Source organism: Lygodium microphyllum, chromosome 9 (genome assembly GCF_053477565.2).
Source record: "Lygodium microphyllum isolate KBCC chromosome 9, Lygodium_microphyllum_v1.1.10, whole genome shotgun sequence".
Taxonomy (NCBI): domain Eukaryota; kingdom Viridiplantae; phylum Streptophyta; class Polypodiopsida; order Schizaeales; family Lygodiaceae; genus Lygodium; species Lygodium microphyllum.
The window spans coordinates 139,709,041-139,781,129 of record NC_141143.1 but is presented as its reverse complement, the minus strand read 5'-3'; the positions used below and the strand labels follow the sequence as shown (position 1 = coordinate 139,781,129).

The 72,089-nt window shown below is 40.3% G+C and overlaps 1 protein-coding gene across 2 annotated transcripts; it reads right to left on the bottom strand.

The window, feature by feature from the left end:
* Positions 1 to 19,859: 19,859 nt before the first annotated feature.
* Positions 19,860 to 59,114, bottom strand: LOC148031645 (Sugar isomerase (SIS) family protein). Of its 2 annotated transcripts, none has more exons than XM_087685233.1 (23): positions 58,348 to 58,400; positions 39,860 to 40,048; positions 37,189 to 37,270; positions 37,048 to 37,095; positions 36,794 to 36,949; positions 36,615 to 36,711; positions 36,429 to 36,471; positions 33,926 to 33,993; positions 33,753 to 33,837; positions 33,629 to 33,677; positions 33,473 to 33,545; positions 33,332 to 33,392; positions 33,174 to 33,240; positions 24,977 to 25,033; positions 24,831 to 24,884; positions 24,170 to 24,298; positions 23,018 to 23,081; positions 22,861 to 22,934; positions 22,672 to 22,725; positions 22,516 to 22,584; positions 21,826 to 21,915; positions 21,558 to 21,665; positions 19,860 to 20,522 (listed from the first exon to the last, which is right to left on the bottom strand). In XM_087685233.1, the coding sequence occupies exons 3-23, from the start codon at positions 37,228 to 37,230 to the stop codon at positions 20,457 to 20,459; spliced, it is 1,554 nt and encodes a 517-aa protein (XP_087541359.1). In that variant the 5' UTR covers positions 37,231 to 37,270; positions 39,860 to 40,048; positions 58,348 to 58,400; the 3' UTR covers positions 19,860 to 20,456. The 2 variants fall into 2 exon arrangements, with proteins under 2 accessions (XP_087541359.1, XP_087541358.1); XM_087685232.1 differs by lacking the exon at positions 39,860 to 40,048 and adding an exon at positions 58,826 to 59,114 and having other exon boundaries at positions 19,871 to 20,522; positions 58,348 to 58,424.
* Positions 59,115 to 72,089: the final 12,975 nt, after the last annotated feature.

The window sequence follows — 72,089 nt, the reverse complement described above, 5'->3', positions numbered from 1 at the left end:
TAATTTCCACGTTCTGTTTCGAGGGTCCTTTTTTGGTTTTTTCTAAGTGGTCGGCCCTTATCTCCGTCGGAACGGTGTTCTAACATGACATGCCTGTCCAACTTGACTTTTCTCACAACTTTTCTTTTTCTCGCGTTTCCATTCGACAAACGAAATTTTCGATATTAATTGTCGTATGTGTTTTCGAGCCTGATTTTTATATTTTTCCCATGTGAATGCCATGACTTGATCCCGGACACCCCTTTATACTTTTCCGTAGTCTCCTCCTCGCCTTTTGGCACAGTTTTCCTTTTTATTGCATTGTGTTTCGACTCATGGTTTCCCTGTTATTAAATTTTCTTTGTTTTGTCATACCCTCGTGCGCCTCGCCTCGCGCGTGAATGCGTCTTTTTGCTTTTACGTGCCTCGCAATGCCCCCATGGTGTCCCCGCCTTCCCCATCACCGTCTCAGACCATTTGCTTTCTGCCACTACAAATTTTTTTGCCTTGCTCTACACATAAGCAAAAAAACCAAAAATAATTTTATCTTTCCCTTTTTAAAATTATTTCTTATTTATTTTATTTTTAAAAAATTATTCAAAATTCCCCCCAACGGTTCCCCCCTTCCCTTCTCCTCTCTCTCTCTCCTTTTCTTTCTCTCTCTCTTCTTCTTCTCTCTCCACTCTCTCCCTACTTCTTCTTCTTCTTCTCTCCCCATCTTCTCCATCCCTTCCACCTCTTCTTCTTCCTCCTCCTTCTTCTCCTCCTCCTTCTCTTCCTCCTCCTCCTCCTTCTTCTTCTTCTCCTTCTTCTTCCTCCTTATCCTCCTCCTTCTTCTCCTTCCCTTCCCCTCCTCCCCTTCCCCTCCCGTTGTCATGACGTTGTGCATCTACCACTGCAAACCTAAGGGCGGAATTTTCTGCCAAGATTTTAAACTCTTAAGTCAGTGTCATTATGAGTTTATTTTTCGTTATGTGTTTCTTTTGTGTTTGCATCTGCATGACGCACGAGCACATGTAGTTAGGCTAGGCACAAATTCCTCAATGCATTCATAAATTTTTGCGGAGCATCGCTCGATTGATTGCATAGCATGTTTTTTAATTTACAAACTGCATGAGTGTTTGAGCACAAAATTCTCTTCCAAAGCATATTCTTGATAGGGCACAATGCATGGATAAACAGGCTCATACGAAGGATTCCATCTTGAAGACTCAAGGACATGGGTTTTGTCCTCAAGGAGAAGACTGGAAATGTCTCTATAGCCCCAATAATGGATATGCTATTTGTATAAACAACCGTGCAATGTTGTGTACATTGACTTCAGGCCAACACCACTACAGCATTATGCTTTTCATGTAGGAGGTTCTGGATTGAAACTTATTGTTGAAAAGAAGAACCAGTTATGTGGAGAGAGGCATAGCAATGCTTCATTCAAGTCTACTTCCTATTGTGTAAGAGAGATAGCATTGAGGATACTATAAATGCTCTTGTACCACAATTTTTATTTGATGAGGCAAGGGATACTTCTCGAATTAGAAAAATTATGGAAATTAACTTTTCGAGTTACGTGTATCCAACTTTCTATGCGCTTCAGCACCTAAAGTGCTCCAAAGGAAAAATTGTAGTGAACGCATCTGTTTTATCCTGGATGCCCTTCCCAAGGCTCACTATCAATAGTGCTGTGAAGGCAGCAATATTTAAGTTTTTTTTTAACCTTGAGGATTGAGCTAGGACCTAGCATTGGTGGAATCATGATTGAGACAGCGGATAGTTAAGGTTATTTCAACTATGACGGCATTAATAAATGGGGTGGTGAGAAAAGCTTAAAGCTTTTGCTTTTGCTCGCCACCTATCTGACGTAAGTATTGATGATGGGAATGATTGCTTTCTCGAGGAAAAAGCTCCGAAAAACGGCTGATAATTCCTATAAAGCTCAAAGCTTTGATCGCAAGGGAGAGGGGTCAATGAAGCCATAGCGAAATCGAAGGTGAAAAGCTCTACTGGTGACAAAGGACGAGAAGATGAAGGAACCAATCGATGGCATCGGCGAGCTTAGAGAGGCACACAGAAGATGATCTGCAGACAAAGTGTTAGATATGCTCAATGCCCCACCCTCATAAGGTGTGACCAATGATCCATGGTGCTCAAAGTTATAAGGCCCCCATTATAAGGAGAAGCCAAATTGGAGTCCAGATATTGGTTGAGTCCTCACTTGTATATCAGATGAGATCTATGTGACCAGATGGCAAAAAAGGTGACCATTGTGGGTCTAACCTTTGGGTTGGATTGAGTAGTTAAGTTGGTAGCAACTCGAGGCACATTGCATCGAGTTGAGGGGTGAGGGAGTTAAAAGGGGCCCCTATTTTGGGGTCCACGGCTGCAAAACCAGTAAAGGGAATATTCCCTGGCCAGTAAAGGGAATATTCCCTGGCCAGTAAAGGGAATATTCCGTGGCCAACTAGTGGAGGCTCATATGGTAGGTCGCTCACACCGATCTAACCGCCTTCACGGGCTATAAAAGCTAACCCCTTCGTCGCTATCCATCATCTATCTTTCACTGAGTCACAGTTGTTCCAACTAGCCTTAAGCTCTTCACCTATCTTCTGTCTAGATCGCCATCTAAGCTTCAGAGTGGAAGTGCACGGGTGGATAGAGCCCTCTCTGTATTAGTTGTTTGGAGCTAAAAAAATTTTCTAATTCTCCTCTTATCTATTATGTACTCTCTATCTCTATCTCTTTCTTAGATTATGTTCGTTGTACCGTGTAATTTTTACATGGTATCAGAGCCACCCAGGGGGCTCCAGGGATCGAAGAGTGTGCAAGAGGCAAAGGCTTCAACAGCAAAGAGGAAGAATGTCATCTTTCGGAAGCGGTTCTGGCACATCAGGAAGCGGTACAGGAGGTGGCTATTGTACCATCTATTCAAACACTAAGGATTTTTCCACCAACCTTTAGTGAAGGCAAGTTAGATGATACAAACTATACCTTGTGGAAGTTCAAAATTACAACTATCCTTGATTCTTATGAGCTTTTGGAGAGTGTGTTAGGGACTGATGTAGAACCATAGCCTATCCCCGACCCATCAAATCCTAGTGTGATGATTCCTCCGAATGCAGATCTTCTACGAAGAAACGAAGGAATGCAGATGTATTGTGTGCCTTAGTTACAAGTTGTTCTAATAGTGTTCTGACTTTGATTCAACATACAATCAAAGCATCAGAGGCTTGGAATGTACTGAGGAGTCAATATGAAGCACGAAACCAAACAAGGATCCAAAACTTGGAGAATCAAATAGCAGCGGAGAAGTTTGCTGAAGGAGAGACAGCTGAAGCATTCATCACTCGAATTAAGAATATGCACAACCAGATGGCTAGTGCTAGGATACAAAGACTAGCGAGGAACTAGCTCGGAGGTGTCTTCGAATTTTTCCACAAAAGTTTGATGGACTAATAACTGTCCTTAATACTCATGTGAGACCTCAAGCTTTGAGTTTTGAGAAGTTTTGTGCATTATTCCTGGAGGAGGGGTTGAGTCTGAAAGCCCGAGAAGGAAGCAACAATGGAGATGTTGCATTCTCTATGAATACAAAAGGCAAAGATTGTTCCTCCACCAAAAATGATGGTGACAAAAAGAAGAAGGGTGATAAGAAGAAGTTTCAAGGAGAGTACTTCTAGTGCAAGAAGAAAGAACATGCAATCGCACAAGAAGGCACATGAAAAGAATGGTACCCTTAAAAGTAAAGGGATAGAGACAGGCAATACGGCTAAAGCAGAGTTGGAGTTATTCATGGCGACCATTGAGGAGGCGTGCTCCTCGGAAAAAAGAATGTACCACTGACTCATGGGTGTTGGATAGTGTGGCCTCCCAACAAGGAAGGTCTATACAGTTCTATGCAACCTCTACAAGAAAGGTCTATATAGTTCTATGCAGCCTCTACAAGAATCCATCACTATGACGATTGGAAATGATGCAAAATGCCCTACTGTGGGCATAGGTACTATTTTATTTGTTGCTACAAATGGTGATGTCAAAAATCTTTCAAATGTGTTGTATGTTCCCGAAATTAGGAGAAATATGTTATTAGTTGCTGCCATAACTGATCTTGGTCATGAAGTGAGGTTCAAGAAGACACGTGCAGAAATTCTTGATAGTGATGGAAAAGTTGTTGGCAAAGGAGAAAGAAGGAACAACCTATGTGAGCTAAGTGCTCTTACATCCATCGTTGGAGTGGGCACAAGTAAGCTTTGGCATGAAAGATTTGGACACATCGAATTTGTAGTATTGAAGGAGATGCACAAGCAAGGTATGGTTGCTCACCTACCTGCAATGACTGAATTGAAGGAACCTTGTGAAGCTTGTATGATGGGCAACATGATAAGGCTCAAGCTTTTGGTAAGTTTAAAGAATGGCTAACACTTGTTGAGAATGAAACAGGGAAAAGTGTGAAGAAATTTAGAACAGATGGTGGTGGTGAGTTCAACTCAAAGGAGTTTGAAGTCTTTTGTAAGAGCAAAGGGATCAAGCGTCAATTGACGACGCCTCACACACCTTGGCAGAATAGTGTTGTGGAATGCAGGAATTGCACCATGGTGGAGATGGCAAGATGCATGCTAAAGGGCAAGGGATTGCCTAACCATTTTTGGGCTGAAGTTGTTAATACTGCATTCTACATTTTAAATTGGAGCTACACAAAGGCTCTCAAGGAAAAAACACCTCATGAGGCTTACACTGGTAAGAAACCATCTGTCTCACACTTCAGAGTTTTTGGATGTGAATGTTATCCACATATTCCAGATGAGAAGAGAAACAAGTTACAACCAAAAAGCGGAAAATGTATCTTCTTGGGTTATAGTGATGAGCAAAAGGCTTACAAATTATATGACCAAGCGGCAAAGAAGATCATCGCGAGCCGTGGTATGGTATTCAAGGAGTAGATATATACAGTGGAGGAGGAGAAGGCAAGTTCTTCCACTTTATCATCAAGCGAAGAAGTAGTCCACTATGAATCTGTCCCAAGAGTTGTCCCTATCCTTAAGGAGGAGGAAGCATCATCTTCAAATTATGAGGAAAAAGTTCACCAACCTGACATCACCCCACTAGAAAAGCCATTGTTGCGTTACGTAAAGTAGCTCTATGACCACAATAATCATATGCCCACATCTATTGAGGAGAAGGCAGACGGACCAATGAGGTCTCAGAGAATAGAGGAGCAAAGGAGGCCTTTTGCTCACATAGTCAATATGGCCTTGATAGTTGACATTATGAAAAAAGCAAAGGATCCAACTAACTTAGAAGAAGCATTTGCAGATCCAGCATGGAAGTCAACTATGCAAGCTGAGTATAACAGCATAATGAAGAATGACACTTGGGAGCTAGTGGATCAACCAGCAAAGCGGAAGGTTATTGGCACCAAGTGGATCTGGAAGGTAAAGTATAAGGCTGATGGTACTTTAGAAATGTACAAAGCTAGACTGGTTGCACAAGGATTTTCACAGGTTGAATGGTTTGATTTTCAAGAGTCATTTGCCCCAACTGCCAGAATGACCACTATTCGCACAATACTTGCAGTGGCCACCAACAAGCAATGGCCAGTTTACCAAATGGATGTTAAGTCAACTTTTTTAAATGGTGACCTCAAGAAGGAGGTGTAAGTTGCTCAGCCACCAGGGTTTGAGATCCCCAATTCTGAGAAGAAAGTGTGTAAGCTGAAGAATGCATTTTATGGGCAGAAACAAGCCCCCAGAGCATGGTACCAGCAGATAGATAAGTTTTTTTTAAGCTTAAACTTCAAAAGATGTGTCTCAAATGGTAACTTGTATGTTTACAGGGATGGTAAAAAGTCTGTAGTGATTGTCCTATATGTGGATGACCTTCTTATTACAGGTGACTATGAAGATATGATCAACTAAACTCGAAAGGCTTTGAGTTCTGAGTTTGAAATGATAGACTTGGGCTTGCTGCACTATTGTTTGGAAATTGAAGTCTGGCAAGAGCCAAGAAAGATCCTCATCTCTCAAAAGAAGTATGCATGGGAGATCTTGAAGGCATTTGGCATGACCGAGTGCAAGCATATAGCTACACGTATGGAGGTAAACGCAGAGTTATCCGTTGAGGATACATCATCATTGGCAGACATTGGCAGGTACAGGAGGATGGTCGGCAGTCTGATCTACTTGTGTAACACTAGACCAGATATCAGTTTTGTTGTTGGTATTTTGAGCAGGTTCTCAAACAAACCTCATGAGAGTCATTGGAAGGCTGGGATGCGGGTGTTCAGATACTTGAAGGAAACTCTTGACTATGGTATCACATACAGTTCCAGAACTTCTCTTGTGGGGAATAGTGACTCAGATTGGGCAGGAGACAGTGATTCTAGGAAGTTAGTTTCTGGTTATTGTTTCTCTTTGGGTTCGGAAATTTTCTCTTGGATTAGTAAGAAGAAGCCAACAGTGGCATTGTCTTCTACCGAAGCAGAGTACAAGGCAGCTTATTTTGCTACATGTGAAGCAGTATGGTTGAGAAGGATCCTATGGCATATGGGAGTGCAGGATGAAGAACCAACTGTGCTGAGATATGACAATCAGAGTTGCATCGCCATTGCCAAAAATCCAATTTTTCATACACACACGAAACATATAGAGATCCAATATAACTATGTGCGTGATTTGATGGAGAATGGGATAGTGGAACTGGTCTACTATCCAACAGAGGAGAATGGAGCGGATATCTTCACCAAGGCACTTACGAAGGATCTATTTCAAGTTCATCTTCAAAGACTTGGCATTGGGCCAAGGAGATAGTTCACCTATGGGTGGACATTGAGGGGGGGTGTTAGATATGCTCAATGCCCCACCCTCATAAGGTGCAACCAATGATCCATGGTGCTCAAAGTTGTAAGGCCCCCACTATGAGGAGAAGCCAAATGTGAGCCCGGATATTGGATGAGTCCTGACTTGTATATCAGATGAGATCTATGTGACCGGATGGCAAAAAGGTGACCATTGTGGGTCTAAACTTTGGGTTGGGCTGAGTAGTTAAGCTGGTAGCAACTCGAGGCACATTGCATTGAGTTGCGGAGTAAGGGAGTTTCTATCTTTCACCCAGTCAAAGTTGTTCCAGCTAGCCTTAAGCTCTTTACCTATCTTCTGTCTAGATCGCCATCTAAGCTTCATAGTGGAAGTGCACGGGTGGACAAAGCCATCTTTGTATCAGTTGTTTGGAGCTAAAGAAATTTTCTAATTCTCCTCTTATATGTTGTGTACTCTCTATCTCTATCTTTCTCAGATTCTATTCGCTACGCCGTGTAATTTTTACACGAAGCGACGGAGGAAGACCAAAAGGCTGCAATGAAGCTGAAGGAGGAAGACGAGGCTGCGACAAAGGAGAACGAAGAAGGCAGAGAAGAAGGACCAACAAACTACAAAGGACGACCTGCAGACAAAGAAGGAAGGACAAGAAGCCGACGGAAAACAAAGGCAATGGTGCAGCCGAGCCTGTTGATCTTCATGCCGAAGACGGAAAGGGGAAGCTGCTAAAGAGGACAAAGCTGAAGTGCCGAAGGATGAAAACGGGTCAAAGAGATAGATCAAACAGGGAGATCGAACAAGAGAGCCGAAGTTGACGATGGTGCTGAAGACGAAGTCAACGACAGCAGTAGAAGAGAAGGACATAAAGATGAAGATGACAAAGAGGAGGCGACAACTGAGGACGGCTGAAAGCGACGGCATGCGAAGGACAATAAGTCGACGTAGAGCTATGAGTCCGTAGCAGAATAGCCCTCTGTAAGTGTTTTTGCCATTAACGTTGACGTTATTGAACCTCCACTCAATCCCTAGGCCAAAACTGCCCAAGCTGCTTCTTACAAGAGTCACAATCGCCGCACGAATGCACCATGTGTCCATCATCGACACGTTCTCCGACCTTGAACCGTGTGGCATCTGAACCATCCTCAGTAACAATTCCAAGTTAGTCGTAGAAGAAGAGCAAGGCCGCATCAAAGCTGAAGAGAAGCCGAATGCTCGAAGGTTAAGAGATGGACGAGGTTGCAGTGTAGACGACGAAAAGAAGAATCTGACGAAGAAGGTGACGTAAAGAAGGGAGATCGTCGACAGTCTACTGACGGAAGATTAGAGGACGACTGCAAGGTATGGCCGTGAAGAACTGGAGTGAACGACAAATATTTGAATTAACGTCGAATTGGTCAACACTGCACTTGATGTTGCGTCCTCTCTCGTCACTAATGACCGCGTGTCATCGTCTTCAACCCGGCCTGTTTCCGAGGATGACAACAATGTCGAACCATCTTTTATCGACTGCTCTACCTGGTTGAGGTTGTCTCTCATCAGGGAGAACAACCAGAACACAAAAGCAACCACTATGATCAGCCCACCGTCAACACTCTTGGCGCCCACATGAAAGCAATCATGGTGGCGCGGCAACAAATCAAAGAGATTGAGAATACCTAGCGAATGAGGATCGTAGTCTCCAACACCAAAACGCCCCTCTTCTACATCAATCTTGCCAAGTGGCTTATGCAGCAACAATATGATGAACTGGAGTTTTCTATATGGGGAAAGTCATTTGGAATATTTCTAACAGCCTTAGAGAGCTTGACGAGCAATGGACTTGCTGTTGTGAAGGATAAGCTCAGCAATCATGATCATCTACAATCTTACTCTTCAGAGGTGCTGAGCCGTTTGGATCAGTAGTAGTCTAGGGTGGCCGACGCCTATTGATATGGCACCTTGACTTGCCTTGGAATCTAAGATTGTGTATTGATGTTCCACAACATCACTTCTTCCTTATATGATGACAAATCTATGACTTGCTTATACCAACAGAGACTTTAGAGACAGTAATCACTTCTCTTTTCATGATCCATGTATTTATCTTGATTTGAGTAATCATGTTCAAGTATTCCCATCTCGCTTAGCGTCCTTGTCGACGAGCGACAATTTCGAACCCCCCGTGCAAATCACGTGCGACACCGTCCTCCTTGACCGCCTCCTCGCCCCCCTGCCAGCACCCTAGCCGCCTCCTCGCCCACTTGCTAATGTCCCTAGCTGCTACCTTGTCCCTGCTAGCATGCCCCTTGGCCGCTGCCGCTGCCACCGCCTTCGTTGCGCCCGCCGCCACCACCCTTCTAACCCAACCCCCTACCTTAACCCAACCGCCCTACCCTTTCCCTTAGCCCCCCCTTCCCACCACCCCAATTTCCCCCTCCACCCCCCTCCTCATCCCCTATCCCCCCCCCCCCCCCGGAAACCTTAAGCCCCCCCTCCCCCCCCTACATAGCCCCCCTTCCCCTGTCGACATCTCCACCCCTTTCGCAGTAAGCCGCTGACACTCGTCGACCCACCCCCACAACAACTCGCAGTCAACCCCAACACTGACCGTTCCTTTCCCCTCCCCGCTTACGCGTGTTCGTGACAGTATTCGCGTGCATCCCGGGTGCATTTATAGTGTGTTCGGGCGTTGTCCGTATGTCTTCACGTGCGACGACGCGCATCTAATCTTCTTCGTGCAGTGATGTATGCCGTCCGAGCACATGCTATTATTCACATGCAGGCTGGGTACCTTCCTTTTTTATTTTTATTTTTTAACCCATTAACACTTTAAAAAAAACACCTAACACCCTTAAAAATCATTTAAAAATCATAAAAATTCAATTAAAAAACAAAAAATAACTGGTTTTTCCTTACCAGATTGGAAAATTTTTTGGTTTATCTTGTTGGTTATAATATAGAGAATTATTTGCAAAAAAATTAAATCCTTCAAAATTCATTGAAAATTGAGAAAAAAAATCATTAAAAATCCATAAAAATTAGAATTGAATTCAAAAAAATCATGAAAAATTCCATCAATGCATTTGACTACTTTTGGAATATTTTATAAGCTAGAAAAGCCTTGACACATGATCACCTATTATTTTAAGGCCAAAATGTTAAATTTTTACCTAAATTCATAGAAATTTCATTTTAAATTCCAAAAATAGGTTAAAAATAACATATCCATTATTGAAGCCTGATGGTTCAATTTTCACTCAGGGTTGATTACCGAAAGCTACTTATTAAATTTGTGTTTTTTTAAACATAATAAATCAAATATAAAAAATAATTTTAAAAAAAGCAAAAATATAAACTACAAAAACAAACATATAAATAAAAATAAAAATGATAATAACACCAAAATAATAATCCAAATAACTAAACCAAATATGATCCAACTAACTTCGCCTTTATATTTTTTTTTAAAGAATAAAGTGTTTCATTTTTTTCAGTAGTGGCTTTTGCTTTTTTGTTGGACTCATTGCATCTTGGGATCCATCCGTGCGCCTTGAGTCTCTTGTATACACACCCCTGCCAGGTATTTATATTTTTTGCTTTATTTATTTTTTGGTCATCTCTTAACCACAATTAATGGTTAAAATAAACTTTAATCGCCCACTTTTCCATGTGCACTCGCACGAAACACACATTTTTCTAAACAATTAAAAATGAACCAGTCGCTTGCTTAACACGCGCTTCATGCACTTACAGACACATCTAAGTTGATTAAAAATGAACCCTCCTGTCACGAATGCATGCACTACACAAAAAGTGTTAAACACACACTTAATTTTTAATCAATGAATATGCATTTAGAGACTTGAGTTTGGGTATTGAAGTCCGGGATTCGTTAAATTAATATTTAAAGAAGGAACCGTCATTTTCTTATTAAGGTTTACAACCTAATAAAATTTCACCCATTTTTAATAATTTATTAAAACGAACCCTTCACTAAAATCATTCCCTTCACTGTATTTTTTTTTCATTTTCAATAAATGTGCTTTGTGGGATGGGCACGTGCAGTCTTTTGAGCTGTCATTGCTTTCAGTCGCATATGTGTAGAGGTCATGCCGAATTTTTTCTAGGATGTGGATTGTTTGGGGTAGTCAATTGGTTAATCACGTCTGTGTGTGCTTATTCTAGTTGATTTCTTTTTTATGGGTATTATGTTGTTTTTCAGGCATTCCCTATGATTGTCTCTGTGTGTGGTGTGTGTGTAATCTATTTGAATGGCACCTCAAACTCCTCCTTCAGTCCAATACGTCCCATTGGTCTCTCATGATTATTCTTTATTGCTGGAGTCTGAACTTATTGGCACAGCAAGCTTAACAAAGTTCATCGCACTCTCATTACCACTCATTCCGGAGGATACTAATACTTGTGATCAGTTTCTAGCCTCTTACAGTAAGAGGTTTGGTCCTATTAAAGGAACCATTGTCCATTTGACGCCTAAAAGTTTGGGGCAAGGCTCTGTCGTTACCCTATCGGGGAGACTCTTTCCCTACTACTAGACAACTGTTCTCGAATGAGGATATCCTTAAATTGTTGCAAAATCAAACACTGGATGTGTTGGATCCCAAGAAAGTTCTTACTACTTCTGGCACCAATGTCTCCATGATCTTCAATCCTGTGTGGAAGCAGCTATGCTAGTTCCTTCACGACAGGTTTATGCCTGCCAAGACACCCTCTAATTACCTTTCAAAGGAGTTGTTTACAGCTTCTACAATCGTGTTAAAAGGCATAACGATTGATTGGAGTTCCTACCTTCTGTCCAAAATGGATCACAGAGCTACCAAGGGTAATGTAACTAATGTTACATTTGGATCCTACCTTTCTGTCTTTTTGGCATATGCTATCCCTTCGAAGGAAGTTTCCACCTTGATAGTTGATCCACCAAATGCTCCTCCCCCTGATGAACACTCTGATATCGTCATTGAGGATCTTGATCCTATCCCTCCTGTGGTGGTTTAGAGGAAACACTTAAAACGAGTGGTTGAACTAACTCGAGCTCCTCCTCTAGTCTCCGTTCCTGATCAATCTAGCAGTCACCTACCAATTTTCCTCACAACGCCGAATCTTTTCAGAGCACATCATGAAGGTGCTCTGGAAATTTCCATCCCTTTAGTGCAACGCTTGGTAACTGGAGATGCAATTCCCTTCCTATGTCAAGATGTTCAACGTTCTATTGAGCTCTCAGTGACTACATGTATCCAACAGCTCTATTCCTCTTGCTATGATGAAGTACAATAGACCAAAGAAGAGCTGACAAAGGCAAATGCTGAGCTAGTTCTGCTGACGAACGTTTTTTTTATCTTTGTACCCAAATGGAGCAACAAACCAAGATCATTGATGCTCCGAAAATGGAAATTTCTAGTTTGCACACTCAGTTGGCTGACACTAATACTCAAGTGGTTAATGTAACTGAGGAACGAGATAGACTATTGAAAGAATCTCACGAGCTTCAACCTTTGTTAGCCACCCAGACAGAGGAGCTTAAGATAGCTAATACCACCTTAGACTAGAGCCGCAACCAAATTTAGCACCTTAACGAGCAACTGGTCCAATCACATTCTTCTTCACAGAGCCCTATTGTGCAACCAGTTCATTCTTTGATCCCTGCGGACTTGGCAGTTCTCCAAAGACAGCCACATTATGTCCGTTATTTCAAGCTAAAGTGGAAAGATTGCAGTCCAGGATGGATTTATTATGGTCTACATTTGAGCAATTTCAAGAGTATGTTCCTCCCAACCATTCCTTTTTTGTCCACTATCAGCTGCAAAAGTTGGTCTTCTATATTAAGCTCTCAAAGATGGATCTTCCTCTTCTAGAGGAACCAGGAGTGGAGCCTGGTCTTTTGATTTGCTAACAGAAGTTGTCAGTATGGTCTTTGAAGATTCTGTGACTTTGGATACCATGTTGATGTCTTATATGTATCTACGAGGTGATCTATTAATTCCAGATGATGTAGATCTGGCTTGGTATGTAGGGGATGTGGTCTTACAAGCTGCCTTATATGTTAACCATTTGGAGTTGAGGATAGATGAAATGTTCCAGTGCTATTCTTCTAAAGTGGCTGCTTTCCCTAACACTTTATGGCATTCAATGATTGATTTTGTAGTCTTGAACCAACGACAAAATACAGCCTCTACTCATGTGCAAAACACTAACCAACTGAGGGTGGATCTTTTAGCTTATCTTTCTGAGAACCATCCCTTTGATTCATTCTTCTTTGATGCCTACCGTCAACAATCTGTTTTAGGTCCCTCTGTTCCTAGCTTATTTTATTATCAACAAATGGCCCATCACTATGATGCTTATTTTTCCCTTTATCAATCCAACTCAGCAGACATCTTACCTCTCCTTTTTCAACCTCAGGGTGCTCCTCAAATTCCAATCTTTACCTATTGTTTTTTCATTGAATATCGAGTCTTTTTCCCTTCTCCCCCTTGTCCTTCCCTATCTATCCATATACCTTCCACTTTTCTTGCTTATCAATTAACCTCTTTCTTAATTGATTCACCTAAATTTTTAGCTAATCCTTCTTTAGCTTATTCCTCATTTTATGATTTTGCCTATCCATCTCTTCATCCTCTTTTACTCATTCCTCTTCCATCTCCTTCCACTTCTATTTCTCAACCCCCTCAGTTAGTTAGTGGGTATGAAAGATTCAACAGATTCCAAGAAGAAGAGGATGGAGCTCAACTGAGTCTCTTATGGGATCACAAATCAATTGGCCCTTAATTCCAGGGGACTGGACAATTGCTAGTCAAGCGTACCAAATTTATCTCCATTTTTTCCAACAATATTCACAATCTCTAGATCCTTTGGTGAGATTGACAGCCCATTTTTCTTGGTACCTAGCATATATGCATAGGCATTTTCATAACGATCAAAAGGCCATTCCCAAGCTTTGTATAAATGTCAATGTGAACACTGATACCCAACAACTGGATGTCCTATATTTTCATGCCCTTTGTCTACCTAGTAGATATCTTGTCTTGCTAGAACGGATGTGATGCCTTCAATTCTTTCAAAATCCTCCAAAAAATTTTATAGATGAATCCTTATCTATGGATCGTTTTCATAATCATCAAGCTTTCAAGAGGGATCATCTTCACTGATACCCCTGGATGTATCTTTTATGCTTCTTAATGCTATATCTCTCTTTTGGAGGTGCCATTCAGATGGTTGTTTTGTGTTTGTATTGTATTAATTTTTATATGATGAGTTCATGCTGGTTGAATAATGGATTTGTTCGAGAACTCTATTTTCGACTATTAACACTGATGGTGATGGTGGATGGAAAATCTACGATGTGACGCTGAAGAACCTCTTATATCCTTTACAAATTTGTTATGAATTTCTATTGTTTATAAGATGTGTTAATGCATAACGGTGTTTTCAAATACAGGTGACAAGTTGGGGTCGTGGTTGGAGTGATTATTGAAGATTTTTAAAAAGCTCAAATTTAGCTCTTTATTGAACTTATATTCTTCTTTTTCTTAGGTCGCAAGGACGCTTCCTTTCTAAGTGTGGGGATATCTTGAGAGTGGAAAAAGACTGATTTTTTAATTGATTTTTGTTATTCTTGAGACCTGAATGGTTGATTTTGATGAATTTTGAGTAATGATTGGTTGTTTTGGAAATGTTTGAGAGTGTTTTGGATGATATTTATTATGTTTTGGAAGCTCATGATGATTTTTAGTAGAAATATGAAGCTCTGTGATATTCTAATAGGTTCTGTTGAGGTTCTGATCGGTTCTAATACCTTTTGTTTAGCTTTTGTTTTGTTCTGATTTTCTTCTGTATGAAACATGGATCGATGATTGATGAAGGTTGAAATCTTTAAAAAGTATATTGAATAGTTTTTTATAGTTTGGAACGGTTTTAGTATGAGTTATGAGGTTTTGATGTTCTCTGTTGACCTTCTATAACTCTCTAATGAACTTCTGTAGAGCCTCTGTCTCTGTTCTGTTTCTGTTCTATTCTGTTCTGTAGATCTTTTGTAAGTGTTCTGTGGAATGAGGGTGTGACTTTGGAAAAGTTTTCTAACTTTTGGAAAGGATGAATTTAAGTTCAAAAGAGCTAAAACAAATGGAAGAAGTAGCTACTGAAGATTGAAGAGTAGGCTAAAATGACAGAGACAGAAGCGAGAAATGAAGGGTTATTGTAGTGGCTCTAGTGCCTCTTCGACATAGACATGCCTCTTGGGAGGTGCATCCACGAGACCTAAGAGGGATTATTGAGAGTGATTATTGAGTATTGTAGGGAGGAGATGATGTACTATTGATTGAGAGAGAGAGAGAGAGAGAGAGAGTCAGAGATAGCCAATTCTATCAAAACAATGTATCTATCTATGAGAGATTGAGAGAGAAAACTATGAAGACAATGAAGATGAATACTATGTGATTATTTTCATTAAAAAAATAGTGTATTCTTTTGTGTCTCTTGTTTTATTGATGGATTCTATGAAGATGTACTTGAAGATTATGGTTGATTCTATTAAATCTATGGGAGATATCTACTATGATGCTGCGTGAAGAGTGGTTATTTTCCTTGTTGTGGTTCTCTAAAGAATGAAATAAAAGCTTGTTGATGTTACAAGATAGATTTTCTTGTAGTAGAAACCCCTTTTCCTTGGTGTTCCTCTTGGGGCTTCATACTCGACGATGTATACTTCTCCAAGATGAATAAATTGAATCTAGTTGGATGATAAGTTTGTACTTGCATGTACTCGCATTTGTATTACTTATAGAGGTTTTACTAAACATTTTAGCAAATCAACGATCACAATGATAAGAAAGTGAGCACAAAGAAGAGAATGGTGAAAGAGAATGGAAAAAGAGCATGTGAAAATAAGACGCAGAAGTAGACAAACCACGATATAGGTGGACATTTCTCAAAAATACAAATTCTCCCAAGTTTCAAGACAAAAAATGGCCAAAAAGGTGACCCTGACATAAAAGATAAGCTCTTTAATGAATTCAATATTCTCTCATTAATCACATCTAAGCAACCAAATTTGGCGTTTCACTCTTCCAAAATCTCAACTAATTAGCAACTTAATCATTTTCTTACAAGTGCCTTTTTTGAAGCATTTTTGCCCCTAATGTTTACATCCTTCCAAAGCTCTTTCCAATAAAAGCTATTGTGGATCTTACTAAATATCTTGAACAACCTAAGATGACCAACCAAAGAAGAGGCCTTTTGATTTCCTTCACCTCCTTTAAGCTAATCAATTTCAATTGTTTCCTCTCAATACCATTGAGAATAACTTTATGTTCATTCCAAGTATAACTCCATTTTCATGTGTCAAAGGTCCACGAAAAACTTGCCAACCATTTTAAGCCAATCACAACCAATGGCAATATCAATAGGACCCATCTCAAGATTTATAAGATCTACCATAGTGGTATAAGATAGTGGCAAGACAATAGAAGTGTATAGGCATGCTTCCTTATTATTGATTTCATGTGTCCCATTGGCCACTTGTATTCTCAAAGGTAACTCCATGTCTTGCATATTTAACTTCATCCTATCAAGAGACTTATTGATAAAGCTTTGTGTGATGCCCACATCAATAAGAATGTGAGCAATTTTGCCATTGATAGTCCCTTTGAGCCTTAATGTATTCTCCCCCTTGCATACGATCCATGCATCATGAGAAGTAGAATATATAATCAAAGAGTGCATCTATTTCAATGAAAGTCAAAACCCATCCATAGGGTCATCAAACTTATCATGAGTGTCCTCTCCAAGAGCATATGGCTCGTCATAAGTATGTGTTGCTTCTACTTAAAGTAAATTTCCTCTATGATCCTCTTCATTGGAATCGTCCAAAATGATCATACTTTTATATTACTTGCCTTGCATGTCTCTATGTGATTGAGAGACCATTTTTCACTGCATTTGAAACATAAAACTTTGGAATGCATATCTCACAACTCGTCACTAGATAGATGTATGCTATGAATATTATTAGATGAGGTCTTGGCCACAAAATCAATCTGCTTGAATTTTCTTTTTGCTTTTGTATTAGTCTTGAAAATATTACTCTGTTTTGATGTATATGTTGTGGGGAAAGTTGATATCTTTTTGTTGGTACTAAAAGCTCTTTCCTCTTGCTTAGACCTATCCTTTGGCTAGTGCAATAGTACCTTACTCTAATGGAAAGATCAGTTTGGAAAATACCCCTTGTTTTGAGCTAGAATTGGCCATTTCTCTCCTATACTTTTGGTTATATCATTCAGCTAATTGTATTGTTTCATGGATGATGGTGGGCTACATGGGATCCCACCTCCAATGAGAGCATTGAGTCAAGATAAAAAAACATATTTATTAAGCTTGGCTAAGTCTCTCTCTCTCTCTCTCTCTCTCTCTCTCTCTCTCTCTCTCTCTCTTTGTGTGTGTGTGTGTGTGTGTGTGTGTGTGTGTGTGTGTGTGTGTACGTTTAAAAAGAGATTGAAGTAATCCAATATGGTTAAACCTTTTTGTTGAAGATTGTACCACTTGCGCTTTAATTTTTCCTTTTCCACAAGATATACAAATACTTCCACCATGGCCATCTTAAATGCATTCCAATTAGGGAATCTATGCCCAATATTTTCCATATATCTCCACCATGTGTATGCATAACCCTCAAGATATAGGGCAACATAGTAATTTTTTGCCTCATCATTTCTTAGATAAAGGATCACATACATATCTAGCTCACTTCTAGCTCCCTGATCCACTCTTGTAAGTCCATTAATGAAGGGTTATCTCCTTTGAAATTTGTAATAGTAATCTTCTCTTTGTACTCCTTATCATAATAAGGTTGTTGTCTCCCATAATGATGTTGCCCAAATGAATATTATCTACCAAATGAAGGGTATGCTATCCAAAATGTGACTTGTCTTCATGTCTTGTTTCTTATTGATTTGTCTCATTATGTTGAAATTTGTCATAATCAAGAGGTTCTTCATGTATAGACGGTTCATGATTCACTACTCCATGTGGCATTTGATTGGGCTAAGGATTCAATTTCTCATAAGATAGGTCACGCCCATATGGTTTATCCTTTCTAAGAGAAAGGTGAGAAAATTCATGATGACCTTGATTCCCTAGAGAGAATTGTGGCCTTTCTTTTATGCTATACTTCAAATGGAAATGCACTCATTGATTAAGCTATCTTGCTCTATACAATTCTTCCATTTCATAAGTAAACAAAACATGTTGATTTGATTATTTCACAATAGTAGGACCATTAGGGGCTAGAGTAGTAGAAGTTTCCAACTTCATGTGAGCACCAACGATACTCATTAAAACCATTAACACACTTGTGTCAACCATCTACTCTTGAATATTTGTGCAATATAAGAACCTCCTTCCCCATTTGGCAAACCCTTGTCACTACCTTCTATGCATTGACACATGGCTTTAATAGATGGAATTGGATCTACATTGCTTGGTTGTACTTCCTCTTTAATATTGTCACTCCTCTAAGTCCTTTTTTTTTTTAAGGCCATACATACCTTCATGTAGTCTTGTAAGTACAATAAAAGTTTAATATCTCCCTTGATATTCCAATAAATTAAGAAGTTGAATAGCTCAAAATGAAGTCTTACAAAGCGAAGAAAATATGGATTTAATAATATCTTAGATTGGATATTACTTGCTAGATAAAACAAGCCTAATTAGGCTTTCCAAGTGATGTCTATGATCGTGTCTGTTAATAAACTCAAATCTTTCTCTTAATATTAATCCAATAAAAGCATATGATGGTTCACTTGAAAGTTGGTGTCAAAATCTTCCAATCCATAATATCATTATCTAAGAATCAAACCTATAGCCTCACTTATTTAGCTAGTCATGGACATAAAGTTTGTCATTATCAAATATACTTCAATATGTCAACAATCACAAAATTCTACTTCTAAAGGCCAAATGCTTGACAAGGAGATATGTAAGATTCAACCCTAATTGTTTTTGTGGAAGACTACAAAAGCCAAGCTAAAAAGATTCTTGCCTTGAATATTTGATTGCACAATATTTGCCATGCATTTCAAGAGGAATTTCCAATGTATAGTATAAGCAATGTTTATGTTCCACAATTGCCTAAGATTTCATCAGCCAAATTGCACAACTATTAGAATGCAACACATTGAAACATGGGGAAAAGAGAGATGACAATTACAAACTCTGTGCATTTTATTACCCTTTGAAGGTTGATATCATGCATACAGTATTTCCATAGGTCAATTAGATAAGCAACTGAAGCATTCAATACTACGAGCATGTATAAGCATACAATTATGTGATTTCACAAACTTGAGCATGCAAAATCTAGCACAAGACTAATCATGCAAATACCTACTTCACCAAACTTGTGGAGCACAAAGAGGTGAAGGTTGGTGACATCAAGGTCCTCTTGGTTGTCAGCAAGGGCATGGTGGTGGTTGTTAGTACTACATATTTCACTCATGTTTGGCATACTCACATCTCTTCCAATGTATAAGAATTTTTAAAATACCATCAATAATAATAGAATGATTTTGTAACATTAAATGAACGCACAATACATAATCTTCCAATTTAGACACTTGTATAGCAAGACTTATGACCCTTGAATGCCTTTAATGTTTGTACATGCTGATGCCCATGTGCATTTGTGCACGTTAAGAGTCACTATTACAAAATAATAGTAAATGATAGCATAAAGAATACTACTAGATTACATCAATATATCTCGAATACCTTACAATTAGGACTGTCAAATAACAACAGAAAATGTTTTCAATTGTAGAGGAAACACAATTCAACTACATGCGATATCAATGTCTAGGGAGCGTTTTTCATGGGCATTTTGGAGGTTCCTAAACCAGTCACTCATCATATGGGTTCACATGGCCAAAGAAAAAGGTTAGATACATACATACCTAGAACTACTAGTTGTCTACTCACATCGTCACCACCCAAAATAGCTTTAAACTAAACATCTAAATATAAGTATGGATACAAAATGATACCCAACCATGATGAAAATTAGAACCAAAGATATAAATTTCAACTACATCTATTTTTAAGTCAATGTGAGTATGCGTGCCAACTTACTTAAAAGTGATCGTGTGTGTGTTGTGTAGATGTGCAAATGCTGATCTAGAAAACTCCCTAATCACATTTGCACAAGCTTTTGAGTACAAATACCGACTTCTTATACCCAATAGAGATTTTAGTGAACCAAAATCTACAAGATATTCTACATGATCGTGATTCGTCCCTAAGAAGACAAAGAAACACTAAAATCTAAACTTTCCGAGCCATGATTGAGGCGACAAAGAGAGTTATTCTTCTGCCGCTGAATGCCAGAATTTTTGTGTCGGCAGGAATTTTGAGAAAGCAATGCAAAAGGGAGTTTATTGGGATTCCTAGCTTTTATTCAAATGCATATGGTACATTCAAAGGGTAAATGAAGTGTTTCCTTGTCAGTAGATTAAAAAATATTCAGCCCAAGAATTTACCCATAAATTCGTCAATTGATTTGCCAAAAATATCGAAATTTGACCGACAACGTGCTTGCTCCTATCAAACATACTAGAATGCACCCATGCATATCCATGTGTTGATGGAACCGCCGCATGTTCCAAAGATCAAAAGATCGGTACCACATTGTCACTCCGATGGCAAAATTGATGGAGGAAAATAATCGTGTGATGATGTATATACATCAGACTTAACCTGCAACATGCAACATGTATGGCCAATCTTAGTGATGGAATTGCTTGTGGGAACTTCTGCAAGCTTCTCTCTCTCTCTCTCTCAATACTCCTCTTGGATATGGATATGGCTCTTCGTGAACTCAACATTCGTTCAGTGTCGCTATTTATGAACCCAAAATCCATTCAGTGAACTAGCCATTTACAATGCAGAGGGCAATGGAACTGGTTCTCATCCTAGCTCCGAGAGAAAAGGTTTCATGAAATCAGGACCCTCAACTTCCAAACTAAGTTGTGTCGGTAACCTTGTGTTTTGTTGGCCAATCAAGAAGATGCCAAAATCTCGCTTCTCATACAATGCACACAAGCCAGATGAATCAGCCCCACTCATTGCATGGCTTAGGCTTTGGCTTGTTCAAACAGAACCGTATGACCACCTCCGAGCCATTGCTTTCTAGAATAGTGCATATACCTAGAATACTCGAGAGTCCATCTTTTCTCAGTTCCCAATTTACCTCCATCATTAAGTCCATCCCTTAATGGACACTGCTGCCTACATTAGACATTATTGGACTAAGTCAAGTCTTATTGATTGGACATCTCTTTATTGGCACAATGTGAAACCACAATGCCTAGGAAGAATTTTACGGCATTTACCCTCAATTTGATACTCCATCCAAACAACTCCAACCACTTAGTTACTTTGTATGGATACAGCCTAGGAGCTACTATAAGGAATATACGCACTCAGAATCCCATTTAACAATCTTATCATTAGTTGCAGCACCTTTCAGGAAATTCCTGCACCTCAACTACAGCAAATCACTCTTCTAGAAGACATTTTGATAGTTTACTAATATCCTTCTCCTTCAAATTCCATAACCAGACAGGATTAATCAATGAGAGATTCAGACAAATCAGCAAAGACAATCTTATAAACACTTGATATGAGGAGCTCTTTTGATACTACAACAGGTAAAGCTACAGGCAAAATTTGGAAAGCCTCACAATCCATTTTCGAGAGGCAAATGGAAGTTGTGAAAAGGTAACATCGTACCTTTAGATAGTGATTAAGAAGGGTTGTGGTACTGTAGTTGAACCCTGTGACCTGTTTGTTTTGATTTCTTGACTCACTGATTTGCTTCCGCACACGAGATGCCAACGACTGCCCCCAAGCACAGACATTGCTTTACAGATTAGTGCACAGAATCAGTAAACAATGAACCACTAAATGACTAATTCAATAATTAGCACAAGTTTGTGGGGCCCTGATAGAGTGAAACAGCTTTGTGTATAAACGATTGGTATGAAAAATGGTTGGTCACCTTCCCAAGCTCTACCCCCCATTGATCAAAGGAGTTGATTCCCCAAATGAAGCCTTGAACAGCAATCCGATGCTCATAAATAGCCAATAGCTGCATGAGGTTAGTCCGTAATTTTTTCAGTTCTGAAAGATAATCAAAGTATATCTCCTCAAATTGAAGCCTTGTCCTCGTGCATAAATACAGACTGATCAAAATTTGCAGTGTTCTCGAATCTTAAAAGTGGAAAACAACCTATCTGTGCATTATGGAAGATTCCAACATGTATCATCAGAACGTACATAAAGCTAGCATTCTGAACATATGTTAAAAAGAAGGAAAGTGTATTGATAGATTATCCTAAAATCATGAACCATTATATCTACTGAAGCATAGAAAGCACACAACAGATGTTGAAAACAAGGAAAGTCTATTGATAGATTGTCCAAAAATCATAAACCATTATGTCTACTAAAGTATGTTACATCCACAGCAATTTTACCAAACCTTTTAATGGTATATCACACTAGACTCAGTGTGCACTTTGAATTAGAGTTTACCAAACTCATACTTAAAACAATAAAACACGGGTTGAAGCCAGTTGTAACAGAACTATCTCTTTATTGCATTGTGGTAACCTCACCATTGAACTCACTGTTTGGTTTGTTACCAGGAGGAATGTGGAAAATCAAGAGATGTTAGTTGTCTCTATACCTGACCAATAGTATATGGCGTAAGATTGGGTAACAACATGCTCAGTGATGGACGATTTCCAGAGAATGTCTGCTCAGAAAGATGAATGGCACATTAGATGTATACAGCAGGGCAAACTACCTTCTGAAAATATGCTATTGGTGAAGCATCTGGTACCTTGTGAGGCACAAGTTGGTCAGGCACACCCTCTGATTTTAATTCTGCTGGTGTCTGAAAATTTGGAAAGTTCCAATGTTATCAAAACATTGAAATAAACTCACACAGTAATAGTAACGTCTCTAAAAAGTTCAGTCCAAGTTGAACATAGCTCAGGTGACAAGCTTATAAAAGACTGCAACTTTATACCTTTCCATATGCAAGGGCATCTGCCTGTGCAAAAAAATTGCACATAAGCTCATCATGGTTGCTCACAGTTTCTCCTACAGAGAAATAAGAGTCTGTTAGATTTAATTTGATCCAGCATAATTTGAACAAAGTGTTTTGAAAGTTAATATATGAAAACCTTTCAGATACACAGGCTGCTGACTCTCAGTTATCCCAATAAAATCACAAGGAATCACACGGCCCTGTCATCGTTACAATAAAAGTTGTAAGCAGTCTTGAATACATCAATTTGTTAACTTCCATATTAGAAGGTTTCTAGTTCCATTCAAGCGTTCATGAAGCATACAACCTTGAGACAATCCGGATAAAAACACAAAGCTATGAGCCTACTTTTTTTTTCCTGAGATAAGACAACACCCAAATGCCCACAAAGGGGTGCCTCCCCCTCAAATACTAGCCAAGAGAGTGGCTATCTTAGAAATTGTTCTTTAACTCCTTTACCATTCCTATCATGTGTCTCATTAACTATCCTCCAGCAAGCTGCCATGCAAGTGGATAATGAACAGGGCATCAACGTTTGCAACTCAAAACTGCCAAATAGCTATGTAGATATACATATACATGCAATTCTGTTCCGAAGCTGATAGCAAAGTGTTTCATAAAACAATGAGAACCGTGTGAAAGAAAATCCAGTATCATATAACAAAAGTATGAAGACCCTCTTCACCCTTCAGCTTCTGAAATGTTATAATCTTTCAATATTAGAATGCAGCAGATAAAGTCAACATGTCATACCAGAACATGTTCCTGAGCTATTGGGGCCCAATTCGGGCTTTGGGTTCAAAATTCTAATTTAAAAGTTAGCATTTAGGACGATTCGAGGATCATGACTCAGGTGCTTTACATTACATTACTTTTTCGAGATTGCTGTGCAGCACAAAAGGCCATTGCAAGAGGGACATTGCACAGAAGCACACGCCCATATGGGCAGCAGAACAGTCAACTGAAGTAGGGGCACTGGATTTGTACCTCCTTTTCATAACTTGGTTCAATATGCATAAGAGGAATACATAAAAACAGGAAATCCAAGGGTTATGGTGCATCATGGTGCATTCCCATTGGTTGAGAATTGCATCATGATGTGCATGGCTACAACTGGAAGAGATCAATGATTGATCCTCAAAGAGAGAAGATGCTGCTGTTAGAATTAGCAAAGGAGGCAAAAATCTAAGACCCAAGTGAATCATCCTAAATTTTTAAGACCTAGCTTTTGCAATCATGAAATAGGCATACTACATAAACAGGATGAAATAACAGAAAGATGACTGACTTGGTGGATAAGTTGGTAGAAACTGTGTTGTCCATTTGTACCAGGTTCGCCAAAATCGATTTCCCCAGCTTCATATGGCAGTGGAACACCTTCTATAGATACACCTTTGCCATTGCTCTCCATGCTGAGCTGCAGATTTAATTCGTTGAATGTATAAACACAGGAATATCAAGCTACTGATACTATAAGATGCATATCAGGAATAGTCTCCATTGTACTTAGAAGTTACATAGGAAATAATTCTGCTTCAAACACAATATAGTAAAAGGAACAATTTTAATATCAATTTCAATCATTCTGAACTAGGTTGTGAAACATCACGACAGGTCTCTCTAACCTGCACACTTACATCACTTGAAAAATGTGAAGGATACAAGGAACTTAGACTAAACCTAGGGGTACCACTAGCTCGGGTAACATGTCAATTACTGTCTCAACTTGAAATTCGAATAAAGGGAAAAGGCATTAAAGAACCAACACTGATCAGTTTTCTTTTTGATAAGTAGTGCTTAAGTGATACACAGAGCACCTTTTTCTGTATATGTAAGGAGATATACAAAACAGCTCAAGTAACTAAATACAACCAGAGGCAATGACTTATTTTCCCATCCAGAACAAGCATGGTGTTTCAAAATCAAAGCCAAGAACAAACAGCACGCACCTGCTGGATGTGGGGAGCAAGCTTTTCTAAAGCTTGACAGTAAGGTAAAATTGCCTGAAAAGTTACCCACATCAAAACAAGCCAGTTAAGTCCTGAAAAAAACCACTGTCTATGTTCTATGCAAGTTGTAAAAAGCAGTCACTTACCCGAGCTGGATAACCTAGGAAAGTTACATTCCACACACTAATAAGCCCCAACAACACCTGGAAAACTCCATTCAGTTCAGAAAAGTGGGAATTGCCATGACAGACCAGAATTTGAAGATGAGAACTGACAAGTATGCAAACAAGACAACTAATTCCACCACATATAACTAAAATCTCACTGATATTTCAGTCTTACTTGAGTGGACAGAATGCTCTTCCAAAACATTCATATTACTCATGTTACAAAGAGCTTCTATTGTCAGACACCCTCCAAATCTTACACCAAAACATCAGCAAATACTATGGAACTGAACTGAAGATCACAACTGAGCTCTTTCCAGCAATAAATCCCACACCCAATAAGGAACATAATCCACTGCCAAGCTTCTTACTACTGGGAAAATGTCATGATGCCATATAAGTTCTGACCATGGTTGTCACGTCTGATGGCGGCCAATCAGTACCGTCCAATACTAGTACAGTGCTATTTGAACTAATAAAACTTGGACCTACGTCCAGTGCTACATTTGATGAAAAAAAATTGTACATACAATTTTAATGCCTATCCTTAATGTTGGGACTTAGAATAATACACTTTGAGCATTTAGAGACTTCATACCAGGAGTTTACAGATTAAGAGCTTCACGATAGAGAGGATGCAGAACTTGAGAGTGGAGGTAGGGCGGAGATAGGGCAAAGGAGAGCTTGAGGGAGTTGTGGTAGAGAGCTTGAAAGTTGAGCTTGAAATTTGATTTTCAAATTAGAGAAAGAAAGATAGGGAGAGAATATATTGCCATAAGGGGCGGGGTTTGTGTGTGTGGGTTTTTTTTTGGGGGGGGGAGGGGGGGAGAGAGAGAGAGAGAGAGAGAGAGAGAGAGAGAGAGAGAGATTGGGGGTATGTATACATGTGTTGTGGGAGAGGAAGCCTAAACAACACCTACAACTTACCCCGAATGGTGAGAAATAGGCACTTTAAAACTGTCGGACATCTTCCATCAAACACCGTCAGACATGTTGTACTAGACAGGACAGATCGGACGAACCGATCCATCCATCGAACATGGACAACTAGGATTCTGACTATGTGCACTGTTGTACAGGTCTGAGTATCTGCAATGCTGGCCAAAACTGCCACAATTGCGCTGGAACACTGAAACATATAAAAATTGAAAGCAATGATGGTATTCATAAACTGGAATCCTCAGTATACAGATTAAATCATTTTGTAGACCAATTTACTTTCCAATTTCCTACTGCTCTGCTGGCTGGAATAGCAACGGCTGAAGCCAAACTGGCTGCTTACATTGCAGCTGCCAGCAGACTATGTGCACTGTTGTACAGGTCTGAGTATCTGCAATGCTGGCCAAAACTGCCACAATTGTGCTGGAACACTGAAGCAATATCAAAATTGAAAGCAATGATGGTATTCATAAACTGGAAACCTCAGTATACACTTAAAATCATTTTGTACACCAATTTACTTTCCAATTTCCCACTGCTCTGCTGGCTGGCATAGCAAAGGCTGAAGCCGAACTGGCTGCTTACATTGCAGCTGCCAGCAGGCTATGACTGCTGGTAGCACTATGGTGGTCTTGTGCTATACTGTCCATAGTTGTAAAGGGTTTCTGAAACAGCAAGTATGAAATGGGTTTCATGGTGTTATACGACTTTCATGGAGTGTTAGAAACTGGTTTCACTCTAGGTGTAAAAAAAGTACGAGATTTAATACACATAGAAAATGACTTGTGCAACATAGCAAAAACAGACACCTATGGATGAGTGCTCTTTGGAGGAAGTAAAATGTAGTTCTTCAGGCAAGTGGCTGTTGGAGAAGACATACTACAATGATGGGCAGCAGCAGAGGAATCAAAACCCAGTCCTCAAAAACTGTAGGTGATGAAGGTGATGATGTAATCTCTCCAGAATGATGGGTGCTATCAAGACAACTGTTGGGCAGCCACCTAGAGGACAAAACACAAAAGTAGCAGCAGGTCCAAGCCTCCAATCCATGAAACACAAGGTGCCGGATGGAAGTGGCTGCTGGAGGGGAAGGTTGGTAAGGTGGGTGGCTGTTTGAGACCTGCAGCAGCAGGAAATGCAGATATGGGAGCTGCTGTACATGTTGGCTGCTGGCCAGGAACATTGTGGCTGCCAAATGCAGCCTATGAAGTGGTTTCAGTGACCAAGGCAGCAAAGTGACCATCAGACCAGCAAACGTAGCGGGAAGAACTCTGAACACAGGTCCCCAATGTGGCTGAAATGTTGCAAGGCTGATGGAGATGGTCGCTGGGCTGAGGGAATGGTCATCAGGCTGATGGAGGTGGTCACCAAGCTGCAACAGCATTTGAAGAAGCTCCACGAATTGTGATGTCCCCAAGTGGAGAGTGCTGAGGAAGAATGATCTGATACAGTATGAATAGGAGGAGATGAAGAATGCCCACAACATGCCCTATTTATAGGAGATTTTGGAGCATTTGTCCTTCTGTGTGAAATAAGTGCCAATGAATACAAATAAAGCCTTTTTGGGGCTGTTAATGGAGGTTAAAATTAGGAATTAATACAATACAAATAAATGTTAATGCATGTGAAGATGTTAATTGCTCCACACACCCTCTCAGGCCCAAAAAGATGTCCTCTGGGAGAGAGATGCTCCGTTAGTGTCCATCACAATAGGATCTCCAAGTAAGGATATAGTTATATGGCCACGCAGTCCATGATGAGGGAAACACCTATAATCCAAGAAAGGAAACAATGCCACCAAAAGGAAACTTCTGAGGAGGAAAGGAACAATACACAAGGTGATAGTTGAGGGTGCCGGAAACGCAACCTTGGGAAAGAAGCCAATAGCTCCCTCTCCATGCTTATAAGAATGAGAAGGCATACCTGATCCTAGGCCTAAAAAGAGAGGACAGGATCTTCATCTCTATACTAGACAAGATGCAAAAGCGTAGCCACCAAGTCATGGCTGAAACATCCAAGGCTCCAGTGTGGTTAAATTCTATAGATCCTAGGTGTCCGTGTCAAAAAGAGTAGAGAAGTAGGCCAAGGGTTGTCACCAAGTCATGCAACTGTATGCATGATGAATAGTGCCTCCCTTTGAAATTGGAAGAAGGTCTACCCTCTAAATCCCCCTCTAAAGCAGATAGGGAACCCAAAAACTCATGAATCACAGCCTTTGATGTGTCTAATGATGAAGGAAGGACCACTACTAAGAGTTGGCGAAGTTATCCGAGGCTACGATGGAACAAAGGTTGGAAAACTCCCAAAGATGTCCTCTCAAAACTAAGTAGAAGAGAATGGGGGATATTGCATATGATCTCCTCAGTGCCCTCATCGAAGCCAATGCCCATGGAGACACACACGGGAGGGAGTGGGAACGTCTAGTTTCTATGGAGTCATGGGTGGACAAAGCCTCTATCTCTCAATGGAGTGAACTAGAACTAAAGGTATTGATGAACAACCATTGTTCCCCAATGGAGCACGCTGTGAAGCCAAAGGTGATGGCAAACAGCCGTTGTCTCTCAATGGAGCAAACTAGGAAGTCAAGAGTCATGAAAGCCACTAAACCCAAAACTAGGTGAGGAAATCTTTGTAGCTTGTCACAAGGGTGTGTAGGAGACTTATCACCTCATGAGATCTTAGAGCCTCCTACTACTCGAAAGGGCTCTTAGAGCCTCTTGCTACTCAAAAGGCCTTAATGCACATCCTATGCATCTTATTGCCTTGAGCATAGAACTTGGATAGGCAATGCAAAACTATCTTTGTTGCCCAAAACTACAAGTTGGCACAAGGAGTACCTAAGGCTAGATGCATATACTCTCGCGGCATAATAGGGAGCATAGTTGCCAAGAAACCTATTTCATAAGGTTAGGAAACTCATTTCATACCTAGGTGTTTCATAAACGTATGAAACACCTATTTTAAACTTTCATAAATGCTACACCCCAAATGCCTTGGGAGTTTTGTAATCATTATTTATCATGGACTTATTTAATACGTTGACATGGATATTGGCACTGATTGTCGAAGTTTTGTTTTGATTTGTTATCCATGATGATTGCATATATTGATGGATCCTTTTATAGCTAAAGTTGATATTGGGTATGGATAGTGGACCATGATATATGCAAACATTGATGCTATGTTGAATGTTCATTTACATTGTGCAGAATAATTAATAGTGTCAATCTATGTTTTCTGTGTCATATGAGTCGTATAGTCTATGTATATAAAACTTTCATATTTTTTTTAATCTCGAATGAAACCCATGTCTGGCATTTTACGAAACTCATATAAAACCTTTGAAACCTATTTCATACCTTCCATTTTGGAAACCCTTGGTATCTATGATAGGGAGGAATGGTCAATGGCGACAATCTTCGGAGAAGTGACCATTCTTGCCACAATAGGTACACCCAATGGTCTATGCTTCCTCCTTTGTAAAAGAAGTCATAACAATAGTGTATAAAACCTATAATGGGAGGGAGGAGGGAGAAGAAAATAAGGGTATCACCCAAACGATGCAATGCAATGAAGAAGAATTTGGGATCTGAGAGAATGTTGCTACTTCTTGCAATTTTTATTCGCCTTCACTAAGAATGAGGATCTTTGACTCTTGAAGCACCTTTGCTTTGATACCATGCAAAGAAACAATACATTTGGAAAGAGAAACATGGTATGTATACCAAACACTATGATACACAACTCAAAAATACAAAACGTCAATGAAGTAGTGAATCATGTATAATGTTGTTACAATGGAGTGAGCCTCAAGATTCCATGTCTATAGGACCGGTACTGAGGTGAGAAAAGCTAAGTCAATGATGTCAATGGAGTGAGCCTCAAGGTTCCGTGTCTCCAAGACCGGTATTGAGGTGAGAAAAGTTGAGTTGATAACATCAATTAGAGCTCGAAGATGAATGCATTGTCTTGACTAATCAAGTGGCAACATCCATGGATGAGAATGCTTTGTGGAGAGAGTAAGATGTAGTTCTCTAGGTAGGGAAAGGTTGGAGGAGAAATCGGATGATGATGGATAGTACAAGAGGGAGCAAAATGAAATCCTCAAAAGTTGTAGCTGATGAAGCTGATGATGTAATCTCTCCAAAATTATGGCTGCTATCAAGGTGATTGCTAGGCAGTCACCTAAAGGAGAGAACGCAAAATCAGCAATAGGTCAAAGCCTCCAATTTGTGAAAAGTAAGGTGTTGGATGGAAGGCAGCTACTTGAGAAGGCTAGTACGCTAGGCGGCTGTCTGAGACCAACAGCAGCAGGAAATGCAGATATGGGAGCTCTTGTAGATCTCACCTACTTGCTGGGAACCTCATGACTACAAACGCAATTGGATACGTGGTGAAGTTATCCTTGAGGATTGTGAGATTTTCAAGTTTAGATATCCCCAAAAGTTTTCCTAGGGTTTCTACATACCCACTTGCTTTGAAGCTAGCTGGTATGTGAGCCTTATGTAGAAAGTTTGATTTTCTTGGATGAGGATTATGAGTATAAAGGTGCTATTGTGTCTGATGCTAAGAGTTTCTTTGTGTTCACTGTGCTCAAAGAGAAGACTCTGCCAAAGAACTATCATCGAGGAGTTGTAGACATCAAGCTCATTAAAGACTGAAATGCATTGTGGAAATGTCCCCATACACCATGCTCCATTGATCATGATGAAGTGATGTTAGTGACCAAGGCCAATGGGGTGGCCATTTAGACCAGTAAATGCAGCAGAAAGAAGTCTGAAAACACGTCAGCAATGTGGCTGACATGTTGCCAAGCTGATGGAGATGGTCACCAAGCTGAGGAAATGGTCACCAGGCTGGCAGAAATGGTCACCAAGCTGAGGCAGCACTTGAAGAGGCTCCTCAAATTGCGATATCCTCTGCATTGGGGTGTGGGCAGCAGTTGAGAGTGTTGAGGAAGAATGACTGATGAAGAATGAATAAGAGAAGATGAAGAATGCCCACAATATGCCCTTTTTATAGGGGATTTTGGAGCATTTGTCCTACCACATGAAACAAGTGTCAATAGATACAAATAACGTCTTTTTGCGTCTGTTAATGGGGACTGAAATTTGGAATTAATGCAGTACAATTAAATGCTAATGTATGTGATGACTTTAGGTTGCTCACCATGGGTCCACCCTTTGCTCTTGGAGGCTCACACTATGGTTCAAACTTCAAGGAGTGAACATCACCCCCTTTTATGCCCTCAAGCTAGTGACGGGAGGTGGACCAATGGCCAAGCACCACTATGATGAGCAGCTATCACTGGCTTCCTCATCTCCGACAATGTCAAGTGGGAACCTCTGCATATCAGCCCATTTACCTGATGACTATATGCCTTGAATCATCGGACATCAAGGGAATGGAGAGTGTGGTCCTTCAGAACTGATCTTTAGGCAGAAGCTCTAATTGGATCTTGCTGTAGTGTCTTAGAAGTTGGGTTTTTTAAGGTCTTAAATATTTTATCGAAAAAAAAACAACATATTTGGCTCTAAGACCTGATTTGCATACAATTATAAAAAAAGAACCAGAGACATAAAGGGGGAAAAAAATATGTGCATTACACTTGCTTGCTACCATATGCCATTCTTATTTAGAGTGTGACCTCTTTCTGGCTCACAGTCAACAAGCCTACAAGGTGAGGATAGATCATTCCAGGAAGCTCCTTCAAGTTGTGGGAATATCGTCACTCTTGGGTTCAGAGCTGTGGTCTTTATACTTTGCTTTGGGTATCGGTTTATCCTTGTGCTAGAGAACACGGTTCAACAGCAGTAGCTTTGTGGGTTCAAGTGAACCTTGGGGGCTCCTCATTGGGGTCCCCAACATCTATACAAAATGGACATTCGAGCTAGAGCAAACTTTTTGGTTTTCTGTCATGGAGGTCTTGCAGCAATGAACTCTTAGATTGTTAGAGGTGGACTTCAACAATCTAAAATTTGGAGGGGATGGAGGTTTTATGGCAATGCAGAGTTCAAACAAGAGAAAGAGGAGGCATTCCTGTTTGCAGTTAGATGGAGATGTTTGGAGAGACCTGGCCTCTCTCAAAATGGAGAGCCCCTTGAGTTCTTCTGGGATATGATGTGTTTCTGACTCTTTAAATTTCTTGGGGTTGCAGTCAAGGTTGGCCAAGTAGGACAGCTTGCAAGCACTATTCCCAGCCCTTGATCTCTAGATGAACTAACCCATGCCAAAGTTTCAGCTCAATCTAGAGGTGAGATGTAGGTGCAGAACCCTTAGCGTAGGGAGTTGGGACTAAGAGCAGGCATCAACGATCTAAGGGGTGATTGCCCTAGGATTTGTCAAGAGGCAGCCAGTGTTGGGAGGGCCCTCAGGAGGGACTTTGCGTCCGTTCAATGGATGTTGCAGAATCCCTCAAGGCACTCATCTCATCAGATATAGGAGATCTGAGCCAGAACATCCTTGGCCAATATCAAGAACAAGAAGATAGAGTTCTCATTCAAGACCTTTTGAGCATTCTAAGGCTGAAAGGGGGCTACCACATGATGAATTTCGTTCACCTGCATTGATCCCGAGTCTGAAGTGACCAGATTCATGGACTCAGAGATAAGCATGGGAAAACTTATCCTGAAGAGGTTGTGGTGCTGGCTATATATTTTTTCTGGCAGCTTGAAGCTTAAAATGAGGAGTGTTTTCTGTTAATCTTGGTGGGAGCAATGATTAGCTAGCACAGACTGGGGGTGGAATTGGCAAGCCGGGTGAGCAAAACGCAAACAGTCCAATACTTGGGGTTCTAGATGGAATTAGATATTTTGGCAGTTCAGAGCATTATTCCATTACTTGATTTCATTAGATGGAGTCTGATCTACTGAAGCAATGCCCTCCTTTCACTTGCTCGTGGAGGCCTAGTGGTCAATCAGATCCTCACCACAGTCTGGTTCATTGGTTCATGCTGTCACTTTTTGGATTTTCATGCAGCTCAATTCCATTGCAAGATTCTGGGACATATCACTAGGAGAGATACAAGTGTAGAGTAGAAACTTTACCAAGCAGAAAAAAACAGAGTCGAGTCATAGATAAGAAAGTATAGTAATATTTCTCGTCTCCATGCCACATCAATGGCTTGACAATTGAAGCATGGCTTTTTCTTGTAGATAAGTACATACAACATGAAACACTTGAAAGTTAGAAAGCACATGGACCCAGACAGATTTTGCAATTTTGAGCAGAAAATTACAGGCAAGTTTTGTTCAAAAGAAGCTTCCTTGAAATGATTATCAATACTGCGAGCTCCCTCCAGGAATCTGTAAAAAACACAATTAACAAGTTGGTGCCTCAACTTGAATATCCTATTTTATCAGAAAACTTATTTTTTTGATCTGTGAACAGTCTTACTTGCTTGCCACTGGAAAGCCATACTGAAGCGCCAAAGGCAATATTCCAACAGCACTGCAAACTGCCAATAAATGAAGTTCACTAGTTGTGAGATTGAGAGTGCATATTATTTGGATGGAAAAAGTTACTAATGAGAATTACCGCTGTAGCGGCCGCCAACCCAGTCCCAAAAAGCAAAGGTGTTATTAGGATCTATCCCAAACTCCTTAACTAGCTGCAGAAAAGTATAGTATAACTAAACCAGTTGGAAGTGCAGAACTAATGTACAACTTAGTGCCTTAAGAAAACATGAACTACCTTGAGATTAGTACTGACAGCTACCATATGTTTTGCCACTGCCTCAGAGCTGCATGTCTTCATATGTTAGATTGTCAAACTGTAGTTAAGAACTGGTCATGGGAAATTGCAGAAAAAATATTACCCCAGTGCTGAAGTGATCCAACTTCTCATAGTCCTTGCATTTAGCATTGTTTCAGCCGTTGTAAAAGTTTTTGAGACTATAACAACTGTTGTGCAACAAACCTATATCAATACCTCTACATTATTGAGTCATATGTGTGCAATGCTTGAAGTCCAAACATGCAAACTACAGACCTAAAGTAGTCTCTTGAGAAAGCCCATCCAAATTCCGAGCAACATCAATGGGATCTACATTTGCCAAGCTGCAAGATTGCAATCTTACCAATCAGTATACAAAGGCCTCACAAATTAACTAAAGATTTGAGAAGAAAAATGACTACGTTCACGCATATTGTTAATGCGTGTCTATTACCACCCCTTGTCCTGAACTGTCAGCATTACCAAAGAGATTTGTTCAGTAAATTTAGATTTCCTCACCTTCCTCTAAAACCCAACCTTCTATATAGTCTAGACCACACTTATACAGACTAAAACCTAAAATAAGGATACAAAGGTTTAGCACTAGACATGAAGGTAGAACCCTTTGTGACAGCCCATCCCATCCCAGAAGATTTTGTCCTCAAATTCTGGAAATATCCTCCACAACCAAGAACTTTGATTGGCTCTGTACCATAAAACAATATATCAACCAGATATACAACGAGCATAGAATGGATGAACACAGAGGAGAACAACTAAAACTGTCATAACACAAGCTAGCCAAATGGACAATCTAGGCCAAGCTCCAAGCAAACTTATCTCGGTCACATGACCAATCTGTATATTTACATTTGAAGAGTAAGCATATCAGTTGAGGCATGTGACCAATCTAGGATCAAGACCCAAGTGCATCTGTAGCATACACTCAAAGTTAATGCAATGCACATGGTACATGCTGAATTACTGAAGTATCCGGTGTCATATGCAGACAGAATCTGCAATCCTTGCAATAATAATCCTTTCTGTCTCCACTGAAAGCATAAGAGACCTCAAAGTCTACCATATCAAAGCTGAGGCTAATCTAGATCAGAATCATCATTCCTGTTCAAAAGAGAGTGGCATAACTCGATATAATATGCACACAAATCAGATGATAAAGATTATAATCAGACAGTCTTATGGTCTGCTATGGTATCTTGAGGCCATACTGCAAGCTTCCCAGCTTTCTCTCGTAAAGGATGATGGCAGCCTCATGACTTAGTGCCATTGCCCCTACATTTTTAGCACACTAGATTGACCGTTTGTTGTTGTCTCTTTTCATCACCATTTGCTTGGGCATCCCCCCCTCCCTTTTCTCTCCCTCTTCTTTCTATAGTGTCTGCTGGGGCATTCCCCCTCCCTTCTCTTTCTCCCTTTCTCTTAGATCCTTCCAGTGTTTGTATTGATGCTACACTCCTTCATCTAGTTGTTTGAAAAAAACAATTGGACTAAGTTCCAAAATCCAATTGTTCTAGTTCCAAAATCAAGTTGCATCACCAATGAACTTGTCATGCATCAGTGGGCAATGAGCTTGAAATGCAATTGAAAAGCATTTTGGAAACTGTTATTCAGAAGGCACTCGGCTCATGAAGTAAGAGAAAGACCCTGATGCAACAAATTTATAGTATCTCCTAAGGAAAAGCAATGGTTTGGGTTTCTCCCACAAAATACTAATTTAACCAAGAACTATGCCGTAGTGCAATGATCAAGTGTTGTGACACATGCAACATGATGGACTTGTGTGTGATGAAGTTTTCCATCCATGCATAGGTCATAATGTCCTTTGATTTTTTAAGGTGTGAGGAGAGAAAATCAAAATCACAAGTGAGAAAGCTTACATCAAATGCACTACTACCAGGGCGGCATGGACTTGTGGTAATGGGGGAGTACCATCTCAAAAGTGGGTAATACAATCATTCAAATAAGGCTCAACGACATCTGCCTATATGCTAACTAGCATTATGTTAATTAACAGCGTTGAAGTTTCATATTTCAACATGCTTAACCATGACAGCTCTCTGTACAAAGTTACCTTGATGCCCTTCCAAAAATCTAATTTTTCCTAAGATTAGTCCTTGATACACATCTGGAGCATTTGAGAAACTCTCACCAAAGCATATTTGTGTGTTTTTAGGCAAGGAGATCCATTTAAGATTACCCTCTTTAATTTTTCCTTGCACCAGCGAACAAAAGGCATCAACAACAATTGTGGATAGGAGGGGGGCCAAGGGATAGCCCTACCTAATCAATTTCCTTAGGGGGAATGGTTGAGTTAGTCTACCATTGACTGACACCCTTGAGAAAGCATTGCCAGTGCCTAGAATGAAGGTCCTAAATGTGCTTACAGATTACATCCTTTGTTGATCAGTCTCAGTGATTATTGACTTCAACTGCCTACATACTGATAGTGGTTTACCTAATTCTCAAACCATCTTTACAAGAAAGCTCATACCTTGGCAAACTGAGCTTCACTGGTGTGAATTTTGTAATTTAACTTGCCATTTACTTGTTTATAACAATGCATTTGCTACTTGTTGTGAGTTGGATTCTTTCTAGTATTTGGTTTTCATCCATTATCTGTCCTATACTTTGTGCCTTATTCTTTATTGCAAGTGATTCCCCGTGTCTTTTCTAGCACCATATATGTATGCAGGACACACTTGGTAACATAATGTTAAAACACCATTGCATGCACTTCAGAAAAAGAGACTTCACTCACAATCGAAGCCGCCGTCCTTTGGAAGACTCAGCAGCATTAGGTTCTAGCAAGAAACACCAGATAGATTCTCAATGAGTTGGATTGTCATTCATTTACTCAGATTACCTACTAACTTGGTTGGCATTCAACATCGGAAACAATAACAACCGATCTAATGGTAAAGAGCACAGAAAGCTGAGGGGCAACCTGTTTGTAAGGCTGTGTGAACGAACAATGGACCTAGGAAGCTCCCCCCAATCCCAATAGCAACAACATCAGTTAATGGCTTTCCAGTTGCACCAACCTAGAATCAAAAACAATACTCAGTTTATCATGCTAAATTCAATGTTGAAATTCCTCCAGCAAAGCAGTATCATGTGCCTTACCCAGCTCCCACTGCGTACTCTCTCAGAAAAGTCTCCGATCTTATTCAGCACTTCCCACACTTCTGGTACCACATTTTTTCCATCACTGTTTATAACAGTCTCTTTGCTGGCTCGGAGGGCTACATGAAGCACAGAACGATTTTCTGTGCTATTAATCTGGAAATATATTGGGAGTCCATATAAAAATCACACTTCAAGAGCAAGAAAATGAACAAATTTGTAACAAATGAAAGATTACAAGAAATGAAGATTACATGATCCCCATTGAACATTCTTTGAATTTTCTCTCTTAGATGAGCTGCCTGCGAAAAAGATGTTGCAAAAGAAAGTAAATGAGGATTGAGCACGCAACAGGAAAGACTATCACGTTTAGGAAATATCAATTAAAAAGCAACCTCTGCAAGATTGAAAAGCCTTTCCAAAGTTGCCGACGTCATCCGTTGTCGAGAATAATCAAGGATTATGCCATCAAAACTCCTGTGGTAGCACAAATGTGAAGAAGCAACACAGCAGTCAAGGCATCCATACTCTGAGAAGAAATTTGTATGCTTGTGTATTGGTGTGAAGTATAAGCCTATTGAATCTATATGAATGATTGTGTGCACAAAGGGATGACTATCGCAACAATTATAAATCATCTCAAAAGAGAGTCGTGATGAGTCAGGGTATAAGAAAGATCCAAATGTGTCATGCAAAATGTAAGGCAACATTTTCCTCTCACTCCATGTTTATGGTTCCTCTTTAGATGTCTACATCACACATATTGAAGAAAACCATGGATAGGAATATCAAGATTTGTAGTGATTTAAGCATCTCAAATGACTGTTAAAAAGAGGCCTATCTTTAAGGACAAATGCATGCATGATGCCATTGAGAATTTCCCTTTCAGCAGCATGCCTATTGTCATGACTCATGTTCAATTTTAAACCATATCCAAATCCAACTAGAACACCAAATGCTCAAGTTCCAACCTAGGCATAGATCCTTGAGGCCATTCACTTTCATATCCACACAATCAAACTGCGCACAACTCATCCAACACAAGTAGACCCCAAACAATCCATGCATAATAGCTCATCCAATAGATCCTACAATGATCTGTATGCAAACAGCCCATCCATTAAAAATTCATCAAATGAAATGCTAAATGTACTTCTCCAAAAGTGATCAATCCATGACAAGATCTCCAATGGCTTTTCATGAGATAACCTAGTGTCTTGTGCTTGGTATGAAAGTCAACCCATCCAGCAAATAAGTGAACAGCCAAAGATTGACAAGGGAAGGTAAAGCTGGTGTTACAACCCTAAGAAATGCATACTAGCTCATCCAATAGATCCCACAATGATCTGTCTGCAAACAGCCCATCCATAAAACAATTCATCAATGAAATGCTAGAGATACTTGTTCAAAAGTTATCGATCAATAACAAGAGCTCCAATGACTTGTGGGTTAACCTAGTGTCTTATAGTTGATATGAAAGTCAACTCATCAAGCAAACAAGTGAAGAGCTAAAGATCTACAAGGGAAGTTATAGCTGGCATTATAAAAACCTTAACCCTAAATTATCAAGGTATGACCCTAATGTGTAACACTACTAGGGTACATAAAATGGTAGGTGTTTATTACCCTAATGTATACCACTACTAGGGTACATAGAATGGTAGGTGTTTAGGATTGCAATGACTTGTGGGTTAGCCTAGTGTCTTATAGTTGGTATGAAAGTCAACTCATCAAGCAAACAAGTGAAGACCCAAAGATTGACAAGGGAAGTTAAAGCTAACCCTGAAGTATCAAGGTATCACCCTAATGTGTAACACTACTACGGTACATAGAATGATAGGTGTTTATGACTCTAATGTGTAACACTACTAAGGTACATGGAATGGCAGGTGTTTAGGATTGTAATGAATGATGGGTAGTGTAATTATTAGTTTGGGCAATGAATAAATTAGGAATCAAGATTATATTGGAAAACGGGATTCCGAGTTGATTCATTTTTTATGATGAACATGACTATGTTCCATCATGATGATGTAGCAATGTCAACATGGCAAGAAGACATGGCAGTGTTGATATGCCATTGCAGCTTGTTGACATGTCACCAGATTTATTCTAATTATTGAAGTAACTTTTTAATTTTGACAATCAGATTTTCTTTAATAAAGAAACATTAAAAAGCTAAAAGTTGTGATTGTGTTGTAAAACAACTGAAAAAGCTAACAAACTGACCTGGCAAAAAGGAGAGACTGTTTTTCATCAGTGGTGGACTGTTTTTGCTCGAATCATGGACTGTTTTCTGAAACCTTGGGCTAAGATTCTCTATCATGGAATTGTTGAGCACATCGTGGCTGTTGTTGGCTACGTGCTCGTTGTTGCAAACCATATAGCAAGAGATTTAGGGCTACACTCTGCTGGCTAGATCAGCCAAGGGTGCTAGTTTGCACACTGGATGTTGTGTGGGGATCAAGGACTGCTAGTGCACAGTACAAGTGCATGCTTCTCGTGCTGAAAGACTCCAAGATATTCCTCAACCTTGGACTCTTTGGGCAGCAAGAGGCAATGTGAGATCTCTCCTTTTCAAGAGTGGAGAGTTGTTGAGCACTCTTCTAGTTACCCTATTTAGAGATCAATACCCTACATAGAGATCGATTGGCTTGTAGTGCCCATCCATTGCAGAGATCAAAGAATATATTCAGCTCTCTAATGTACTTAATTGTCTTGAAATAAAGCTAACAAGATACCGCAAGGTGTGCAAACTTGCAAAGCTTTTGAGCCAATCTATTGTTGGTCTTTGGCTGAATTTTTCTAGCTATCTGAGGCCATCTAGCTCCATCTCTATTGTGCTAAAACCAGCCTATAATAAAAATACCAAAGGGTAGTAAATGTAACTTTAGCAAATTCATACATCATAATCAACAAATCAACAAATGAACTCATAGACAAAACAAGCTAGAACACTCCTGTATGTGATCCATAACACAAGTTGTAGCCCCTTACAGTATTTCTTTAGCCCTTTCAAGAGTGCTACACAGTTCAAAATGACTGGCAGAAAGTCAGAGTTTACACCGTTGATTGTCGATGGGAAGTCCTTCTCAATCCATTGAGCAATCTATCCAGCTTTGCCCATCAGCACTTTGCGCTGTTGAAAAAACTGTCCTAGAAGAACACTAATATGTATACATGCAAATCCTTGCTGTCCACAGTCTCAATAGTGATTGGATGTGTCAATAACTTGGCAAGTTTTGCCTCTCTCTGCTGTACCACAACACCCAACGTGAATCATAGGAAAATCCAGTCAAATCTGCCCTCATTAGCTGTAATTGCATTCAATCCTGATCATATGTTCCATGTTAAGCATCTTCAAGTACACGCATGCCCAAAAAGAGAGAAAATTAAAGAATTTGTCACCAGAATGACAATGGGCTTAATGATATGATTAAAATGTACTCTTATTCAGCTTATGGAATGGTGATCATTGCACTAGTAGTGAAAGTTCTGACTCCAAGCATGTTGTGGACAAGTGTGCAAGATATGTGGTACAAACATAGAGAAAAGGAACAAAGTACAATGTGAAACTTTCATTAAATTGAAAGTTTGCACCTTAAAATTGAGTTGCGTTGAAAGTTCGCCTAATAAGCAACTCATTTAGGGCACCTAATTTATTAGGTGAGCTCTGAGCTTAAGTTTGGTCCAGTGAGCAACTCACTTCATTAATGATGAAGTCATTCATTAGCCCTTAATAAAAAACGTAATCTAATTAAGGAGCAGCTAGTTATTCGTTTTGGAAACGTGTGGCTATTTGGGGCTCTCTCTCTCTCTTTTTTCGTAAATCTCTCTCTCTCTCTCTCTCTCTCTCTCTCTCTCTCTCATAAGAAATGAACTAGTGATTAAATTAAACTTCACGAAGATTTTTTATTAAAATAAACTTTAATTCAAGTACTCCTAGCTCTTGGTATGATGACCATTGCACAAGCAATGAAGGATTTGACACTGAGCATGCAGTAGACAAGTGTGCAAGCTATGTGGTACAATGCCAAGATAAACAACTTACTTAGGGGGCTTAAGCTACTAAGCAAACCCTAAGCTAAAGTTTCATCTTCTGAGAAACTCAATTAGGATCAATGATCAAGTCATTAATCAACCCTTAGTCAAAAACGTGATCCGATTAAGGAACGGCTGGTTATTCACTTGGAAACTTGATCTTGGCTATTTAGGACTCTCTTCTCTCACTTTTGGAGTAGGCCAAGTTAGGAAAGCTATGGTAACAAAAGGAGATGCATACTTGCTAATTTTTTGCAATGAATGCCCCCAAGAGGCAAATGCACAAAGATGCGAAGAGAGAAAGAGATGCAAAAAAGACCACAAAGAGACAATTGTATATTGCCTTGATATTTGATACACATATATATAGCCCTAATATAACCTTCGGCATCACAATGATCATGACCCCTCACTCCTCCGACCTTTAAATTGCTTCCCCCCACATATACCTCCTTGGGATGAGACCTAGTCATGGGGAAAAGGGGGAAAAAAATAAGAAACTTGGGAAAGCGTAAATAAGTGAGCTTTAGTATTCTCTCTTTTTACTTTAGAGGTCCTAAGTGGTAGGGAACTAATTTAGGGCTCCCCCTAGTTTAATATGCCTTATTTGGGGGTGGAATGACTCCTAGATGCCTATTAACATAGTTTGGGATGTCCTCTAGCTTAATTTAGGTTCACTTGATTGGGAGAGGAGTTAGAGAGTGCTATCCCCTTTAGTAACTATCATTCCTAGTCTAAGTTTTGTCTTGAATCCATGTGCATGGAGCTAAGTGAATTATCTTTTACAGTTCGGCCTATGCAAGCTCTGTCTTTCAGCAAATCAGAATTAGGGTTGGTTGTTTATAGCATATCTGTAGCTAGGTTTATAGAGATTAGTCACTTCAGGTGTGGAATTGCTGGCTGAAGACACTTCAACACCTAATTTCACCCTTGTTGGGTCACCAAATCATTGAAAATTCGAGGCAAAATTACTCAGACATGCAAATCGCACTAAATTCTGCATCCAATCTCATGGCAAATAAGTGCAAAGATTAGGATTTATGGATAGCAGGTTTACAAGTCTCAATTACTTCAATTTGACACTGAATTGAAGGTGCATTGGTTAGGGCAAAGTGCTGAGATTGTTGGATAATCAAGGGCTGAGACCTCGTTCGATGAATCGGATCGGTTTGGGACTAAGACTCCCTCAAATTCCTCATTGATTGCAATATGGCAACAGTGATATACCATGGATGCATTTTTCAACGTCATGTTGGTCAACGTTGGAGTGACTGCAGCTGTATATACTTGAAGGCACACTAGTTTGAGTATGTAAATGAGAAAGATTCTCTCTGATAGCCGTGTTGATCATATGGACGGGTCAGAAGTGATTCGTGCTCCTCTTCGATATTAAAGAATACCGTAAGGAGCACTCACCTTGAGGGCCAATCTGCTATCATCTACTATACAAGAGCACTCTAGCTCTCCTATTTAATGAGTATTTTGTTTATGTGCTGATAAATGATCACTACCCTTTAGATTGTTTTCGAAGTCCAACTACATGGTTTCATCATTGGGACACCACCATCTTTCCTAAGGGTGTGAGCTCAAGTCATCTCGAGGTGCAAATACAAGTTTTGGCCTGCTGTGATTCAATGTACAGCAGTGAATTTCTGGAAATTTAGCAAAGATGTCTCAAAGGAAACAAGATGCAAGTGATGACAGCTCAATGTCCTCTAATGAGGAGCAATCATTGCATGGTGCATGTTCAATTGAAGGTAATGTAAAGCAGCACATTAATGCAATTGATACTACACAAGTGAATATATCTCCTTCTAGTGGAAGTTTTGAGTCGCCGAAGAAAGATGACACAAATGCAATGCTTTGGGTGCAACTGATGAATGGAGTGAATGCCTTGGCACAGGTTGCTCTACACCCAAAATTTTCTGATGTAATGCTTAAACCTCAAAGTCAAAGCACAAGAAGAGACATTTGCATTCTAGATATGCCAAAAGAGCACATGGGCAGCAGCAACTGAATGCGCATGGGGCTCCAGTTCAGTGCATGGTGCATGGTGCTACTATGCATGCACAAGGGAATAATTTTCAACATGCATTTGGGCATCCAACCATGTGGCAACCATGTACACATCCAGTTTATTTCGGAGGCACTTCAATGTTCCAAGCCATGGATGGCACCACATCACATGGTCTGATGGTCCTAGTATACAAGGAACTTATGGTGCTGGTATACAGCCTGGTTTGCAGCAATTACATGGTGATGTTTTTGGTGGTGTACAACTGGGAACACAGCATGGCAAATTGATCAGCAAGAAGTTTCCCATGATATACCACAATTTCAGCAAGAAAATGTGCCATTGAAACAGCCAGAACAAGCAAGACAGAAATTTTGAACCATTTGAATAGCAAGCTATTAATGCAGATTTGCAAGCTAAACAGCCAGCAAATATTGATCATTAGATTCGTACGTCAACCAAATACCAAACAGCCAAGGATTGTTCCTGGTACAAATTATGTTGCAGATTATGTCACACTGATAGATTGTGGTGAACCGTCATGCTTCAAGGAAGCAACAAACAGAGAGGACAGCAAGAAATGGCACAAAGCTATGCTGTCAGAGATGGAATCTCTAAAGAAGAATGGTACTTGGGATTTGGTGCATTTGCCCAAGGGACAGAAAGTCAATACAAGATGGTCACTTCTGGTTCTACACCAAAGTACAAAGCACAACTTGTTGCAAAAGGACCAGGAACGGGGAACGGGAACCCCTGGAACGGGGGGAACACCCAAAGTTAGGGAACGGGAACGGAGGGAACGGCATAATATATTCATATATATATATATATATATGTGTGTGTGTGTGTGTGTGTGTGTGTGTGTGTGTGTGTGTGTACATACATACATACATACATACATACATATATATATATATATATATATATATATATATATATATATATATAGAGAGAGAGAGAGAGAGAGAGTCAAGTTTCAACACTTAAGCCTAGATTCATCTAGAGATATATATCATGCACATGTGCACGCGGGAGAGGCGCCAGGCAAGCGAGAGAGGTGGGAGTCGCGAGAGGTAGCCCTGGCAGTCGGGTGCCAGGCAATCGGGCCAGGCAGTCAAGAGAGGCACGAGAGGCGGGAGGCAGGTTAGGTAGGCGAGAGGCGGGAGTCAGGCCAACTGGCGCAAGGCGGGACAGGACGCGATCAATATTTTTTTAAAAAAATTTAATGCCCCGCTGTTGGAACGGCCGTTCCAAACAAGGAACGGCCAGGGAACGGCCTGGAACGGGTGGGAACGGGACAGTGAACGGGCTGGAACGTTCTGCCAGTGTTTCCTGGGCTCGGACCTCCCGAAACGCGTTAATCAGTTCCTAAGTCCCGGAACGGGCGTTCCCTGTTTCTATGGTACAAGCAAGACCATGGGATTGACTTTAGCAAGGTATTGTCTCCTATAGTCAAGATGACTACTTTGCGAACTATATTGGGCTTGGTTGCATGGGAGGATATGGAGCTCATACAAATGGATAAAAAGATTGTTTTCTTACATGGTGATCTACATGAGGACATATATGTGCAATAGCCAAAAGGTTTTGTAGCCAAGGGGCAAGAAAAGATGGTATGTAAACTCAACAAAATCTTGTATAGCCTAAAACAAGCACCGCATAAATGGTATCATAAGTTTGATACATTTATGCAATCTCAAGGTTTTAAAAGAACTCAAGTGAATCACTGCTTGTATACCAAGAAGGCACCAGATCATAGCCTTATTATATTAATTTTGTATGTGGATGGCATGCTGATTGGTGGTAGGGATACTCATGTGTTTGACACATTGAAGCAAAACCTACATAGCAGTTTTGACATGAAGGATCGGGGTGAAGCAAATCACATCCTTGGCATGCGTATACTTAGCGATAGATCAAAAGGTCTTCTTTATCTGTCATAGCAAGAGTATATATCTAAGGTTTTGCAGCATTTCAATATGGAAGGAGGGAAAGCAATTGATGTACCATTGCCTCCATATGTGAAACTCAGTGCAGAGGACAACCCTACATCTGACGATGAGAACACTGAAATGGCCAAGATTCCGTATGCTTCAGCTATGGGTAGCTTGATGTATGTTCTGGTTGCTACACATCCTGACATAGCATTTGCCATGGGAGTGGTTAGCATGTACATGACACATCCTGGTAGAAAGCATTGGGAAGCACTAAAAGGTATCATGCGATATCTTAAGGACACAAAGGATTTGTGCACTTGCTTTGGAAAGCGGAAGGCATCTATTGTTGGCTTTACGGATGCAGACTATGCTAGTCATACTAACTACAGGAAGTCTACTTTAGGGTATGAATTCACCTTCACAGGGGGAGCAGTTTCCTGGATCTCTAGGCTACAAAACTGTATTGCATTGTCTACTACAAAGGTAAAGTATGTGGCTACCACTAAGGCATGCAAGGAGGGTTTACGGCTTTCATGTCTGGTGGGAGAGCTTGGCATTACAACCGAGACCCCTATCCTCCATTCCAATAGCCAAAGTACTATCATGCTAGCATGAAATCCCATCTTTCATACAAAGGCGAAGCACATACAGGTAAAGTATCACTTTATCAGGGATGTACTTGACAACAAAAGCATTGAGCTTGTCAAGGTACATACAGATGATAATCCTACAAATCTTCTCACGAAGGGTCTTTCAGCAAAGCAGTTTACTCATTGTCGACAGATGATGGGAGTTGGATAGTATATGTATTTCAGCTTTGTACATACTTAGACTTGGCTGGTTTTTTTCTCAACCTTAAGGCACGCTACCTTTCGGTGGGAGATTGTCACGAATAAAGGGCCACTGTGCCTTTTATACACGCTGGAGTGTGAACACACCCTTAGCACTTGTACTTTACATATAACTATCGTAAAAAACCTAAAAGATGTATAACTCTTTGTACCCACATATCGTGCATCTTACTCTCTCTCACTCTCTGCTGCTGCTCACTTTTTCTCCCTCTCTCCGCCATTCCCATTACCATTGCTGAATATCGCGCCTCCACTACACACCCGTCACTTACACCTCATACCCTTTGTGGTGCGGCGGCGTCTACTGTGGTTCACGTCCACAACCACTTCCCAACTTGTGCATTACACGACACAACTCCCTATGAGGCTTTCTTTGGTCACAAGCCTTCCGTGTCCCATTTTTGCATTTTTGGATGTGATACATTTATCCATGTGGACAAGAGGAAGAGTATTGACAAACATGGATCTTGAACACAATTTAGCTATGGAGGTTTAAACTTGTAAGCAAGAGACATGAAGACTGATGAGTAGACACAGATTTTCACTCAAGTGAATTAGGTTCCAAGATAGATTAGCTTAGACTCATAAACACAATCTTGAGTGGATAATGTTACAGACTCTAAGTACAAAGTACAATAGCATTGCATTAAAAAGTGAACCAAGTATATGCTTTTATAGCTTTCCAGCTTCTCCACTATCCTCACTGTGCATATGGGATTCAGGACATCTCTTCCTAGAGCATACATCATTTGTTATTTCTCAACACCCCTCCTCAAATGATAAGTCCCTACACTTGCTAGCTTTTGCCCCCCCTATATGATAGCATGGCCCAGGAGACTAGCTCATAAGCACCCTAGTCAAGTTAAAGCTTGAACTTTACATCTTTGGCAAGGGTTTTTACAAAACAAATCCACTATGGGAACAAATTCCTTAGAATAATCTGTTAGAGTTGTTGATGGTAGCGGAAGCATCTTCTTCATTCATGAATTGACTTTGGTGGTGGTCATCCTGCATCTGCTGTGTTTTTTTCTTGTAAAAGCATTCACTGGCAATATGGCCAGTCTTACCACAATAATGACAAGTCATCCAACTTTTGTTGTCAGTGTTGAATCCTCGACCTCTTCCTTTGGCTCCAGTAGCTCCTTTGGTGTATAAGAGATTTTCCCTAAATGATGGGATACTATCTTTTGTATTTTTGTTCTTCTATTTGTTCTCTTCATCAAGAAGAGAGTGCTCAATATCTTTAAGTGAGAGACTAAGAACATTCCTTAGTGTTGAAACAAGGTTCTCATATGGTTCGTGATTAACACTGGCAAGTAGCACTGCTATTGCCTCATCCTCATCAATGTTCTTTTTAAGAGTCGCTAGCTGAGTTTTAAGGCTCTTGAACTTATTAATGTGTGCAGTCATAAATGAACTGTCTTTTACATCCAACTTATAAAACTGCATAAGTACTTTTACCTTCGAGTTTTTTGCTTGTATACTAAAGATCTTGTCAAGTTCTTCCCATCCTTTCTTTGCATCCTTGATGCCAGAAATATGATGTAATACATCATCGGATGGACCCCACACAATAATACCTAGAGCTTTGTTGTTCATCTTCTTCCATGCCTTTGTTTTAGGCTGGTCTTCTACAGCATCTTCCTCTTTAGCATTGTCATCTACATCATCTTCCTCAAAGAGATCCCAAAGGTCTTTTCTCATGAGATAGTACATGGTTTTCTCCTTCCAGGCGTGAAAGCCTTCACCATTAAACTTTGCTATCTACTCCAGTTCAGTCATCTTAGAAGGAGGTCTTACCACGAGGACACTCGGGTAGTGTCTGTCCTTTTTACAATGAGATTGAGACTTACAGGGAATTGGATCAATAAAAAATTCAAATCATTACAAACTAAGAATAGGCTTCTGAAGCAGCTAAAGATGAGTTACTCTTGAGTAAGCCAAAAATCCTTAAGTGCCAAGAAGCACTATTTGAGTATCAATAGATATCAAAACTTGATATTGGGCTTGATGTTGCTAGGTAATTTTTTAGCTTCCAAAGAAATCTTCTTTCTGTTGCTCGTCTAGTTAATCTTGGTTTGTTTGTTGGCTTTGATCATAATCAATATCGTATAGAGAAAGACAGGCATACTATAGCAGTGGCTCCTCGACATGGTAATCTATTTGAGCTATCATTGAACGATACGGTTGCAAATGTTGTTACTGCCCCTGGAGATGCAGATTGCAAATTATGGCATCAACGATTTGCACACTCCGATTTTGCCAAAATTCTTGATTTTCATCGTCATGGTCTTGTGCAAGGTATGGATCTTAAATCTCATCCACGTATGGGAATATGTGAGTACTGTGCACTTGGAAAACACCATTGTTCGCCTTTCCACACTTCTACTTCATCAAATTCCTGTGCTCTCTTGGATTTGGTTCATACCGATATTTGCGGTCCTTTTCCTGCCTCAAAGTCTCAATATCAATATTTTATAACTTTCATTGATGATTTCTCACAGTACACACATATCTATCTTCTTCGACATAAGTCTGAGGCTTTATCTATATTTAAACAATACAAGATAAGTGTGGAGCCTCAAACTGGATTCTCTATAAAGACGCTTTGCAGTGACAATGGCCATGAATATGTATCCAATCTATTTGATGACTTCTGTAAGGATCAAGGTATTCATCATGAGTTTACAGTTCCTTATTCTCCTCAGCAAAATGGTGTTGCTGAGCGCAAAAATCGCACTATTCTTAATGCTATACGTTGCATGCTTATACACTCTGGTTTGTCTCGAAAGTCATCCTCCCTCTATTGCATCTCTCTTGATGCTATCATGGTGGTGACTTCTATCCTTGCTCTTCTAGTAGGGATACTTCATTTTTTTCATCCACATGGTTCTCGACACCACATGAAGACCAACATCCTTAGGCTCCTCTTCCTTCTTCGACATCAAGATCCAAGTTGAGAGGGGGTTCCTACCCTTCTTGGTATTCTACAAATTTCGACACTTGTCTTCTACATCAGCCTCCTCCCCCCCCCCCATTGTACCTTCACCTATGCATTGCATGATTTCATCATCTTTGTACGAGGACACTTCGGCAAGTGAACAATTGTCCCATGAGGGCCATTGTCCAAGTGGCACGTACTACATCAGCATTAGGGGGTTCCTACCCTTCTTGGTATTCTACAGATTTTGGCACTTGTCTTCAACATTGGCCTTCCCTCCCCCCATTGTACCTTCACCTATGTATTGCATGATTTCATCATCTTTGTACTAGGGCGCTTGGGCAAGTGAACAATTGTCCCACAAGGGCCATTGTCCAAGTGGCACCATTTCCACCAATGGATTACACCACCATTCTTCTTCACATGATACTTCATCACCTTTCACTCATCATCAACATTCTCGAGTGGTTGGGTAAACTTGTACTATTTTGTGATGTGTTGGATGTACCATCCCTACTCCTGTCTTCTAATACTTCATCACCTTTCGCTCATCATCGACATCCTCGAGTGGTTGGGTAAGCTTGTATTGTTTTGTGATGTGTTGGATGTACCATCCCTACTCCTGTCTTCTGGGTCATTGTTACTTAATCGAACGCTATCCCTAAAATTAACTTTCTACCAAAAAAAAAAACAAAACAAAACAAAACAAAACAAAAAAAGAGTTCAATGTGGTTCCATCCGCCTTTGTAGGGCTTGGTAGGCCACTGGGCAACCAACCAACACCTTTGTCCTATACCCTGTCTTCTCTAGGGTGACTACATGGACTCCCTTGGTATGATAACCATCACCTTTGTATTCTTAGTAGGCCACTGGGCAGCCAACATGTACCCTTTGTCCGATGACTTGGCTGCTTTGGGGTAAGACACTTTGGAGTAAACATTGCACGCCTTCCCTTTTAGGCTCAATTTTGAGCCTGAGAGAGGGTGTTGAGCTAAAACAAGCTTTATAGCTGATTAACATTTTTACATAGCCCCAAAACACGCTTAATTAATGAAAAATGCAATTTTGGTGTGTGTTTTGAGAGAGTTTCAGTGGTCCCCCAAACCCTAATTTTTTGGAGCAGCCTTCAACATCTATAAATAGACAAGTTACCTACTATTCGGCTTTATCCTTTTGTGCAAGTTTCTCACTCTAATGTGCAGATTTCAGCCATCAGCCATCTACTATCCAGCCATCATCGACTGCAGCCCATCACTATCCAATCCTAGGTGGAATGTTTTCAACCATTGCCCTACTATTTGGATGTTTCCATTTGCTACATCATCATAGCACCTAATTAGCCTACGTTTTCAACATTTGTTGCTAGACGACAAACTACTGCCATCTCTCCCACCAGTACACTGTTGCAGTACATGTGTTTTTTATTGTCCAGTAGGCCGTCTACATCAGCAAACACCTCTCCTATTGTTGCCTCAATTCCCCAACACTCTAGTGATTAGTGTTTCGTGTTTCCCGCACTTCAACAACCCAACTGGTGGTTACTGCACTTCGGATCCGTCTCCAATGGACGTCACTCTCCGATATCGCAAGGCTTTGCCCTTGGGCATTCTGTACACTCTTACATTCATTTACAGCATTGATTCACTTCAAAGTTTCTTCTCCCTGTGTTTGTCTATGTTTGAGTTTTTGCGCTTTGCAGTTTGTGTTTAGGGTTTGAGTTTTGCTTTGTCTCTATATGAGTCTTTGTGTTTCAGCCTTGGTTGTACATGCTATGTTTCCTCAATGCGGTGCCTCTTAATTATAAATGTTTTGATTCTTGTGACCATTGCCTTTGGATGATTATTTGCATAAGGTTTGGTCATATCCCATTGAGCAAAAATTAGAAATCTTATCTACCTTTCAACGTTGGCTTGCTCTTGTTGAGAACCAATATGGGTATAGACTAAAATGCCTAAGGTCTGAAAATGGGGGTGAGTATGCTTCTAAAGCATTTGAGCACTCTCATGATGAGAGGTATTAAAGCGTCAAGTGACCACCCTATCCACCCCACCCCAGAATGGTGTTGCAAAGCATATGAATATGATCATTCATGAAAGAGTCTCAAAATATGCTTAGTCAAGTAGGCTTAACATGGCATTTTTAGGCTAAGATAGTTACAGCTTCCATACATTTGCTAAACAGATCCCTATGCACTATTATTGGTTGTTAAGTTGCAAAGGAGGTATGGTCTGAAAACCTCCCTTATATATACATCTAAGAGTCTTTAGATGTGAGGTTTTCTACCATGTATCCAAGGACAAATGCAATAAATTGGATCCTAAGTTAGTAAAATGCATCTTTCTTAGTTATGGGGATACATGTGAGATGGGCTAACCCCTATGGGATCCACAAGCTCAAAAGGTTATCCGCAATAGTGATGCTATTTTCCATGAGAAGAAGATACATAAGCAGCCTAAGTAAGTGGTTGAGGTACACACGGTAATCTTTCAAGAGCAACCTCCTGTTACCGTATGACCAGCTAGATAGTCCATGATGCTGATATTCCAGTGGCCCATAATCATGATGTTGAACAAGATGTACAGGCCCCACAACCTATTTTGAGACGGACTGCTAGAGATAGACCTCAACTTGATATTACACCATCCATGGACTATGTTATGGTAATAGATTATAGTGAGCCCCTCACTTATGAGGAGACCATGTGTAGAGGTGATAGTCACTCTTGGGAGAGGGCCATGCAATCTAAGTTTGATTCACTGTAGAAAAACCATACGTGAGAATTGATTCCTTTGCCTGGTGGGAAACATACATTGCCACACAAGTGGGTGTACAAGTTGAAAAGTATTCTTGGACACCCCAAACTAACATACAAGACTAGATTGGTTGTTAAGGGTTTTAAGTAGGAGCATGGTGTTGACTTTGATAAAGTCTTTTCTCTTGTATTCAACATGACCATCTATAATTGGTTTTAGCCTTGGTTGCACAGTTAGATCTAGACCTTTATTAAATGGATATAAAAACGGCTTTTCTCCATAAGAACTTGCATACTAGCTAGCAACATTGGGACGCCATGAAAGGTATCATGAGGTACCTAAAAGGCACTACAGATATGTACATTCGCTATGGTGGCCAAGATACTTCAATTATAGGTTTTACTGGCTCCGACTATACAAAACATGTAGATAGTAGGAAGTTCACCTCTAGGTATATCTTTGGAAGTGGTGTCGCTTAGATGTCCAGGGTGCAAAAATACATGGCCTTATCTATTGTTTTTGTTTTGTTTTTTGAGCCGGGTGCCTAATCAAACTCAAAGGTGGAACTCTGTACCACTAGCTTATGATTTCGCTACTTCCTTCAAGATCGAGATCCTTGGAAGACTCTGCCCAAAAGGTGGAGCGTGTGTAGGCACCTAGCATCCCGGTTCAGGGGTCCAAGTAGTGTTAGACTCTCACCAGCTAAAACCGCCAATCCCGACGGATTCCGTTAAAGAGATGCTATACCCCAAGGTTGAGCGTCAGCTCAAAGGTGATGTCTCATCGCACCCAAGCAAACACTGCCTCCCAACAACATTCGCTTGCTTGGACGAGGAGGTGCCATCCTCGGTACAAGTAGGAGCTTGCGCACAAGTTTGCAAAGGAAGAATATCGTCATTTCTCTATCCGTTTAAGGATAGGGATCACGCATATAATCCTCCCAAGTACCTCAACATCGCCTCGCCGAGGAATGTTGCTACGAGGCGATGCCCCGGAACCACATTCCTCGTGGCCTTATCTATTACTAAGGTATAGTGTATTGTAACCACTGAGGCTTGCAAAAAATCCCTATGGTTAGGCCGTCTTGTGGCCAAAACCTGGGTATTACTATTACTCCTACATTGCATTTAGATTCTACGAACTAAGAGAAGGAGACAAAGAGAATACAAGAGAGAGAAGGAACAATGTGACTGCAATGGCTGAAGGGACAAGGCTGCAACAATCAGCCCCAACATGCAACTCTACACACGTCAGTGTGGATACTAGACCGTAGCAAGGGGATGAGAGAATGAAGGCTAGCTGATCACAAAGGATCAATGATGGATAATGAAAGTGGGAGGGCAGGCTGCCTATATATAGGCAAAAATTAGGAAAAATCCTCAATGTGGTTAAACCACTAAAATAATGGCCAAAAGTGCACAAAAAGAAATGCACTAATGTGCCCTCCACCAAAAGTGTCTAAAACACATAAATTGACAAACAAAGACAATGTCAAAGCTCCTAATGTCCTTGTCTGACTCAAACTGAGGCTCACAGACAGGAGATAACCACAAGACACACGGCTGCTAACACCCCCTCTTAGATCCTAGATGTGGCGGAAGGCCAAAGGAGATGCGGATCCAAGGGTGGCAGGCGGAGTGCCAATGCTGATGAAGTCCGTCAATGAAGAAAACAACCAAGGAGCAAGACCCCCTCTCCATATAGAAATCCGATCAAATGGAAGGCCACCAAAGGACAATGGAAAGAGAGGCCTCAAATAGATCAAGCCAGAAAATGCCGATCGGAAACGGGTGAGCCAAGCCTCTAACCCAACTCGAAGACAATAGCAAGAAACCGTCAAAGGCACCATAAGCTACATAGAAACAACAAGGACCAAGGGCCGAGCGGCAAGGGATGGTGGCTCAATAACGAAGAAAAGAGATGGTCGCAAAAAGAAAGGCTCAAAGGAGACTGGAAACCCGGAAGAAACTCCTCACAATACCGAGAAGCCCCCACTAAAACACAAAGGGCCAGAAAATCCACAACCACATCACCAATACCATCCCCCTCTGAAAGGGATGGAAGGTACGAGGGAACCACCAGAGGAGATGGTGGGGCATGGGATAGAACCTGTGGAATAGATGGTGCACAATCAAAAACGGGTGCAACAAGAGAAAGCTGCCTCGGAGAGCCCTACACAATGCAAGGGGAATGGGGCATAGATGGCCTACACTCTGGCAAACCTGTCATAGAAGTGGCTCCTATAGAAGAATCCTCAACAAAGACAACCGCCTTGGTGAAGACAACATAGGTCCTAAGTCTATGAAGGCCAAAAATTGAGAGGAGAGAAAAGCCAAGTCAACAATATGTAGGGCCTAAAAAATAGAGCTCGATGGATGGGCAAACCATAGAGGCAAGGTGCCAACACCACTAACAAACACCAAAGCAATGTCACAAGAAGTGACGATATCCTCTAAACAGATGGAGATCCTATAACAAATCACCTCGGAGTCATATGACTCAAGGCACTAGTGGCAATGAGCCAAGGCTACTGAGAAGCCGAGACAATCGAAGAGGACCCCTCCACTCGAGAAATGTGTAGAAACATTGGCACGGGCTCTGCAAGAATTTGTCGCACGGTCACCGGTGACACACATCCTAGTCAAGAACCAATGGAACTAACTCCTCCCAAGTGAGTGTCTCCCAGCTACTAGAAGTGAAAAGTTTGCAATGGATAGAATGATCCTTGCAACTTTGGGTGTAGAACACATCATATGTCAATGATGGAAGATGTGAGAGAAGTGTCATAGCTAGGTCCTCAAAATAAATGTCAGTACCAAGGAATGAAAGCTCATCCCAAATCTCCTCCATCTTGTGGATGTGATTCCTCACTGTAGGGGAATCTGTGACAGAAAGTTGTCGTAGCATCAACTCAAGAGATAAGCCATGCCCAAATGTCTAGATCTGAAAGAGAGATGCCAATCTCTTCCAAATTTCTGTGGCAATGCGGATATGTCTCACATGCACAAGCACATAATCTGTACAACTCAATAAGAGAAAAGCACAAGCTCTAGCATTCAACCGATCCCATAAAGCTGCCGAATCTGTGGTCATACCAGTAGGAGGATCCATAGTGGGTCAGGTATATGGACTGTAACAAAATCCCAAAGGTTACAGTTGTCAAGGAGACACTCCATGCGGCACGACCATAGAGGATAGTTCGTCCCATCCAACTTGTCAGATGCAGAGGTAGAACCGGCATCTACTCCAAGAGATGCCATCAATGCCAATTGGGGACTAGAAGCCCTGGAACAATATAACAAGAAAGAGTAATAAGATCGTGGCGGTCTGAATGATCCCAAACCACACGATCCCCCATAGCATACATGTCGACCATAGATGTCCTTCAAGAAATACCTACAAGAAAACCAAGAAGATGCTGCAACTGGAAGGCCCTCCACATGTATGAGGTCTGCCCTCAACCTATAAATCAGAAAAGACTAATGGAGTCAAGGAGTATCTGAGGTAGGAGGGATGACTCAATGCCGAGGTAAAGGGGCAGATCTGCAAAACACAGATATGGCTGCAGTAAATGCAGTCAAAGCAGGTCAAACAATTGTCACCCAACCAAGAGAGAGGCCACTTGGCAAAGAGAGAGTGCCAGTAAGAATCGCAGCAGAAAAAAACTGTCACCCAGCTGAGAGAGGGACTGACTGCCTGGAAAAGCCCATCCGTGTGCTGCAGATAAGGCCGCCCAGACCTGTAATAGGCTGCCCAGCACAATAGACTGCCTGTAAGCCAGAAATGCAAAGCTGAGGCTGGTAGCCTGCAGCAAATGCAGGTTAGAACCTGCAGACAGACCCATCTGGCAGTAATAAACTGCCACCCAGGTTGCAATGTGCTCCCAACTGGAAAACACAGGATTGCTGGTGCAGATGCCTGAGAAACAGGCCGCCCAGGCTGCTGGAATGCCGCCCAAGACAGAGAAAAACAGCTAGCTGTCAAACACAGGTATTGCCACGTGCTTGTCTGCCTGAGAATGGCCGCTGCACCTGAGATGAGTGTTGGACACTGGAGCTGCCTCGAATAGAGTGCTCCTTTTCAAGATCTCCAACTCCCACAACTGGCTCTAATACCATCTGAGAGTGTGCAACGGAAAGAGGAAAGTGAACACTGAGAGAAGAAGAGAACAAAGGAGAGAGAAGGAACAATGTGACTGCAACGGTTGAGGGTACAAGGCTGCAACAATCAGCCCCAACACACAGCTCTACACGTCAATGTGGGCACCAAACGGCAGCAAGGGGATGAGAGAATAAGGAGGGCTGGCTGATCACGAAGGATCAAAGATGGATAATGAAAGTGAGAGGACCACCTGCCTATATATAGGCAAAAAAGAGGAAAAATCCTAAATGTGGTCAAACCACTAAAATAATGGCCAAAAGTGTACAAAAAGAAATGCACTAATGTGCCCTCCACCTAAAGTGTCTAAAACACATAAATCAACAGATAAAGACAATGTCAAAGCTCCTAATGTCCTCATTTGACTCTGACTATGGCTCACAGGCAAGAGATGACCAGACAAGACACACATGACTCCTAACAAACGCAATCGTCTTGGGCCACTTCAATGCCGCCGATTGCTTAACTTTTCCTAGACCATGTTCTTTGTTTTTATGACACCATTCTAATGTGGTGTATATTTGCACATGTAACCTATCTCTTGATTCCATGGTCTCTCAAGTAGTAAGTAAACTCATTTTTTGCCATAGCTTTGAACTCTTAAACATTTCAAAAATCCCACCTTTATGTTGCAAGAAATACACCCATATCATCCTATTGAAATCATCAATAAAAGTGATATAGAACCTGCATCTTCAACTCAAAGAAATATTCTAACATTCGTGCACTGTTGTCTCCACTACAAACTCTATCATTTCTTTACATCCCTACTATCCTACATTTGAAAATGTTGTTCATAGCCTGGCAACGGTGTCTACACTTCCTCCTACTCCAAAATTCACCCTCTCAACTTGTATATGGTCCACCATGGCTGCCACTATCCACAAGTTTCCCTTTTTAAACAACCATGCCAAAACTAACCCACATTTTAGCTTTATTTACAGCAATTTAGGACTCAAACTTTCAAAAGGACTACCCACACATTCAATTTATAAGTGGCTACCCAAACTTAAAAATTAAGTCGTTCACCTAGACCTTAGGAAATAAAAACTTAATGAACATTTCCATATTGCACATAAATCTTAAAACTACATTTGGCACTACCCTTGTATGGCCCTAAGTCCCCAAAACTTTATGAATAAATTCACATACTAGTGACATAACCCCTCTTGAAAAATGGCGATTGGACACAATTATATGCATGTAGAAACTAGAAGAAATACAATACCAAATGCATGTAACAAAAATGACTCAAGTGACATTAGCAACTATTGTCCTTACGTGTATTGCAAACTCAGAGCTGTCAATATGATGCTTAGTGCTGTACAACCGCATAACCACAAGTATCTAGAACACTCATCATAGAAGTACCAAAGGAGAGATATCGTCAACAAACACTACCTCACATGAACGTGTAGTACACCAAGCAACCTCTAGATATCTAGGCCTATCGGTAGTGAGAAAGACAAGGTGCTAGTCCCCCTCTTGAGCATCAAGAAATGCTCCAAATCTCCACTATGTTGAGCTTGATTGAGCCACGACCAAGGTCAGCTCTAACTATAGGTGAATCTGATAAGTCACATGTCACATGAACGTAATGGACCCAAGTAATACCCATATCAAAGTGGCTTTCTGTAGATTGGGACCAAGGACAGCCCAATGATGATGTGGACTGATGATAAGGGGGGACGAGAATGGCAAGAGCATCAGGCAAGCAGCAGAACAGCCTGTTCCTTCTACCTAAGGCAACCTCTTCTCCTATTCATGGATGACCAATGTTCATCAACTATCTTGCAGGCATTGGTGCTGAGAGACTGTAAGTCGTGACTGGAGGCATTGGTGGCTTGCGGTTCAGGACTATCAGATGCTGGTCACAGCAATATGTCCAGGACTGGACAGGAGGCATACTCTGTGAATATAGAGTGTGTAAGTGTGCAGAATTGCATAAAGGCTGGCAATTTTTACCTTATTAATCATAATTACTGCTTATTCATGATTCATGTGTATAGCATGATTATTGCACCTGTTATTAGGATGAGACCCACCACTAAGGAGGCTAGAGTCGAAATGATGAGGGTCTACAGCTGATGTATCTTCAAATTGAAAACATTAGGCATTTCCTAACAGAAGAGGTAATTAAGAGCATTTTGAGACAGCTTTGGAATACCAGCTAAAATGAATAGTTGCACTAGACTCCTACAAGACTCACCCAAAGTGGACAATGCTATTGGTATCATATCATTTCACTTCAGGACTTGCTTCATTATTGACATATGTATACATCTTAAGAACCAAAAAATGGAGCAGTTGTGGCTTTGCACATGGCTGATTAAGAGAATTTTCCACTTGTCAATTGTAACTACTGCTGTACTACGAGCATAGGAGGATTCTTGAACAACTTGTTAGTATGAAACCCATCACTATCGAAGCTAGAGACAAAATGATAAGGGACTACAACTAATGTATCTTTAAATTGAGAACATTAGGCATATTCTACTACTAAAATAGCTGGCTAAGAGCAGTTTGAGACAGCATTGGTGTAGCAGCATGAAAAGAATAATCGCATTACTCATGCAGAACTCACCCAACATGAGCAATGCTACTGGCATCATATGATCATGCTGCAGGTCTTACTTCATTGGTGACACAAGCATACTCTTAAGATAGCAGTCGTGGCTTTGCATGTGGCTGATTAAGACAATGTTTCCACAGGTTATAAGACAGCTCATCACAGCTTCAAAACAGACCCAGACATAGGCCATGATTGCAACCATAGATATGCTTTGCAACAACCGCTACATGGAAATGACATAGATCCAGAATGTGTGTAGTTGATTGTTCAAATTATGGAAGACATACGTTATCATGGACTTGCATCTTGTCTCATCAGTTAACAAATCTCGAAGATGAGTTTTCTGCACCTCTGCAACATGGCTCTGCACATTTCAAATCAAAGCTGGATTCAGATTCTGGCAGTGAGATCCACAAAAACTATGGCGAAATTAATACCGAATGTGTGATTGCAATACGGTCGGAATAATCGCCCCATGAAAAACTCAACATAAAATCGTTACTTCAAGAACAGCACACAACTCACTCACTAGACAAAAAGGCAGAACAAGTAAGAGCAGCCAAAGGAAAAGACAATGTGAGCACTATTACTTCTACTACACCTGAGCAATCGTCAAAAACAGAAGATATGTACAGAAATGCAGGAGGACGTCCCAAAAAAAAGAGCCTTCAGTGGTGAATTCTCATTCAAAGAGACTAGCAATACTGCATGGAAATGGATGTCGAGGATGCAGATGCATTAATTTCTCAGAGAAATACGTCTCACATTGAGTTCTTTCCACTGAGGGCTGTCCGGGATAAGAGCAGGAGCCATGGACGAAGCAGTGCGCAGGCGACTGCGTCTCCTTCTTCCTTCTTCTACCTTCCCTCCTTCCTTCTCCTCCACCGCCGCCGCCTCGTCCTCCTTCCTCCTTCCTTTCTGATTCGATTCCGATCCCGCAGGAGCTTCGTTCGCTGTATTCTTTCGGCCTTTTTTCGCCGCTTGGATAGTGTCACAACGCTTTGGCCGTCTCACACGTGTCGCCCGATGCCTGCATCACCCTAATGGTGTGTTTCCATGGGGCTCTATTCCCTTAAGCCATTCAGCATCACGAGCTTTTGCTCCCGGCAGGCACCCTATACCTAGCTAGGTGTGGCAAGGCCTCTTGCCCCCAATGGCACTTAGCTAGATACGCTGTCCCCCCTCTCACACAAGCTCATAATGTTATCGTAATTCACAATGTGAGAATTGCGGTGGAAATTTGTCCAAAACTTCTTGTGCTCCACCCAAGTAGATTTTGTCTTTCACATTGTTCTATGCAAACCACTCTTACACGATAGTAGGCAAGCCCAAGCCACAGAACACTTTTTAAGTCTAATCCAAAACCAATAAACTTTGATAATATGTAGTATTCTTTTTGCATATTTTTGGTAATATTATAATTAAACCCAGCTTAAATCTTGACATAGGGCACTAAATGATTGTTTGATGTGAATTTTTTCATGTGCTCTATGTGGCATGTAGTACATTATTTGACTACACATTTCACATTTACATGCCATCAAGTTAGGCTAGGATGTCAAGTTTCCACATTAGGATTTATAATAAGGTTGGGATTGTGTATGGCATAAATATAATGTTAACATGTGATGTGATGAGCATGCAAGCAAGTTTTAGAATTTCACATTAGGCCAACCAAGTAAATAGTAGCAAAACTAACCATGTGTACCTTTATGTGCATTGATTCTCTATTTTCCTATCACACTTTATGGTAGATCCAACTTTCTTGTCCTACCATGTATTGCGTAAATTATTCAAAAGAATTAATGGTGATGGAGATTGGACTTAAAATGCTTATGTGATAGTGTTTAGTATCTTGTGAGAGAACTATTGGCATGTTTTGGATTGCTAAATCTTACTTTTGTTAGAAGATTAAAAGTGTTGATAGAGATTAGCAAAAGTATGGAGGCTTCAATGATTCTTCTTCTTTATCATCTCCATCTTCATTCTTGCACCATAGACTCTCTTACACATGCAATAATGAAAATGTATTTTCCCTTTCTCCTTAAGTCTTTTCACACACACTTTATTATTTATTTATATGTTTGCATACTTTAGTACTCTTTTCATAAATATATAAATAGTTCCACTCTTGGCAAAGGTGTCTACAATGTGGCATTTTTTAAACTAGCATTCTGTGCATGCTTCCATGTGTGGAATGCTAGGCCCTTTCATGGTTGCTTCACATGCGAAGCTGCTAGGAAGCAGCAAGGGATTTACTCAATAATCCATTTCTCCTCTTTCTCTCTCCTCTTTCCTCTCTCCATTTCTAAGTTGTTTTCTCCCTCTCTTTATCTCCGCCTTTTGTTCTCCCTCTCTCCAAACTTAAAACTAAAAGTAGTTTATAAAATTTGTAACATAGAATGCCAGACATACAAACAATCTCTTCTATGCACCGATTTACAAACTTTCACCTTTACACAAATGCAAGGAATCACATACTTGCTTCGCATGATATTTAGAAATAGCAATGTTATACTAAAATAGATCATAATTGAAACAAAGACCAAGCACTACAAAAAGACTTTCTCTAAGAGACCTAGTCAAAATGAAATTGTCTCCTTTTTTAACAATCGTTCTTATCTCCAAGTAGGACATTCACGAGTGAAGTAGAGCTTGACACTAGTATCTTTGGCTTCTTTCCACCGATCATGCCATGAAGGGAAGGTATTAGCAAGCCATGAAGGCCAAGTTTAAGACATCCTATTTTTCGTCCACACATGCCTGACTGTTTTCAAGTACCACATGTAAATAGCCAATGCCAACAAAAAAAGACAACGTCTTCAAAATGCCTAATAGAAATAAAGTTTCATCTTCTTTGAGGAATCATTAGCAAAAACTTCATCCTTTAGCAAACAACACCTCCATACGAACAAAATCACAATATAAGTACACGAAACAACTAACAAATACCATTTCATTCCAAATCCGGTATGTGAACCATTCAGTAGGTATTAACAAACATTGACGCAATATCACAAAACAATCGAAAACCTTGAACCCATACTTAAACCAATGCCTTGGTATCTTATTAGTATGAAAGTGTTGAAACCTCTTTTTGTGGTGAACCTCATACATATGCACCCAAAAACATTGCGTGTATCCACAATGTACAACTTCAATAAAAACCGGGAGCTTAATACCAATATTAACATCATACGTAAATGCTCAACAACTCTTGTAAGCATCCTTCTTATGATATCATCACTCATTACTACACACAACGTGTACTATAGCTCCTTTTGATAGTTAGAAGGCTGGGTAATAGCACCACTCTAGGGTAGGCATATGCAAAAGTCAAATAAATAGTGAAACATGAAAAATAGCCCACTTCCAAAAGAGTATATACTAACGAAATATGGCACGAAAAGCAATTTACATATATGCCAAACCAGTGATCCTATGTGGTCACCAATAACTACATCTCTGCAGAAAAAGCAATGCACATCATTGCACCTTTCGAAGTACTCTGGTTGCAAAATCAAACTATACAAAGAGTCCCAATACATTTAAGCTTCAATCATTTTATTTATCTAATATAATCTAAGTTAAGAAAGCACTTTAGTAAAAATTGTATAGTAATCGAGAGAGGCAGATAGACAGACAAATAGACAGAGACAGAGGGAAAATTTGACTATTAAAATGGGTTAAAAATAGCTTTATAGTTTGCAAGAGATAGACAATGTGTTTCAAACAACTCATTTAAGAAGTCTTGCAGAGATTACATATATTAAGCAAACTATGGCAAAGAAACTTGGGTTAACATTGCCAAAAATCTATCATGATAAACTTTCAAAGAAGCAAGCTACACATCAAGGGCAATGTTCTCTAGTGCAAGAAGATGAGTCTACACAACAATTCATTTGCGTCAATATTATGGAAAATCTATTAAGATAAACTTTCAAAGAAATAAGTTGCACATCAAGAGCAATGTTCTCCAATGCAACTAAGCTCTTGTTCTTGTGAGCAATTAACTCACATACTTCATCCTCTATACGACCTACACTGCTAAGAAGGTTTTTCAACTTCTCTTTCTGATCATCCAAAGATCCAGCACGCGACTACCAATGTTTCTGGATGTATTCATATATGTTACCTATATAACCCATGATTTCTTCTAACTCACCTTGTATTGTTAGTCCATCAACAAGGTTTCCTTCATATTTCTCTTCCAATGTTCTCTCAATCCTCTGTAGACAATCGCCAATGTTCACTAAGAGAAATCAAATCTTTTTTATACCAAAATAAAGTCCACTTGCTTTTCAATCTCATCTAAGCGACGAACGATCCTTAAGAAATCAACAGAACTATCATACCGTCCAACATGCTTGAGTGCATGATGAATTGCCTTCTTCCTTGTGATCTCTTTTATTTTGCGTATATTCATTTTCACGTTAGGAGTGCATTGTATAACATATTCTACTGACACATTCTTGTTTACTGCTAATACTGGACAAAAAGCATGCATTAACCTTGAGGGATATATAAACTATTCTCAAAATAGAAACAATGAAAACTGGTAGATCCAATTCCGATAAAGTTCAACTAACCCTCTCTCTCTCTCTCTCTCTCTCTCTCTCTCTCTCTCTCTCTCTCTCTCTCTCTCTAACCAACCAACTAACATAACCAACCTACACCATGTTGAGAAATAAGGCATAGTCTAAGCCTTATCCTATGGTTGTATTAAGTAAGTGTGTGAGAGGCTGTGTAAAGGGTCCTAAAGGTCAAAGTGTTTATCTCTTTGAGAGAGACTTGGAAAGTGGACTGTAGAGAAGATAGGATGAAGATGAAGAAGAAGAGGATGAAAAATACTTGAGCCTCCATATCTGTATCTCAACCACCTTCTGTTGTGCACTCCCATCGAGTCTCTCATCAAATTTTCAATTGATATCAGAGCATAAGCACGGGAATAAAAGTTTGGAGCGAGGAGCTTGCCAGATCGAGGTCTACATCAGCTTGAATGCTTACTGTTCGCCATTAAAATCATGTACAAATTCCTATCTAAATCACTTGCAATAGGTCTATGGATTGGATGAGATGTTAAAGCTCAGATTTGGAGGCAATTTGAGTCCACACTAGATGCATTTGGGAACCCAAATGAGGATGGAAATGAGGAAGAGGAAACCATCTCTTCTTTTGGTGTTTGTGACAAAGAAGAAAAGAGGGAAAAAAAAATCTCACTTAATTGAGAGCTTGAAGGTCTAAAGTGAGAGCTTGAAGCTCTATAGTATGGCGTTGATCAATATCGGGTATGTAGTCGATGCAGGCGGTATTATCCAAGCGTAATCGATGCAGGCGGGGTGCCTCACCAACCTGTACACCAAACTCTCTGAATGGGCCACATCTATCCATCCTCATCACCTCCAAGCTCGACGGTCAATGTGATCTCCTCATCTTCTACAAAATCATCTGTAAAATACACATCCTCATAAATATCATATCCTGGTTCAGGTCCATCATAAATCTCATCATCCAACTCCTCAACTACATAGGTTGTATCATCTCTTCGCTTGAATAATTTGATTCTCTTTCCTGCAATCGAAATCTGGAAAGCCATGTCATAAAGCTCTGTTAAGGAATATGTAGCATTGTCATGGACATGTTGCACCAAATAAGGACCAAACCATCGTCTAAGGACTTTGCGAATAGCACTATACTAATTGTCTAGACTATTGTCATAGACCAACACCCAATCTCCCTCCTCAATCTCTCTAGGTCTCAATCTGTGTTTGCTATCAAATCAGTCTTTGTTGCAAATTCTGGCCTCTTTGAGCTTTTGAACAACTCTCTCAATATCTTCAAATCTCCTCTCCAACTGACAAGTACGAAGAGTCAAAAGATCCACTCTAGTCATCTCAACTTGTTGCCATGGTAAAGCACTCCAAGTAAGTGTGCAAATCTCTGTAGGCACGACTGGCTTCTGCCCATACATCAACTTAGCTGGCATATATCCTATAGTCACATTGTGAGTAGTGCGATCAGCCCATAAGGCATAAGGTAACAACCTAGGCTACTCTCTGACCCGTCCACTGCATGCTTTGGCCAAGGCTTTCACAATCAGCGGCGGGGATGGTCTCTTTCGCTCTTTCGGTTGCCTTCTGGATTATATGCCAAAGTCAAAGCAAGTTTTATGCCAAGGCGAGAGAAAAACTCCCTAGACTCATCATCATCCAACTCACCTCTATGTGCAATAATTTTCCCAATACATCCATACCTGCAAATAACATCCTCCAACAAAAACTTACAAACCACTAAAGTAGAATTTGTTCTCAATGCTCTTCCTTCCACTTGATTTGTGAGATCTTCTCATGCCAAAACAATGTAATGCATCTGCCGTAAACCAAGAAGTATAGTAATCAAATCAAGAACCCACTTGTAGTGAATATGTAGCGGGTAGGTAGGATGAAGCTCATCTCTATGTCTCACTGAAGAAAACAACCAACAATCAGTGCATGTCCTAGCAAACTGTGAGATATCTCTATACATGCCTCTCCACCAATAACGCTCTTTAATCTTCTTATAGGTCGCCCAAACAACTCTATGTCTAGCCCAAAGACTTTCATGAAACTCTTTCATGATCTGCACTTGTGAAGCTCTATCACATACAACTCTCAATGGTTGTCCTCCTTGCTTTCATGGATGCTTCCAAAGTAGCCCACTTCGCAAGAAGAAACCATAAGATTTTCTCCTGATCTTCTTGAAGTCTACATTAGTCCACCCATCATGTCTAGACATGGTACTCAAATAACGACCAATCTCTAAATACTCTCCTATATACAAAGACTTATCAAAGCTTTCCAAAGCAGATACATGACAAATATGATCAGCATGCATGGCTGAAAGATCAGCCCCATCATCAACATCATCAATACAAGAAAAATCCATATCGTCATACCTCACTTGTGAAAGCATATCGGCTACTAGGTTGTCTTTACTTGCTATGTGCTTGAACTCAGGATTCATGGATTTTATGTACCCAATCTGTTGAGAATAGCAAATGATGCTTGCATGAATGCCTGTAAAGGCTAGATGTATGCCCAAAAGAGGCTTGCCCACAAGAGGCTTTGTATAGAAGATAGAGAAAAGATGTATGCTCTAGAAGCTCTATGAGAGATGCCCATAATCCCATAATCACAGTGAGGAAGAGTGGTACTATCCAAAAGCTATAAAGGCATGTACTTGTTGACACTCATTATCAATGCAATAGAACAATCATTCTGTATCACTCAAGATTGTGTTTATGAGTCCAAGTTAATCTATCTTGGAACCTAATTCACTTGAGTTATAATTTTTTATCTCAATCATGTTTTATGTTTATAACCTCCATCCACCATAGCTAGCATAGCTCTAGATCCATGTTTCTTAACATGGTATCAGAGCCGTGGTTGAGCTAAGCTAGTAGTGTGATTTCTTACCTCAATCATGTTTTATGTTTATAACCTCCATCCACCATAGCTAGCATAGCTCTAGATCCATGTTTCTTAACATGGTATCAGAGCCATGGTTGAGCTAAGCTAGTAGTGTGATTTCTTCTTCTTTTGCAAGCTTTACAATTTATCACTCTTTCACTCTTCTCCTTGTATAAGTCCACATCCTATTTCCATCTCAATTTCTTCAAGCCATCCACACATCCATTGTCTTGCACGAGGTGAAGGAGCTCAAGGAAGGAAGTGTTGTTCAAGAAACTTGGATTGAGGTTCTCATTGGAGAAGCTAAGCAAGGGGGATAGCTTGATCCAGGGGTCTACTTTTGTCTCTAACAGAGACTGAAAAGAGAGAAGAGAGAGATGATGCTCTTCTTCTTCCTCCCCACCATCATTGTTATTGCCGTTTTGATGGCACAGTAATTGTTGTATTTTATGTGGAGGCTTGGCTGCAAGTCAGAGAGAAGGGGATAGATCGATCCCAATTAGGAAAGCGCAAAGAAAGGCAAGCACAATTGGATCAACATCAATTATTCTCTTTCTCAAATCAATCCATGCCTGCAACAAGTCTTCCTTCTTCTCGATTACTTTTGGAGTCATTTTTGAAGATTGCAGATAATAGTACCTTATATACCATTCTAGAGAAAAGAGGGAAAGGAAAGAGGAATTTACAAAACTGATTCAGAGGCATATGCAGAGATAGATCAAAGGATAGTTAGAGAGAGACAGAGATAGGGCCCGCAACAAGGATTGGCAATCTCACAGCAAATGTTATGACTATCATATAGAGACAAAGGCTCTAATAGCACAGGTAGCTACAGAACTGAATTGCCTCGTTGACAACTATGCAAGAATAGCAGTTTAGAAAAGGAGGTGAAGTCTTTCTCAAGGAGCTACTACCTTCTTTGATGGAGATCATTGTATATTGGAGATTGTATTTGTACTAGGTAATCTAGGTTGAAAATTTTCAAAGGAAAGAAGATGCCATGACAGAAGAGATCAGCGAGTTAGAGGACATGTCGAGTGAGAAAGATGTGGGTGGAGTTGGGTTTACAAATGCAGAAGAGCCACTTGCAAATCTACCATGAGAGATGGCGGGAGTTTTTTGTCTAGGAGCTCGCCCTTCGCAAACAGCCAGAAGCTGGCTCATGATGAAGTCAACAGCACAATCATCGACGCAATCAACTCTGGAATCTTCGTTTATTTTTTTCTTATTGTGAGTTGAATTATTAAGGCTTTAACTCCTTTATAATAAATCCATGTTCACACCTACCAGTTCAGCTTTGACCTCATTCACATTATCCTCTTCTTCATAAGTTGAGGTAATTGATTTTTGAGCTTAATAGTGATTCATATCCTTGTGACAAGCCAGTGTTTGTATACACAATTGATTAAATCCTTGAAAAATCTCAATCTCATTGTAAGGAGTTAGACACTGCCCGCAAGCTCATTGTAAGGAGTTAGACACTGCCCGCAAGCTCATGGTAAGATCTCTCCATGAAAAATCTCAATCTCATTGTAAGGAGTTAGACACTGCCCGCAAGCTCATGGTAAGATCTCTCCATGAAATCCATGATTGAAACTCTTAAAAAATGTTAAAAGAAAATCATGAAATTCAACCCAAGTTGCATATCCTATGTATCCAAGGAAAATGTAATGAGCTATCAAGTCATGTTAGTCAAGAGTTATCCAAAGAGAATTTGTCAAGCCAAGGAGCATAAAGATAAAGAAGTCCAAGAAGACCAAGAAGAAGATCAAAGGTTATCAAAGAAGCAATAAAACAAAAAGGATGAAGAAAATATTTTCCACTGCTACAAACCAACAAAATGTTTTGCAAAAATTTCCCATAGAGAATCTTGAATTCCCTGAGTGAGTGGATCTACTTCCCATAGTGGATGTAACAAACCCTACCAAAAATGTAAAGTTTCAAGCCTTAACTTGACTAGGCTGCCAAATAGCTAGTTTCCCAGGCCATGTCATCATGAAGGGGGGCAAAAGCCAGCAAGGGTAGAAATTCATCATTTGAGGGGGTTGTTGAGAATAGCAAATGATGCTTGCATGAACGTGGCTAGATGTATGCCCAAAAGAGGCTTGCCCACAAGAGTCTTTGTATGGAAGATAGAGAAAAGATGTATGTATGCTCTAAAAGCTCTATGAGAGATGCCCAGAATCCCATAAGCATAGTGAGGAAGAGTGATACTATCCAAAAGCTATAAAGGCATGTACTTGTTGACACTCATTATCAATGTAATAGAACAATCATTCTGTGTCACTCAAGATTGTGTTTATGAGTCCAAGTTAATCTATCTTGGAACCTAATTCACTTGAGTTATAATTCTTTATCTCAATCATGTTTTATGTTTATAACCTCCGTCCGCCATAGCTAGCATAGCTCTAGATCCGTGTTTCTTAATACAATCCACCTAAGAATGGCAATATCTAGAGTAAAACAACTCGTGATCATACCTAGAAGAGGGAAACAATCAGTCTCGACCACCACAGCAGGACCAATGAAGTACTCTTTGTCATTCTTGAGAGACATGACAACTCCCAAGAGCTCCCTCTTAATTTGTGGATACCTGCATTGTCGCTTGTTTAGGACTTTCGCCTCAAAATGAATAGCACATCCATTTCCATCTGCATCATCTTGGCCAACAGCCCATCCAATGCCAATAGGACTAGTATCAATAGTAAGAACAATAGGTCTCCCACACTCATAATCTACTTTCTGAAGAGTCAGAGCAACTCTCAACAATATCTTTAGCTTCTGCATAACTTTAGTATGTCTCATGTCCCAAGAAAAATGCATCCCTTTTCTCAAGAATTGGTAGAGATCATCTGCAATATGAGCAAAATGAGGAATTCGAATAAGATAAAAAACACAAGCTCCAAGAAACCTGCGAACCTCTGAAGTAGAAGAGCAAGTCTTTGCAATCTTCCCTATGGCATCAACCTTCACAGGGAAAGGCTTCCTACCATAATATCCACACATATGCCCAACAATCAAAACCTCTCTATCACCAAAAATAGACTTCAACCCTGACAAGGTCAAATTCACTTTCTCTAGTCTACAAAGAATCCTCTCAACATCTTTGATATGTGCAGTCACAAAGAACCTACATCCATGAACATCTAAAGTCTTATCCTTTTCTTTTTCCAAACATCTTTTTATAGGCAAATCATCAATGAAAGGCATGGTAAGCTCTAGAATAAAATCTCGTAAGACCTTGTTCATCCCATTCATCATATGAGCAACCAAATTAGTAGCTCCTTGCAGAAGTGTACACATTCGGACAAGGCCTAAAGGTGTCTTCGTCATGGTCAAATCTTAGCTCTCAAGAGCAAGCTGGAACTGGTCATATCCAGAATAAAGATCACCAAGGGAGTATATAGCACGTCTAGCAAAAGCTTCTGTAAACTCATCCACAATAGATCCTGCACCAATATTTCGAATAGTGACCCTGTTCACTGGTTGTAAGTCATGTATGAATTTGAGTGTCCCATTCTTCTTAGGAATTGTGAACCATCTATTGGAATATGGAGTTGAAGATGGCTTTAGAAAACCCATCCTGATCCGCTCATTCAAAAGCTCCACCAATTTAGGCAAGTGAACCTTAGGTATAGGAATAGGTCGTAGATTCCAAGGGACATGTGGAATGGTGAAAATAACCATAGGCGTCACAACCCTAGGATCAGCACATCCAATCTCATGTGGAAAAAAAAACAAAAGCTCTCCCATGTCTGCACAACATCTATACAAAACATCTCACCTCTTCTGGAAGCAAAAAATCTTTAGTCCCAATCTTTATCTCTTTTAGTGTCTTAGCTGAAAACTTATGTCCAGTACCTGCAGGATCTCGTAAAGAAGGTTGCATAGCATCTCTCCTAATTATCTCATCATTGTCCAAAGGTAGCGGTCCTACAATTGGTCTAACCTTCTTGTCAAATGTCTTATATTTTGTTTGAACTCTTGCTTCATTGCTACAACCTAAAAATTTCAGCCCTTGTTGTAAATACCCTGATAAACACAAATTTTATTGTGTATAAACAGCAACATCCAACTCTTTTTGTTGAAATATTTCAGCAAAGAACACTTTTCTCTGAGAATTCTCAGCACGCAAATTTTCTTGAAGCATGAAATCAGCAATTTCGTAATACATCACCAGAGAATGGACTTGTAAGACATATGACAACTCTTGATTATTAGTTTTCAGCAATGCTGAAAGATCTTTCATAGTATCCGAGCATGAAAGCCCATCATAGAGACCATCTACCCTGCCTTCTTTTTGCAAAACACCTACAAGCTTCAATTCTTTCTCTTTTATCTTTACATACTACTTGGCAGCTCTAGGCATATCAGAAATATGCTGAAAACACAAAGTACTTATAGTGGATACACCATAAACACGAGGAAAAACTGATGTTGCTAGGAGGCGAGAGCTTTCCCTGTCTCGTACCACCATCGTCTCGCAAGACAGTGGTACCTACAAAAATCCGGCTCCGCTCTGCTGGAAGAGGGAAATCCCTCAAAGAATCCTTATTCTGCTGATGGTTGATATAAATTGTCATGAACTGGACATCTCTCTTTCCATTCTTACTTCGGATTCGTGCATAGGTAGACCCATCGTCCAGAACCTTAGTCTCCATTCAAGACTTAACAATAAATGGCTGCCCCAAAATAATAGGATAGGAACAAGGATTCTACACAAAGAAATGATAAGTCTCATCCACATCTCTAATAGAGATCTTCAAGTTCGAACAAGCAACATACAAATCTCCTGCAGTATCGTTGGCCGCATGCATGTGCCAACACCATACAAATCTCCTGCAGTATTATTGGCCCCACACATGCGCCAACCATGATCCACATCAATTGGCCATATACTAGTATCATATAATCCATGTACTATGACATTAATCTTGAAGCCATGATCCAAAAGAGCAATACAAGGGGTCTCTGTCTCACCAAGCTTGACTACAATCTCCGTAGTCGCACGAGCCCAATGGCTATGAGAAAAATGGCTATGAGGCATCAATCTAGGCGTGTCATCACTCTCCGCATACTGTATGGGCTGAAGTAAAGGTTGAAGAATCTTCTTGGACTAGATACATAAAGCTCCATCTGTAGAATCCTTAGTAATCTCCTCATCAAAATCAATCTCCTCAATCTCTACAACCCATAGATAATCGCCTCAGCAACTATTAAAGCCTCTCGATGGATCATATCATGTGTCGGCTCTTCAATAACCTGTCATTTTCTTTTAATGATATCGATGATAACATCATGAAATTCTATTTTAGCAATTTCCAAGACTTCTTAGAGTAAATTCAATTTTGTAGTTAAGAATCCGATCCTTAGGTACCTTTTTCAAGTTCGTAGTCGTCTCAATGTCGAAAAGCAGCTTGAATCCAGGTTGCTTTTTCAGCTTCGGATCCTTTGTCTTTGGGACTTTTTGATCTTCCTATACTTTCGGCTTCTGAACATTAGCCATACTCTGCTCTGGTCTTGAAGAAGAAGGCTGAGAAATTGGATTACTCCTCCTAGTCACCCTCTTTGATCCTTCAAGCTGATCATTATCTCTTTTCTGCTTCTTCTTAACAAGCACTTCAAATCCTTGAAATTTCACCATATAAGCATAGATGGAAAAGACATCAATTCGATCATCCCATCCAGTTTCTTTTTTTATCACATCACCTATGGCTAAAAGTTCGGATGATGAAGCTTGTTCCTTCTTCTCTACATGCAGTGCATAGGACCATAAAGGAGATTTGTCCTTCGACAACTGCTCTAATTGAAGGCCATAGACATAAGCTTCTCTTGCCACCTCTCGCATCACATAAGAAGAGCGCAAAAGAGACTCCTCTAATAATTTCTTAATACCACCCTTATTGAAATTTGGCTTAATCGGCTGCTCTGTATCCCGAAAACATATCATCTTCTTCTTCCAAACTACCAACTTCAACCTTTTCACCTCTTCAAAATCTTGACAATCCTTCCGCTCATGGTCTGGACTATCACACCACATACAACGACGAACACAATCATTCTTGGAAGAATTTGTAGGAGTAAAAGAAGTTGGGGCTGAAATTGAAGCTAGACTAAGTGGATGCTGCTCCATTCTGGTCATCTTGATTTGTAGGTCTTTTAAGTTCTTTGAAATTTCCTCCACCATATCTTCGACAATTGGTTTTGTAGATGGTCTGACAACCACAATAGGAATAGGCATAGGCATAGAAGTAGGCATAGACACAGGCTAAGAAATAGAAGTAGTGGATGGAGCAACAACAGAAGTAGGAGAAGTCGAGGTAGGAGAAGACATCGCTGGTGATGATTGCATACCGTTCTGCAAGCGAGCCTTCCATCTCCACCTCTTTGTTAGTGTAGAAACTGCATTGATAGTATCCTGCCAATCCATCTTCAATCCCATAGGCTGTGTATGGTCTTCAATAAGATCTCCCACCTCGTCCTGAAGTGCAGGATCAGCCACCTGCAAGAATAACTCCAATTTCTCCTAGTTCAAAGCTCTTTGCTCTAGTGCATCAAACTGGTTGTATCACTCTTTAAAC

Excerpts from the sequence above, each read along its gene's own strand:
- LOC148031645 (XM_087685232.1), bottom strand. The coding sequence starts at position 58,873 with ATGGCTCCTGCTCTTATCCCGGACAGCCCTCAGTGGAAAGAACTCAAT. Across the intron at positions 58,425-58,825 it reads CTCAGTGGAAAGAACTCAAT|AGCCATGTTGCAGAGGTGCA; the intron begins GTGAGACGTATT and ends TGAAATGTGCAG. Across the intron at positions 36,950-37,047 it reads GAATGTTCAATGGGGATCAT|ATTAATAGCACAGAAAATCG; the intron begins GTAATCTTCATT and ends ATATATTTCCAG.